Source organism: Acartia tonsa, chromosome 15 (assembly GCF_053477335.1).
Source record: "Acartia tonsa isolate MP-2025a chromosome 15, ASM5347733v1, whole genome shotgun sequence".
Taxonomy (NCBI): Eukaryota; Metazoa; Arthropoda; class Copepoda; order Calanoida; family Acartiidae; genus Acartia; species Acartia tonsa.
In genome coordinates, this window is record NC_137274.1 from 18,387,282 (window position 1) to 18,459,370 (window position 72,089).

At 31.9% G+C, this 72,089-nt stretch overlaps 2 protein-coding genes and 1 non-coding gene across 3 annotated transcripts in view; 2 read left to right on the top strand and 1 right to left on the bottom strand.

Moving 5' to 3' along the window:
• Positions 1 to 10,049: 10,049 nt before the first annotated feature.
• Positions 10,050 to 29,455, top strand: LOC145307422 (uncharacterized). Its single transcript, XM_080149858.1, has 20 exons — positions 10,050 to 10,176; positions 11,102 to 11,147; positions 11,485 to 11,544; positions 12,562 to 12,657; positions 14,977 to 15,093; positions 17,158 to 17,321; positions 18,445 to 18,538; positions 22,076 to 22,174; positions 24,299 to 24,397; positions 24,843 to 24,944; positions 25,103 to 25,201; positions 25,360 to 25,458; positions 25,626 to 25,724; positions 25,862 to 25,960; positions 26,129 to 26,230; positions 26,396 to 26,497; positions 26,658 to 26,756; positions 27,925 to 27,993; positions 28,724 to 28,765; positions 29,314 to 29,455. The coding sequence occupies exons 1-19, from the start codon at positions 10,159 to 10,161 to the stop codon at positions 28,747 to 28,749; spliced, it is 1,689 nt and encodes a 562-aa protein (XP_080005984.1). The 5' UTR covers positions 10,050 to 10,158; the 3' UTR covers positions 28,750 to 28,765; positions 29,314 to 29,455.
• A 12,792-nt stretch (positions 29,456 to 42,247) lies between these two features.
• On the bottom strand, positions 42,248 to 42,319 carry TRNAT-CGU (transfer RNA threonine (anticodon CGU)). The gene has a single exon. It is a non-coding gene; the product is annotated as a tRNA-Thr (tRNA).
• Positions 42,320 to 46,705: 4,386 nt separating this feature from the next.
• LOC145307421 (uncharacterized) overlaps positions 46,706 to 72,089 on the top strand; it is a 47,999-nt gene continuing 22,615 nt past the window's right edge. The window contains exons 1-21 of the mRNA XM_080149855.1: positions 46,706 to 46,738; positions 48,809 to 48,854; positions 49,642 to 49,701; positions 50,719 to 50,814; positions 54,883 to 54,999; positions 57,148 to 57,224; positions 58,495 to 58,588; positions 60,241 to 60,339; positions 64,182 to 64,280; positions 64,444 to 64,542; positions 64,832 to 64,930; positions 65,082 to 65,180; positions 68,517 to 68,615; positions 68,763 to 68,861; positions 69,034 to 69,135; positions 69,283 to 69,384; positions 69,543 to 69,644; positions 69,792 to 69,890; positions 70,051 to 70,149; positions 70,297 to 70,395; positions 70,556 to 70,654. Of these exons, the coding sequence (XP_080005981.1) occupies positions 46,721 to 46,738; positions 48,809 to 48,854; positions 49,642 to 49,701; positions 50,719 to 50,814; positions 54,883 to 54,999; positions 57,148 to 57,224; positions 58,495 to 58,588; positions 60,241 to 60,339; positions 64,182 to 64,280; positions 64,444 to 64,542; positions 64,832 to 64,930; positions 65,082 to 65,180; positions 68,517 to 68,615; positions 68,763 to 68,861; positions 69,034 to 69,135; positions 69,283 to 69,384; positions 69,543 to 69,644; positions 69,792 to 69,890; positions 70,051 to 70,149; positions 70,297 to 70,395; positions 70,556 to 70,654 (1,903 nt within the window). The 5' untranslated portion in view covers positions 46,706 to 46,720. The remainder of the gene's footprint in view (positions 46,739 to 48,808; positions 48,855 to 49,641; positions 49,702 to 50,718; positions 50,815 to 54,882; positions 55,000 to 57,147; positions 57,225 to 58,494; positions 58,589 to 60,240; positions 60,340 to 64,181; positions 64,281 to 64,443; positions 64,543 to 64,831; positions 64,931 to 65,081; positions 65,181 to 68,516; positions 68,616 to 68,762; positions 68,862 to 69,033; positions 69,136 to 69,282; positions 69,385 to 69,542; positions 69,645 to 69,791; positions 69,891 to 70,050; positions 70,150 to 70,296; positions 70,396 to 70,555; positions 70,655 to 72,089) is intronic.

Genomic DNA, 72,089 nt, shown 5'->3' on the forward strand with positions numbered 1-72,089 from the left:
TATCTATCTATCTATCTATCTATCTATCTATCTATCTATCTATCTATCTATCTATCTATTTATCTATCTATCTATCTATCTATCTATCTATCTATCTATCTATCTATTTATCTATCTATCTATCTATCTATCTATCTATCTATCTATTTATTTATCTATCTATCTATCTATTTATCTATTTATCTATCTATCTATCTATCTATCTATCTATCTATCTATTTATCTATCTATCTATCTATCTATCTATCTATCTATCTATCTATCTATCTATCTATTTATCTATCTATCTATCTATCTATCTATCTATCTATCTATCTATCTATCTATCTATCTATCTATCTATCTATATATCAATCTATCTATCTATCTATCTATCTATCTATCTATCTATCTATCTATCTATCTATCTATCTATCTATCTATATATCTATCTATCTATCTATCTATCTATCTATCTATCTATCTATCTATCTATCTATCTATCTATCTATCTATCTATCTATCTATCTATATATCTATCTATCTATCTATCTATCTATCTATCTATCTATCTATCTATCTATCTATTTATCTATCTATCTATCTATCTATTTATCTATCTATCTATTTATCTATCTATCTATCTATCTATCTATCTATCTATCTATCTATCTATTTATCTATCTATCTATCTATCTATCTATCTATCTATCTATCTATTTATCTATCTATCTATCTATCTATCTATCTATCTATCTATCTATCTATCTATCTATCTATCTATCTATCTATATATCAATCTATCTATCTATCTATCTATCTATCTATCTATCTATCTATCTATCTATCTATCTATCTATCTATCTATCTATCTATCTATCTATCTATCTATCTATCTATCTATCTATCTATCTATCTATCTATCTATCTATCTATCTATCTATCTATATATCTATCTATCTATATATATATATATCTATTTATCTATCTATATATCTATCTATCTATCTACCTATCTATATATCTATCTATCTATCGATTTATCTATCTATCTATCTATCTATCTATTTATATATAGATAACTGAATAAACTAACCCTTTAAATCTCTCTATCTATCTACATAGCTATCTATATATCTATCTATCTATCTATCTATCTATATCCTAATTATATTTTGGTCAGAATTTAGATTTTTGGGCCAGTCTAACCATCAACTAAATCTTTTGTAAAACTATTCATAGGTTTATAAAACTACTCATTGTATTAACATAAATAGCGGCTATGCCCCTAGAGGCCTCTAGTGGCACTTTCAATGTTTTTGTTTATATTTAAAATATGTCTATGTTGCGTTTGACGTTTATGTTTACGTTGAACTCTCTTTCTAAAATTGAGAACGTAAAAAATTAAATTTTTTGTGATTTCTCTTGGGAGGGCGGTAGTAACCTCCCCCAAAATAGTTAAAAACCTTCCCTGGATATATGAGAATCTACCCTGTTAAGGAGAACCTGATCGGTTCAGCGGTTAGCGAGATCCTGCGGTACAGCCACACAGACAAACAAACATCCTGTTGCTTTAGTATAAGGATTTCTAGTATGTCTTTGAAACCAATTAATATCCGCTTGATTATACTGGTACTCATACTAAAAAAATGTATATCATCTTATTACAGAAAATTTTCCTTGAAACAGTTAAATAAATAACCAGATTTGTTAGCCAAGGCCTTTGGCTCACAGTTTTAATCTGAAAAGTTTTCCTTATTATATCCATGGAAAACTGTCTATAATACGATGCAATAGATGACTATTCTTATCGTCCTAAGAATCTAAATTTTTCCATGTGGGCAGTGTTAATTTTGCTGGCGGCAGCTGTCTGCTGGCATCCTGTGGCTGACAATTTGGTGAGCTGTCCAAAGCGCTGCAATTATCTTTTTCAACAACAACAAAAAAAATTAATTAAAGTTGAATCCAACATAGAGCCAGAACTTTTTAAAATGTACAAAAGCACTAAAATCACATTTTGATTACTCGATCTTTGTCTTTGTGGTAGTCCTAACTGTGCTTCTATTTTTGGCCAAGGCATTCCGTCTACTTTTACAAAGTCTTTATGTCACGTATCTGGTATCTGACATAGCGGCAAATGCAAGATTTCAAAGGCTTGAGAGGGGGGGGGGGAGAATCAAATGTATTTTTTATTAATTAGGATGTAAAATTTTTTAAGTTTTGGAGTATAAACACCTCTTCACCCCCCCCCCCATCCTGCTATTGGAGCCTATAGATGTAACATTAATCTAGTTTTAATGAAAATAGAATTACTGAAAAGTTTTTGAGCCATCAAATGTAGCTAATGTAACTAAAAAAATTGCGTTTAATTTATAATCCAATGTCCCCTCCCCAACTGTATGTGTATTTACACAGAGAGAGGAGACAATGGGCTATTTATTACACTAGTCCCTAGAGTTTTTTAATTATGTGCTCCTATTCGTTGGCTTAACATTTTTGGGAACTGTTAATGATTTTTTATTGGTTGGTTCATTAGGTAGAGAGTTCGAACTTTACAATCTTAATCTACACAAGGGGTAATTTTGTTTCTTAACATTTGAGATGTACATCAATTTATCGAGGTCATTGTCTTATCCTTTTAGATCCCTGATTTTTATATATTTATTTATATCAACGTATTATAGACAGATTTCACCAGACACTATGCGGATAGTATGGCAGAGAACCGGTTCTAATCCAGCGGATATACCTGGTTGTCCGTAGCCTGTCCAGCTTCTCCTTCCTCAACCTTACTTTATATCCGTAAAATAAAGTAACATGATGACTGTCTGTACCTAACCCCAGAACCAATATGGTTCTCCTTTACAATGTAGCTTCCCATAAGTTTATAACTATTTTGGGAGAGGAAAAAAATTCTCCTTAAAAAAGGCCCCCCCCCCCAAATATTTTTTTAATGCGAAGCTTTTCTATAATTAGGGTCAGTCCAACCGTCCGCCCGTCTGTCTGTCCGTACTTCCATCTGTCACAAATGAACAGCTTTTTTCATTAATTTAGCATGTTAGAATTGTCCTATCGATTTCAAACTTTGCATGGTGATTCCTTTAGTAGTAAGCTACGATTTAGAAAGCGTAGCAACTCTATAATCATAACAAGAATGTCTGTACGTCCATTTTAAACATGTTGATTTTTCTACTTTTTTAACTCCAATTTTTGGTATGTTGATTCCTGGGACAACAAAGTATAATGTTATAAGCAAGGCAACTCTATAATCAATTCCTAAAAATGTAAGTATGTCCATAAACATTTTCCTGAATCAAGCATTTTTTCAACAAATTTACTTACAATTTTGCTCTGATTCTCATACATTTATATTCTGATTATTCAGTTCTGACACTATATAAGTGTTAATGTCCGTTTGTCCTAATGTTTCACTGCTTCGCTTCTATGGATGTTGTCATCCTTGTTTTAATGAAGATTAAAGTATCCGCTAGAATTATGTAGGGTAAGGCATGTCGTTATTAGGATCTTGGCAAGTTTGTCAAAATTAAACTTAGAAAATTACAGCTTTGGGGCGAAGTGATATTTTAGCTTGTATTAACCTATGTATGAAATATTGATTTATATACAATTTAATAAATTTATAAGCAAACGGACAAACTAAAAAACTATTTTATATAATACTAGTTATAAACCTTCCCTGTACAGAAGCTTCATTTTAGAAAAACTATATTCATAAAGCATTTAACGAGATCTTATGCTACAAACAGACACGCACACATAGATAGACATCGTATTACTTTTATATAAGAATAAATGTTTTGTCTATTTTGTAACCATACTGGTTATAAACTTTATAATATTCAGGTTAAAATCTTGAGATCTTAAGCTACAAACAGATACACAGACATAGGGAGACATCCTGTTACTTTTATATATGGATAAATTTTGTTTATTTTGTAACAATACTGGGATCTACTGCAGTTCACGGTAAAATATTGCCAAATTTTTTTGAATTTTAAAGGCTGCTAGCTGCCAAACGGCTGAGCGTACAGATCTTGCCTGCACACTGTTTTAAGCGGCATAAGAAGGCCTACAAATAATCTGAAATAGCCATAAATCAAGAATGCATAATTATCTAGCAGTGCAGAGAAATGCGCGAAAAAGACCTATTTTATGCGTTTTTTTCTTCAGTGAAGCTTTCCCTGTGCATCATTGGATCTTGGCTATTCCAGATTATTTGTAGGCCTTCTTATACCACTTAAAATAGTGTGCGGGTATGATCTGTACGTTCAGCCGTTTGGCAGCTATCAGCCTTTAAAATTCATAAATTTTTGGCAATATTCGTTACCAGCAATATTTTACCGTGAACTGCAGTAGATCCCAATCCTGATAATATATTCTATAATATTCAGGTTAAATCATGAGATCTTAAGCTACAGACAGACACAAATATAAACAAAGACATCCCATTACTTTTTGTAAGGACATAGACATAGAGACATCCTGTTACTTTAATGTAAGGATAAATGTGGTTATTTTGTAACAATACTGTTTATAAACTCTATGATATTCAGGTTAAAATCTTGAGATCTTAAGCTACAGACAGACACACATAGATAGAGAGACATCACATTACTTTTATATAAGGAAGATTTTTTGGGGTTTTGTTTATTTTGTAACAATACTGGTTATAAACTCTATGATATTCAGGTTAAAATCACGTGAATTTTAAACTTTAAAAAAGTGTTCATATCTTTCAGTTTAAACTCTATTTAAAAATAGCTAATTTATATTAATGTAATTGAATATTCATTCATAAAATGATATTGTATCATTAGGTGTTTTGTGCCTTGTTGAGCACAAAACCCCCCTCCTTATTTTTAAGTTCAGCTAATATTATAATATATGCCTTGATTACATTTAGTAATACTTTTAATTTGTAGATTTTGACAGCATTTTAAAAACACTCTTTTTTACTTCTATAAGCTCGATTTCTTGAAGAATTTGATTTTCCCTATGACAGCTTTCACTGAGTGAACTCATAGAAAAAGTGTATCATGAACAATCCCGATGTAAAACCGAAGTGAATTCCCGAAGTAAATTCCCTAAGTGGATGTCATTTACATATGTGAATTCAATCCTTATGTTACATGGGGAACAGGCTATTCCTTATGTGAATAAGCTGTTTTACCTAAGCTTAGCTGTCAAATTCATGAGTTAATAATCGATTTTTACAGGGCATTTGTGCACAACAACAATAATTTCGGGAGGGTAGAATTAAGTAGATATGTTTTTCAAGTTACTTTTGTAGATTAGAATTTAAACACAAATAAAAAAGCTCCAGAAAACTAAAATAAACAATGATAAAAATTGTTCTATATGGAAGATAATATAGAAAATAAAACTCTTTAATTAATTCTAATCCCACCACGGTTTTAATTAATTTCTTCAAGGGGGATGTAACTGCTTTTTTATGTAGACCATTAACAAACTATAAAAATAAAAGCCTAATATTATAATTTATTATTAAAAATTCTACAAAAAATTACTAAGCGCTCTCGCAGTGGAAAATTTTTGGAAAAAAATAACATGGTCTTTAATGATACAATATTGTCTGATATGGCAAGAAATGGTGAAATTTTTTTTTTTTGCCAGTGGCAGCGATTTCAGCAGCTGCAGTTTCTCTAAAAGATAAATATTACAGAGACAAACATTGTCCCTGCAAAAAAGATTTTGTTCAATTATCCTTTGGTACAGACGAACATACAGATAAGCATCCTGTTACTTTTGTATAAAGATTTACTCTTTGTATTTTTCTTGATTTATCTACACTCTTTGTAAACCTAATTTGTTAATAAGAGAAAAAAATTTAAGGACATATTTGTATTACCTAAATAATTAAGAAAAGTTATTATATTGATTAAATTATTGTTTCTAAAAATTATATTAATACTTAAAAATAATAGTTATGTTTACTATTATCATTTTATGATTCTATTTCCGGAATTTAGAGAAGAAGACATTTAATAAGATCTTCAAAATGGGCTTTGTGTAAATCAAACTGTTAAAAAAATTGGACAACATAATAATTAAAAATGTGGCAACATTGCTTTTAAATACTTATGATAGCTTACTTCCCTCAGCTAATTACATATGTGAAAAATACGCACAGCTAACATAAGTATTATTCATGAGACACTTTCTGTAAGTGCGTCATAGGGAATCACTTTCCCTAAGTCCACATAGGTAACACATACGGAATTTCCCCCTAGTAAACCCTATGTACCAAGCTGTTTGTTCAAGAAATCGAGCTATAGAAACCTATTTCCTTGGACACGGGGGTTTTAATGGATTTAATATTACTTGGATATAACACCAGATTTTCATATTCTCGAATATAGTGAAAGTCGCAGCAGGCTAAAATAACGAATTCTTCATCCCCTCTCCTCCTACTGGATAACGAACAAACCAATAATGATGTCCATGTTAGCAACCTAAATTGACGACATTTTTTCCCTGTCATAATATCCACGTATATTCAACATCAATTGTTGTTGTTCACTTTGTTTTGTGTAGAGGGTTTAATCTTTTTTGCTTTTATTATAATGATAACAGAACTAAAACAATTTAAGGTCATTTTAATTCTTGAACAAATTCATATCAAATAATATTTTTTTTCTGAAGCTTAGGATTTTAATAGATTTTGAACAGATTGGAATCTTTATTTTAAGGAAACTTATATGATTTTAGGCTATTTTTTTCATTAATGTCTTTGCAAAATTTTATAAATTTTTTCTGCATTTCCAAATTCCTACCTCTTTCAATACAGACAGAGCCTTTAGAAACTTGAGGCGCAACCGCTAGTGAATTAGAAAGTAGGATTCTGTATAACTCACTTTGTCTGTCTATCTATCAGTCTGTATGTCTGTATGTTGAATACTACCCGTAATCAAAGTCAATCCTTATACTAAAGTTACAGGATGTTTGTCTGTTTGTGTATCTGTGTGTCTGGGTGTCTGTACCGAAGGATCTCGCTAACCGCTTAACAGGGTAGCTTCTCATAGGTCACGGGAAGGTTTATAACTTTTTTCTTAGGAGGTGAGACACCCCCAACCCCCCCCCCAAAAAAAATGAAAAATACTCCCCCCCCAAAAAAAAAAAGTTTTAACTAAAATTAAAAATTTGGGGTGAGGGCCCCTTCCCCCACCCCCACAAAAAAAAAATTTCACCCCCCAAAATATTTTTTTACTTTTTATTTAAAATCTAAAATAAGAAATTGGGTTATCAAATTTGACTCCCCCTCCTCAAGTGCCCCTAGAGGCCTCTAGGGGCGTAGCCGCTAGTATAATATAAAATAAAATAATATTAAGGCCTTTTACGATATGGCTTCCAAACCGATTAATATCTGCTGTAGCAGAACTACTTCTAAGTCAAATTGAAAAATCATTTATTACATAGTACTGAAGCCAGTTTTCTACAAATATTAAAATTCATAATACTAATTCCAGTTTTGCTATACCAGGCCTTAGTCCCCTTTAGGCTAACAAATCTGGTTTAATCTATCAGCGGACAGTTGTCTATAATACGATAATAGTTATTTCTCGCATCGTATTATAAACGGCTTTCCGCGGATATAAAATGTACAATTATAAGATTAAAAACAGTCTTTTTAGCCCCAAGATGCCGAAGGCACTGGCTAAAAAAAATCTGGTTTAATCTTATGATTGTACATTTTTATGATCGTAGAAAACTGGTTGTAATACGGTGCTAGACATAGTTTTTTCATATGGATGAGAACCGGTTCCTATCCACCAGATTCGAATGAATACGAGAAAACACTATTAATGCGATCATTATCTTTAAAATGCCACAAACCTAAACATTTATTGATTGACTGAAATGAATTTAAATGAGACTTTAAATTTACAAGAAAGTAAAAAAAAAACAAAGTAATGAAGCAAAATAATAAGCAAAAATATATAGATTACCCCCAACTATCCTTTAAATTCCTTCAAAAAATGCTTAGAATTCACTAGGTCCTTGATTTCAGATATGGCCTTTAAAAAAAATACAGGGATCTAAAGGGATAAGACAATGGCCGATAAATTGATGTACATCCCCTATGATGGAACACAAAATTACATCTTCTGAATATCAAAAATAGTGGTTGAAACATTTGAACACTCAACTTAATAAACCAACCAATTAAAATTCAGTAAAAGCCCCCAAAATTGTTTATAACAAATACAAAAACGGTATTATAAAACTTTGGGAACTAGTGTGTTAAACAGTTCAGCGTCTCCTCTCTCTCTCTCTCTCTGATAAAAAATCAAGTTTTCCAAGGGTAACAACACTTTCACCAATTGATGACGTCATGACCAGGGCAAAAATTGTCGCCAATTAAGTTTGCTAACATGGATATCATTTATTGGCCAGATCGTTCATCTAGCAAGATGGGAGACAATGGGGTTTAAAGGGGAGGGTCGTCCTTGGAATCATTGTTCTAAAAATCAGATTAATAGAATATTTATATAGTGAAAAACGCACACGGACTTTCTAGTAACAATTATCGCTTTGTTTCTAAACTATTACAGGAATCATCATCCAAAGTTTGAAATCTGTAGGACAATTCTAACATACCTAAATTAAAGAAAAGAGCTAACCACGACAAACGGACGGACGTACATACTCCAATTATAAAAAAAAGCCCCGCCCCCCTTTTATTTACGGACAATTCTCAATTTTTCTGATGTCATTAAAGATTTATGAAAATTACCGGAATATGTAATACTAGCGGCTACGCCCCTAGAGGCCTCTCTATTTTTGGGGAGGGGGGGGGGCATGATTTTTGTCAGGAGGCAGGTGGGGGGGGGGATTCACCATGCCCCTTTTCAATTTTAGTATAAAAAATATATTTCGGGAAAATTTTATTTCTAGGGACGATTTTTCTTCATAAGTTATATACCTTTCCAGGACCTATGAGAAGCTATGAAGAATTATATCGATTCAGCCGTGCGCGAGATCCTTCATGACAGACAGAAGGACAGACAGACATACACAGATCTTGTTACTTTTTACATAAACTAGTGGCTTTGCCCTTAGCCTCTAGGGGCTTTGTCCCAAGAGTTAATATAAATAAAATTAAGTACCTCTGGTGCTGCCACTACCACATTTTAATAAGAAAAAAAAATAAAAAAAATAAAAATAAATAAATAAATTTATAAACATTTTAATTGTCTGCCTAAAAAATTGGGGGGGGGAGGAATTATATTTTTGGTGGGTTGGGGGTGTTCCAAGCCCCAAAAAAATAGCCTAAAACCACCACAGGACCAGTAGGTATATTCCCTGAAGAGTAGAATCCGAACGGTTCAGTGGTTACTGAGATCTCAAGGGACGGACAGACAGACAGACAGACGGACAGACATCAAGCTACTATGTAGTATAGATATACATCCTGATAAAATCTGTCCTTGTCTTGAAAGTTGGTTATTTACAACATAAAAAAAAAGAAAATGTCCGTGCTTTAGATGATCTGACCAGGAATCTTAAGATAAGGGATAAGACAATAGCTGATAAATTAATGTACACAAAATTACCCCTTATATACTATTAGTGGTGAAAAGGATTGGACACTATTAAGCCAATGAATAAGAAAATGTTATAAAACTTTTTGGAAATAAAGCAATAATCTATAAAATACTTGATAGGGGACAATGGGTTGTTTATTACACTAGTCCCTAAAGTTTTATAACAACGTTTTCTTATTCGTTGTCTTTACAACTTTGGGGACTTATGTGAGTTTTGATTAATTGCTTCATTAAGTTAAGTGTTTAAACGTTTCAACCACTAATTGTAATCTTCAGAAGGGATAATTTTGTTTATCATCTTTGAGAATGTACATTAATTTATCAGCCATTGTCTTATCCCTTTGATCCCTGGTTTTTTTAGTGTCCTCAAAACTATTCATACAATTTCAAACACACACACGTGCGCGCGCTCACAAGTACACACACGCGCACGCACCACCACCCAAATTCTTCAGTACTAGGTCAAGTAGGACCATAAACCAGTAGTCACTTTCTATTTTTAACCTGGTGAATTACCAAAAAAACGAAATAGAGAGAAATTACTAGGATTCAAGTACTCGGACCTAAAATCAGTTTTGTGGCGTTTGTCATCATGAACACATTTAGCTTTGTAAGTATTACTATAGTTACATCCAGAGAAAGAGGGAGGACTATAGGCTGTTTATTACACTAGTCCTCAAAGTTTTATAATAACGTTTTCTTATTACTTGCTATACCTTCATATGTTATAATTTTGGTAAATTTCAGGTTTATATCGACACACTAGAATTGAAATTTTGTTAAATCTTTAAAATTGAGATGATACAAAAGCTTTAAAAAAAGTTTTTTTTTGGCAGATTTTAAAACTTTGCAGTGTTTGTACCAGTAAAAAAATATTTTGCATGGGTCTATCTATCTATCTATCTATCTATCTATCTATCTATCTATCTATCTATCTATCTATCTATCTATCTATCTATCTATATATCTATCTATCTATCTATCTATATATATCCTAATTATATTGTAACAGGATGTATTTTTGTCTGTCTATTTGTACCAAAGAATCCCGGTAACTACTGAACATATAGGCTTCTCCTTTACAGGGTTGCTTATCATAGGTCCTGGGAAGGTTTATAACTATTTTGGGGGAGGGTACAACTTTCCTCAGAAGAGAAATCTCCCTAGAAAATTTTAACCCCCCGTTTTTAAAAAAAACATTAATATTGGAAGCCTAATTTTTTTATCTGTTCCCCCCAATTCATTAATTATGGACAGATGACAGACGGACAGATGGACGGACATTGTGAATTATTGAGTAGCTTCACTACTAAAAAAAGTATATAATAGTTATTTCTTGCATCATATTATAAACAGCTTTCCGCGCATATAAAATGTACAATTATAAGATTAAAACCAGTTTTTATATTCATAGAAAACTGGATATAATATGATGATAGACATAGTTTTTTTGTATGGATGAGAACCAGTTCTAATCCACTGGATATTAATCGGTTTCAAATCAATACGATAAAATTAAAAAGAAAATATTTAAGGTTTGTTTGCTGCTATATGTTGGAGGATGCTTATCCAAAGCTATAGGTGAGATTTTATTGTCAGGGAGGGAGGGGACATTGCAATGTTTTTAGTCCCCAAAATCTAATAATAACATTTTCTTATTTGTTGACTTAACAACCTTTAAGACTTTTATTGAATTTTGATTTTTTGGTTTATTTAGTTCAGTGTCCAAATGTTTCAACTACTAATTTTAAACAAACGGGTATAATTTTGTGTATAATCGTTGGGGGTGTACATTCATTTATCGGCCATTGTCTTCTCCCTGTAGATCCCTGTTTTATAACTATTTTAGGTGAGGGTTCCATCACCTAAATAAAAAAATCTTAAAAGAATGATAAACTTTTGTTACATCTTTGTTTAGACATTAAAGAAGATGAAAAAGGATTAGAAAATGATAACAGATATACTGATGTGGATTCGGGTAAGCAATTTTCTCATATTCATTTGACACTGGTGGATTAGAACTGGTTCTGATTTTTGGAATACTGATTCCTAGAGGAGTAACTCTATAATCAAGTCCTAAAAATGTAAGTATGTACTTAACAATTAGCCTGTATGTAAGCATTTTTCAACAAATTTACTTCCAATTTTGTTAAAATTTATATATGATTGTTAAGTTCTGTCCCTCTACAAGTGTTAAAGTTTGTTTGTCCTATGGTTTCAAAACTTTGCTTCTATGGATGTTGTCATCCTTGTTTGTTGAGCGTTCAGTGAATATAATTATATCTAGTTTTCTCACTCTTTTCCACTACTACACACGTGGCTAGCATTTTTTTAAAGTAAAGCTTTTTTATAATTAGGGTAGGTCCGTCTTTATGTAACTTTTCCCTTTTTTTGTTAATTTAGATATGTTAAGGTCTTAGCAATCTACATGTCATTTTAATCTAAAAATTTGTTTGAGAAAGAAGGTGGTCAAAAAGTAAATAATGAGCATAAATTCAAAACAAACAAAGATTATTTTAAGTTAAAAATATTTTTGCTCCTAATTTGAACATTATTAACTTATAATGTCACGTTTTTTTTGCAATCATAAGATTAACACAGAAATAAGGTAGAACCAACGAGCGAGTTAAATCTAGATAATATTTGGGGGCAGATGGAGAGGTCGTCAATTTTACATGTTGTTGTTCTATAGGTTTTGTGATTTTTTTCCAATTAATTTTTTTTCTGTATGAGCTGAGGTCATACTATGTCTAGGTTGAAACCAATTGTATAGTGTACATTTACATACACAAATACACTCTTAAAAAGGTTTCTTCTTATCAATTACTGACTTATATTAACAACAAAAACAATATGTTATTTCAGCTGTCGTTGGGGGGCAACGCATCGCAAAATTGATGACCTCTCCATTTGCCCCGGAAATATTGTTTTAGATTCATTTTGCTTGTTGGTTATATCTTATACCTAATTAATTACATACTTATAAATTGTTTAGAAATAAGAAAAGCTGTTTGCAATGGAAATGTTTCTACTGAACTTGTTAACAAGTTTCTGGAGCCTGGAGCAAAAATACAAGAGAACAGTTTGTCTGGTAAATTGATTCATTATTTTCTCAACTTTTAAAAGCTTTTCTATAATTAGGGTCTATCCTTACATCCGAGATAGATAGCTTTTATTCGTTAATTTAGGCATGTTAGAATTGTCCTATCGATTTCAAACTTTGCATGATGATTCTTGTAGTAGTTAACTACGATCTAGATAGCGTAGCAACTCTATAATCATTACAATAATGTCCGTACGTACATTTTAAACATGCTGATTTTTCTACTTTTTCAACAACTAATTTTTATGTGATCTAATTATCCGTTTGATCTGATCTTTGGTATATTGATTCATGGGACAACAAAGAACAATATTATAAGCAGAGCAACTCTATGATCAAGTGCTAAATATGTAAGTATGTCCAAAAACATTATCCTGTATCAAGCAATTTTTCAACAAATTTACTTACAATTTTGCTTCGACTCTTATACTTTTATATTCTGATTATTCAGTTCAGACACTATAAAACTATTCAGAGCTTCGCTTTGCTTTGTCATCCTTGTTTAAAGAAAAACTTGACGATTAACACTTAACAATCAGGGAAGGGGGGGGGGAGTTCTGGATAGAGGCTGGACCATCAAGACGTGAGCAATTAAAGTGTTTCAATAATCAAATCAAGCCTGAATCATAAATATATTCATTTTTAGTAGCGAAGCTGCTCTATAATTCACTATGTCTGTCAGTTAGTCCGTTAGTCTGTCCGTCAGTCCGTGATGCTATGGGGGAAATGGGAATTACTCAGCTCCTATAAAAAATTGAATGCTTAAATTTTTAGACAACATTCCCATAATTAAGAAGCACAATAAATTATATAACAAAGATGGCGGTAGGACCGCCTTTTAGCAGGTTTTAGGCTATTTTTGTATTTCTCACATTTTTTTCCATATCTTCAGTGTTTATGGTCCGATTTTCAAATTTTTTCAGTTATAGATAACAAAATTAAATTTCCTGTTGTTTAAAGAAAACAACTATGACGGTCAGACTGTGTTTCAGCAGGTTTCAGGCTATTTTTGTATTTCTCACATTTTTCTCCATATCTTCAGTGTTTATGGTCCAAATTTCAAATTTTTTCAGTTATAGATAACAAAATTAAATTTCCTGTCCTTTAAAGAAAACAACTATGACGGTCAGACTGTGTTTCAGCAGGTTTTAGACTATTTTTGTATTTCTAACATTTTTCTCCATATCTTTGGTGTTTTTGGTCCGATTTCCAAAATTTTTTCAGTTATATATATCAAAATTAAATTTCCTGTTGTTTAAAGAAAACAACCATGAAGGTCAGACTGCCTCTTTGGAGGTTTTTGGCTATTTTAACATTTTTCCCTCATTTTTCCATATCTCTGATGTATATAGTCCGATTTTCCAAATTTTTTTAAGTTAAGGATTTAAAAATTAAATTTCCTGTTGTTTTAGCAGGTTTTTGGCTATTTTTATGTATTATACATATTTCCCCATCATTAACATCATTAACCATCATCATTATACAAAATAAAACAAGGTTTTGTGTTTATTTTCTCCAAGAAATCTATTCTTGATATTAATAAATACACTTTAAATCTATATGTACGTATTCTCATCCATCATTTTTTGTGCTTTGCTACTTATGGATATTGTCATCCTTTCTATTGTTAGTCAAGGTCATATTTTGCTTTCTTCGCCCTTTATTGCTTAAAAGAATTTAAAAAGCTACACTGTAGATTAGCATTTTCTGCAAAAAGAAATTTTCTTCTAGCTTCAAAAATAAGAAAATTTCAGCCGTTTGAAATTTTCAAGTAAAAAAGGACCTGAAAACAAAGGTTGTTAAATAAAAGGGTGGAGGAAGCGAAAATTGACTTTGACTTACTTAAGGTCGAAAATTCATTATCAAACAGGGGACTTGCACAAAAAATTTTGGCCCTCTAGCTCTAATAAGAACTGAGATAATAGGGGGGAGGGTCCAATAATAATTTTTATATCTGGATGAACCTGCTAGGTTTGCTGGCATCCTGTGCCTGTCAGGAGAAAGATATAAAAAAAAACTCACTGTTATGTATAATCACCAATTTGAAAAAGTCTATCTTTTACGCACAAAAAAATCTTAGGGCTCATCCAATATGAGTTAGCTAAATATAAAACATAATATAAAAAAGCCATAATCAATTACTATATTCACTTTCTTTTGTTTTGTTTTAAATCATCAGGTACAGTACCTCTCAAAAGCAATTTGGAAATACAAAGAAACGCCCCTTAAGAGGCATTGTCACGAAAGGGACAATACCCAAATCATCTACTGCAATTTTCATTTTAATTAATTTTTGTTCTTTTTTAGTTTTTGAAGATTTGAACCTGACAAGTATAATTTGTAAAATTGAAGTAAATAATACAAAGGAATTAATCAAGCTCTTCTTACAGTATGGAGCAGATGTTAATGCTACAGATCCCGGAGGTTTAACATTTTTTCTTATTTAAAGTAACAGGATATATGTCTGTCTGTATGTCTATGTGTTATACCAGAGGATCTTGCTAACTAATGAACTAATATGGTTCTCCTCTACAGTTAAGTTTCTCACAGGTCCAGGAAGGTTCATAACTATTTTTTTGGATCTTGGACAAAGTAGCTTCGGACAAAGAAGCTTCAGGACAAAGTAGCTTCAGGACAAAGTAGCTTCAGGACATTTACTTAAGAAAAGTAGCTTCATAAGAAAAATAGTCTCCAATATGGCCGCAGCGCTCGGCCCCCTGGCCTGCCTAGCTGCGGGTTCTCGGCCCTTTAGCCTAAAACCTCACCTAACCTAACCTATGTTAGCCTCAGAACATTTATTTTAGTAAAATATCATCAACTTATAATACATAGGTGGTTTAGAATTTCGTGGATTTTGCAAAAAGTGGTTCATAGATTTTTACAATTTTTAATATTGTTTTTACAAGTTTTAATAATGTTTTTTACAAATTTTTGGTTAGGTTAGGTTAGGTTATAAGCTAGGGGGCCGAAGCCTGAGGCTTGGCAGGCCAGGGGGCCGAGCGCTGCGGCCATGACCTTTATTAACAGTGGAGGCTACTTTTCTTAGGAGGCTACTTTGTCCTGAAGCTACTTTGTCCTGAACTTACTTTGTCCTAAGCTACTTTGTCCAAGATCCATTTTTTTTTGGAAGGTTACCACTACCCTGTTAAGAAAAATAACCCATAGAAAAAAATGCTACTATGTCAAATTTTTTTGCTTTTCAAATTTGCTCACCACTTTGGGGAAGCTTAACTCATGTTTCACCAAGATGGTTTTAGGCTAACTTTTTATCAAATTAAATTGCGATGTTTTTTCTCTAAACATTTGAATGTAGTCACCTAAATGCTAGGGGTGCAACCTCTATTATCAAATACAGGAATGCTAGAAAATTAATTGTTACAATTCTCTATACTTATTGTCTTCTTTCTGTGCACTAAGATCTGATGAATGGCCGGAACCTATTGTCTTATTATTCAAAGGGAAGATTGTGAAATCATCTAAAAAAAAAGGGAAAGTCTCTTTAAGGTGCGATTCGTCGTATTTTTGAAATGGCTTTTTATATTTTATTTTAGGTTAGGTTATATTGGGTTAGGTGATTGCCCCATAAGGTTAGGCAATAAGCCCCACAGGGTTAGAGCCCTAGAAATAGGAGAAAAGCAACTGTGAAAAGTACAAAGAATCACCCCATAAGGTGCGTTGCCACAAAAGAGACTATACCCAAAAAAGAAACCTGCCATATTTCTCACTTAGCCCTGTATAAAGAATAGTTTTTCTTCAAAAAAGAATGTTCGATAGCAATCTTAAAAGTGAAACTTATAATATATATTTTTATCATTAATATAATAGTTATTCATTGCATCCTGTTATAGACAGCTTTCTGCAAATATAAAATGAAGGACTGGGCTAGGGTTTTTAATGCAACCATCTCGTAATCAATGTATAAATGGCACTTAGAATTCGAATTTCAATCTGAAATTTTGCATGAGTAATCATTGGTAGGTCTATTTTCCCTAAATCGAACAAAAAGTTGGAAAAATAACCGCTAACAGCTGGCAGCTCAGCAGTGTAGCCATTTTCTGGGCTATTTTCAATGCAAATCATCACGAAACCTATCTTCACATAATACTATTTTCTGCTCCAAAATGTTTTCAAACGGTTCTAGCCGGTAGTTGCTGGTACTAGAAATCTGAAAATGTTGTTTTTGTATCATTTCACATGATTTAAAGCAAAAACATGTTTCAAAAAGTTGATTCCTACGTAATTTATGACAGATTTGCCCTAAAAAGAGCCAAAAAAACGGCTATTCGACTGAGCCGTTAGCCGTTACTTTTTCAACTTTTTTGTTCGATTTAGGGAAAATAGTCCTACCAAGGATTACTCAAGCAGAATTTTAGATCGAAATTCGAATACTAAGTGCCATTTATACATTGATTACGAGATGGTTGCATTAAAAACCCCCCCTTTTACAGCCGATTGTTCAGAGTTAAACACTGAATCATTTTGTTTTAGGTTATGGTGGAGGTCCGCCTAGTGGTAGTTACTCTGGCCCCCAGTACAGCTCTGGTGGGCCTCCAGGTCCAACCGGAGGCCCCGGTGCTCCAGGAGGACCTGGTGGTCCACCAGGAGGTCCAAGCGGGCCCCCTGGAGGACCTCCGTACTTGTCTAGTGGAAAGGTAGATTTTAAATTTTGATTTTATTGTGTTTTAACCTACTACAATACAAATAAGACAAAATTATAAGAGCTTGTACTGATTAAAGTAATTCATTTGAGATCTCCACGATACATTAGTTTGAAAACATTCAATGGACAAACAAAAGAAATAAGTGCTGATATTTGTCAGGGATCTTAAGGCTTAAGACAATGGATGATAAAATGGTATACATCATTAATGATGATAAACCAAATTAAAATTGTTGGTTGAAATGTTTGGACAAAATTAGTTTAGAACTAAGAAATCTAAGAACAACAAAATTTCTCAAAGTTTCTGAACAAACGTATATGATATTTTTGTTATAAAACTTAGGGTATCTGTATAATTTAAATTCCATTGTTCACTCCCTCCCTTAAGAATTATTTGAAGGCAATATCTTTAGTGTTTTTGGTCCAATTTTAAAAAATTTTTAAGATGACAATATCATAAATTTTTTTCTCATTGTTTTTGAGCATCCAGTGTGTAATTTACTTTGACCGCCAGTAGGTCTTTCATCATACAGAAAATAATGTTTCGTTTTTTTATTTTTATTTTTGATTTTAATAAATACTCTTAAATTTACTTGTATGTATTCCCATACATGACTTGTGCTCCTCTACTCATGGATGTTGTCATCCATGTTTTACTTTAAAATTCGTCTGAAAGTGTTAGAATAGTTATTTCTCGCATCATATTATAAACAGCTTTCCGCGGATATAGAATATACAATTATAAGATTAAAACCAGTTTTTTTAGCCCCGAGGTGCCAAGGACACGGGCTAAAAAAAACTGGCTTTAATCTTATAATTGTACATTTTTCTATTCGTAGAAAGCTGGATTTAATACGATGCTATACATAGTTTTTTTGTTTGGATGAGAACCAGTTCTTATCAACTGGATTTGAATGAATACGAGAAAATAATTTCCAATGGTTTTATGTAATAATTTGATGTGTATTTGCCAATTTTGTAGAATGAGTTTGTCTGTTTAAATGAAAGTGAATCCTTTTTTCTTCAGATACCTACAGATAAAAAAAAATTATTTCTTCTTTTGATTTCTGTACACAAAAGTCAATTTTAATGAAAGCTAATTCTTTTATGTTTAGTATCCTCCTGGCCCGCCCAGAGGTTATCAAGGACCTGGAGATCCTCCAGCTGGATATCCATCTCGTCCTGGTCCCCCACAGAATAGCTATCCAGGTATACATACAGCCTATTATGTAAAGTTGTAAGTATTTTTGTCTGTAGCTTAAGATTTTGAATGCTTGTGAACCGATTTAGTTCTCCATTTTTTTCTCTTTTCTATCCTATCGAATTCAAAGTTAAACATTCAGTGATCAGCCGATAATAGAAAATAAGATAAAGTAACAGGATAAGTGTCTGTCAGTCTGTTTGTTAATACTGTAATATCTGAACCGATAGGACTTCTTTTCAGTGAAGCTTCTTTGTGGGTTTAGCTCCCTATCCCCCATACTTCCTGGAATTATAAGAAGCTTTATTGTAAGGGAAAGCTATGGTTTAGCGATTAGCGAGATCTTTCGGTACAGACACGCAGATATACATAAGACATACTGTTGCATTTTATGTTCTCCTATTTGATATTAAATCGTGGTTTATTTATTACTATCGTCTACGCCTCTAGGATCATGTGATTGAATGGGGAGTGGTAAAGTGACCCTCATAATTTACTTTCTTGGTTAAGCATAAAACAGAAAATCGGTTTATCGGATATAGCAAGACACCCCCAACCTCATCAAGCAGCGGTGGTGTGCCATCAGCGGTGGTGTGGGGGGGGGGGGCGTTCAACTTCACCCCTTATTATCTCACTTCCTATTAGAGCTAGAGGGCTAAATTTTTTTGTGCAAGTCCCCTGTTTGATAATGAATTTCCGACCTTTTAGAAGTCTAAGTAAATTTTCGCTTCCTTCACTCTTTTATTTAACAACCTTTGTTTTTAGGTCTTTTTTTACTTAAAAATTTCAAACGGCTGTAATTTTCTTATTTTTGAAGCTAGAAGAAATTTTTTTTTCCAGAAAATGTTTATTTTTATGTAAATTTTACATTAGAAATATTAAAATATAAGTTTCAGCGGCCACAGCTGTACTTGGCAGCTGCCAGCCGCCGCAGTCGGCGGTCGGCGGGAAAACAGTGGCGGATCTTTATGAAATTTTAATACGTTATGTAGACATGTAAAAAAAGCTTAAGTTTAAAATTTGAAGTCTCTAAGTCAAAAATTGCGGCCACAGGAGCCTTTTAAAGATTTCTGGAGACCTGGAGGATCAGGACCTGCAGGATCATACCTGGAACCTGAAAGTGACTTGAACACCTGTATTTCATATAAGGATGTACTACTAGAGGATTTTTTAGTATTTTGGTATGATAAAATGCTTTTTTTTAGTCAAAAAATATTTTTGCTCTTTACCTGGATAACCCTGCCAGGTTTGCTGGCATCCTGTGCCCGCCAGGATGGAGATATTCAAAAAATTTCAACTCTCAGTTATGTGTCATACCCATACTTAAAAAGTCAAGCAGTTTGGGCTCTTTATCTTTCACACACAGAAAATGAGATAGAAAATACCGGATGGGGGGGGCGTTCAACGCCCCCCCCCCCCCGACCGTTAAGGGTTAAGTTTATGATTTTTTTATAATCATGGAAAATTGTCTGTATTAGGATGCTACACATAATCTTTCAATATGGATGAGAACTGATTCACGTATGGTCCCTCAGATGTCAAAACTTTATTTTAGTGTTTGGCCAAAATGACTTAGCAATTGTATCTGTAAGTACGTCTAATAACACCCTATGCTATTTTTAAAATCCTAGAAAATTTTTTTTGCAAGAAAATTGCATAAATTTGCAACCTTTTTTAGAACCACTACATAACTCGAGTTTTAAAACTTTTTATATAAAATCCTTTTTACAAAAAATATCAATAATTACTTAAAATTAAACCTGAAAGAAAAGAAATCTCATTACACGTGTTAATTTGCATGTTTTAGGTCTTTTTTTGAGGAAAGTATAACTTCCACATTTTTGACAATAATTATATTTTTTAACATTTCAAAGTAAAATATAATAAAACTTAAACGATTTTTCTTGAATTATCAGTTGAAAATTTCATCAAACATGCAATTTAAGTGATGAAAATTTAATAAAATCATTTTTTGAATGTTTAGAATTACCAATTTTCTACATTTAAAACAAACTGTTAACAAAATTTAAAATCATTCTAATATATAACTTTAAAAATCAATAACATTTTATAAAATGATGTTTTAAAAAATAAATCATTAAAAGGTATTAAAATGCATTTTAAGTTGCTTAAAATTATAACGAGAATATCTTTTTACACTTTATTCTTTGTAATAGAGATTAATCGTAATTTGCTGAAAATGAAACATTTAATAAACTAATTGAATCTTTTTGTGACCATATTTAAAATTTTTAATTTTTACACTAAGGTGTTTTTTAATAAAAATCTTTGTTAATTTCTGTTTTACGACAAAAAAAGAAAGGGACTTTTTTACTATTTCTAGGTTATCTTATGCAATTTAAACTATATAATATGAAATAAATTTTAATTGTCTTTCTTTTGAGCCACAAAATACTGTAAAATGTAACATATATGCAAAAATAACAATTTTTTTAATGAATATTATAATATCCTTATATGACATTGCGTCAGAGCTTATTCTTTAGATCATATGTTCATGAAAAGTAGCCATAACTTGGAGGGTTGCACTATTTGTTAGAATATTAAATAAACTTGAATGGTAAAAATATTAGCATATCCTTTGTTAATTCAAATGCTTTAGGTATATTATTCGGAAAGTTAGTTAAAAAAGAGAGCATTTGCTGTGTATACTGTTGAAAGACTTTCAAAAATGTGAATTACAAAGCAATCCTAAAAGATCGGGCCGTAGGCAAGTCTTGGTCGATTGGGGGGTACGGGGGTTTTCTGATAGCAATTTGCGTTATTGGTATACAAGGTAAAAAAACAACATTTTAAAGAAATTCTTTAAATAAAACCCAACGTGTATTGGCAGTACAAACATCTTCATGCTAGCAGACATATGTTTATCAAAATTAAAGAAAAGTATTTCCACAAGAAAAATTATTCAGGTTTCTACTTTATAATTTTAAATATTTTTTTTCTGATAAAATGTTTGACATATATCATATAATCATTTACCAAAAAAAATATTTTGATAATTTAGATTTCAGAGAATATGAAAACCCTCAAAAACTAAGACGACATTTTGCATCTTCTGCTATGACATTTAAGAAAAAAAATTTAAAAATCAAAATTTAGTATGAAAACTATTTTTATCGATTTTTCTGAAGGTATTATCGTATTCTATGGGTTTTTCATTATCATTTACTTATATCGAAAGTGCCAAACATTGTACCCTAACTTATTCATTTAATAAAAAACCAGCCGTGGATTATAATCCAGCAAATAGCATAGTATTTAAACAGCTTTCCACGGATATAAAATGTATAATTATAAGATTAAAACCCATTTTTTAGCCCCAAGATACCGCAGACACGGGGTAAAAAAACTGCTTTCAATCTTTCAAGCTTTTAATGATTGTAAATTTTTACATTCATAGAAAACTGGATATAATACAATGCTAGACACAGTTTTTTTGTATGGACGAGAACCACTTTTAATCCACAGGATACCAATCGGTTTGAGTAATTATGTGAAATCATGTTACATATTCAAATATTTAGGAAAAACAAGTCTCCACTGGGCAAGTCAGAATGGTCATACTTCTGTAGTACAGCTTCTTCTGGATAGAGGAATTCTTATTGATAAGAAAGATAATCTTGGTATGTTTATTTTATCTATCTATCCTCTATTTAACTGTCCATACCTTTTCTTTTTTATCAATTTCTATAGTTTCTTCCTATTCTTTAATCTATTTTTCTATCCAACTAGTGTTGTGCCGGAAAATTTTTTTGGCCAGATACCAGATATCTGGCTGATTTCTAATGCCGGAAATTGGCTACACCGGATACTCGGCATTGCAAATCAGCCAGATAGCCATCAAACAAATAAATAGATAGATAGAATAATTTTTGTATTATGTACCAGGATCTATTCCAAATATTTGTGACACCTTGATCAGCACCATGACCACTGTTGTTGGAATTTTTTCTCCTGTTCAAAAATTGTCTAACTTAAAAAGTTTGGGGGTCTGTATTTTTAAGGTTAAGAAAATTAAGTGATATACCTTATTGGGGTGGAATTCTTATTCAATTTCTTGTGATTATCTATTGAAGCCCTTCTAATAACATACGATGCTCTAATGCGCATAGAGATATTTTGTTAAGCAACATTTAAACAGATAACCAACCCTTTGATTGCACAACCCATTGTCTGGAGCTCCAGATCATGGTAATTAGTTGTGCCTGTTTATTGGTGTCAGTGCCAGACATTTCAGAAGTGGGTACCATTTTTAACATCTCTAGTAAAATTATGTTCTTTAGAATGAGCTTTATTTATTACACCTTTTTCTATATTGTCATAAATGGCATGTCTTTAAACAAAATAAATATCCACATAAAACTCTGACATATCTGTGACATAAATTATTATTTAACTATCTTTAATAAAGTTGCTGCAATATAATTCCAAGGAAAAAAAAATATTGACTGCACCTTAACTGTCAAATTTGGTCAATTTAAAGCAATATTAGAAAGATTTTTAACCCTTACAGATCGGGCCCTAATTCCCACCTTAATAGATCGGGGGGTTCTGTTCTTGGCTTCTGTTACAGATAAAGACGTAAAAAATTTTTCTGGTGGTTCATGTGTATTTTTAGAGAAAATTACTTTTTCTAGTCATAGCAGTCAGGCCGCTCCTTAGCCGCTTTTTAGCGGCCAGCCGCTAAATTTTAAAAAAGCTGTAGAGTGGCCAATTTTGCAGCTAGGATGACCAAATTTTAGGACGGACTTTTATTTTTCATTACAAAAAATTACTTTTTCTGATCATTGCCAAAAAACGGCAAATAACAGAAACTGACATTTTTGGCGGTTTTGGCGGTAAAACGGCAGTTGGCGGCGCCAATTAACATTTTATCTGTTTATTGTTGCTCAAGGATTTACCAAAAAAATTTATAGGTCTCTAGCTGTTATAGAAGCCACGATATTTAAGATATATGTCTGTAGTAAAAGCCGGACAAAAATCAGTCATAAAGTCAGTCAGGGTGCGGTCAAACGGTCATAACACCACTTTTCTCATAAGGTCATTGATATCTCAGTATTTACCAAAAAATTTTTAGGTTTCTACCTTATACACAAATGTCATAAACTAGAAATTAAGATTTATTTAGATTTTTTTTTAAATTTTGGTGTTACCCAACCGACTTTGACCAGACACCACGACCGACACAGACCAGATATCCTAATAAAATCAACTCTTGCTGACATATAATTACTAAACTTAAAAAGTCAAAAAGTCACAACTCTCTATCTTACCTACAAAAAAAATGACATTGAAAAAAATAGAGGAGGGGGGGGGGGTCAAGATGACCTCCCCCCCCTGATCTGTAAGGGTTAAGAAGATACTTGTAATTTTCTCTAAAATATTTAATTTTATGTTTCACCTTTTTGACCTCTTTAGAAAGCTCCAACATCTGTAAATTCAACTTTAATGTGAATGAATTTGCATGATGAATATTAAAGACAAAATAAGACAATAAAGGAGGTTAGGTGAAGGTACTCTAAAAATAAAAGTAAAATTTGACAACCAAAAGTAATTTTAAAATTTTCTACTATGGGAAGGTGCCAATTCAATTTATACGAAAGCATGTTCTGAACTCACCATAAGGTCCCAGTACATTCTGTGTAAACCCTTTCCACGGATTATTTTTACTAACCTAACAAGCCTTCTGGTGGGGTGTGTGTACTCTGAACTAAAAAATATAATGTAACTAATATATCTATATCTAGGTTACACAAGTCTTATGAGGGCAGCAGAGAATGGAAACACAGAAACAGTCCGACTACTTCTAGAACATGGAGCTAATGTCAACCATAAAGCTACGTTGGGTTAGTTACATAATATTATTATACTATTTAAATATTGTAAATATTGGATGAACAAATATGTAAATTCTTTCAACATTATCTCTCTCTCTCTTTCTATCTATCTATCTATCTATCTATCAATCTATCTATTTATCTATCTATCTATCTATCTATCTATCTATCTATCTATCTATCTATCTATCTATCTATCTATCTATCTATCTATCTATCTATCTATCTATCTATATATCTATCTATCTATTTATCTATCTATCTTTCTATCTATCTATCTATCTATCTATCTATCTATCTATCTATCTATCCATCAATCTATCTATTTATCTATCTATCTATCTATCTATCACATTCTATCTATCTATCTATAGTCTAAATATCTATCTCTGTATATCTATAACTGTACTCTGAACTAAAGAATATATAATGTATCTAATATATCTATATCTAGGATGGACAAGTCTTATGAGGGCAGCATGGAATGGAAAGACAGAAGTAGTCAGAATACTTCTTGAACATGGAGCTGATGTCAATTATAAAGAAAATATATTTGGTTAGTTACATAATATTATTATACTATATAGTGTATATTTAGTATATTCTATCTATCTATATATATATATTTATCTATCTCTGCAACATCTCTCTGTATATCTATAACTGTACTCTGAACTAAAGAATATATAATGTAACTAATATATTTATACCTAGGAAAGACAAGTCTTATGTGGGCAGCAGAGGATGGACATACCGAAACAGTCATACTACTTCTACAATATGGAGCTGATGTCAACTATAAAGCTAATGATGGTTAGTTACATAATATTATTATACTATATAGTGTATATTTAGTATATTCTATCTATCTATATATATATATTTATCTATCTCTGCAACATCTCTCTGTATATCTGTAACTGTACTCTGAACTAAAGAATATATAATGTAACTAATATATTTATACCTAGGAAAGACAAGTCTTATGGTTGCAGCAGAGAAAGGAAACACAGAAGTAGTCAGAATACTTCTAGAACATGACGCCGATGTGAAACATGAAGATAATAAAGGTTAGTTACAAAATACTATTTTACTAAAATTGTATTTTTTGTATATTGTATCTAACTCTCTATTTATATGTCGATTTACTTATCTATCTCTGCAAAATATCTCTGTATATCTATAACTGTACTCTGAACTAAAGAATATATAATGTAACTAATATATTTATATATAGGAAGAACAAGTCGTATGTATGCAGCAAGAAATGGATACACAGAAACAGTCAGTCTACTTCTAAAACATGGAGCTGATGTCACCCCTAAAGCTAATGATGGTTAGTTACATAATATTATTATACTATAGTGTATCTTTAGTATATTCTATCTATCTATCTGCAGACCTCTCTCTGTATATCTATAGCTGTACTCTGAACTAAAGAATTCATAATGTAACAAAAATATTTATACCTAGGAGCTACCAGTCTTATTGTTGCAGCACAGTATGGAAAAACAGAAGTAGTCAGAATACTTCTAGAACATGGAGCCAATGTCAACTATAAATATAATGATGGTTAGTTACATAATATTATTATACTATTTATATATTGTATCTTTAGTATATTCTATCTATCTATATATCTTAAGTTTAAATATCTACCTCTGAACACCTCTCTCTGTATATCTATAACTGTACTCTGAACTAAAGAATATATAATGTAACTAATATGTTTATATCTAGGATGGACAAGTCTTATGAATGCAGCACAGTTTGGAAACACAGAAACAGTGAGGATGCTTCTAGAACATGGAGCTGATGTCAACCATAAAGATAATATGTTTGGTTAGTTTAGCTACATAATATTATTATACTATATAGTGTATATTTAGTATATTCTATCTATCTATCTATAGTCTAAATATTGATCTCTGTACACCATTCTCTGTATATCTATAACTGTACTCTGAACTAAAGAATATATAATGTAACTAATATATTTATATCTAGGAATGACAAGTCTTATGAGGGCAGCAGGGTGGTATGGAAACACAGAAACAGTCAGACTACTTCTAGAATATGGAGCTGATGTCAACCATACAGATAATAGAGGTTAGCTACATAATATCATTATACTATATAGTGTATATTTAGTATATTCTATCTATCTATCTATAGTCTGAATATTGATCTCTGTACACCATTCTCTGTATATCTATAACTGTACTCTGAACTAAAGAATATAGAATATATCTAATATGTTTATATCTAGATTACACAAGTCTTATGATTGCAGCAAAGAGTGGAAACACAGAAACAGTCAGTCTACTTCTAGATCATGGAGCTGATGTCAACCATAAAAATAATAATGGTTAGTTACATAATATTATTATACTATATAGTATATCTTTAGTTTATTCTATCTATCTATCTATATATATATTTATCTATCTCTTTACACCGCTCTCTGTATATCTATAACTGTACTCTGACTACTTCTAGAACATGGAGCCAATGTGAACTATAAAAATAAGTGGGGTTAGTTACATAATATTTCTGTCTTTAATATATTTCATATAAATATTGACGTTGCAATAAGTATTATTATCTTATTTAGTTTATTAATAGTTCTAATTGCTATTTAACTGTTTAATTATCTATCCATTTATCTTATTATCTTTCTGTATATTATATCTCTCTATCCATTTATCTTTCTTTATAATGAACTAGCAGCTTCGCCCCTAGCCTCTAGGGGCTGGCCACAAGAGATAATTTTAAAAAAAGAAAAAAAGTGGTGGTGCAGCACCAATGCCTTTATTACATGCATCAGCAAAAGGATGGAAGGGGAATTTTTTTGTTTTTTTTGGGGTTTGGGGTGTCCCGGCCACACTCATGAAAATAGCCTGAAACCATCACAGGACCATCTGATATATTCCCTGAAGAGTAGAATCCAATCGGTTCAGTGGATACCAAGATCTTACAGGATGGGCGGACAGACACACATCTTGCTACTTTGTATTATAGATTAAAAACTCATGAATGTGTTTCTTAAAATTTGAATTTATTTTGTATTATTAATAGTTTAACGCACTCTCTCTCACTCTTCCTCTCCCTCTCTCTCTCTTTCCCTCCCCCCTCTCTCTCTCTCTCTCTCTCTCTCTCTCTCTCTCTCTTTCTCTCTCTCTCTCTATCTATCTCTCTCTCTCTCTCTCTCTCTCTCTCTCTCTCTCACTTTTCTTCTCCCTTTCTCTCTCTCTCCCTTTCTCTCTATCTCTCTATCTCTCTCTCTATCCTTCTCTCTCTCTCTCTCTCTCTCTCTCTCTCTCTCTTTCTCTCACTTTTCTTCTCCCTTTCTCTCTCTCTCTCTCTCTCCCTCTCTCTCTCTTATATTCTTCCAATCTCTATCTCTAAAACTATGCAATATTATGAAATATCAACAATATTAGCAATGTTTATTGACATTATGACTAGACGCACATATGATAAACAAAGTTTAACAGGGTAATCATCTATACATTAAATAATAATAAATATCATAGGTTGGACACCTCTAGATAATGCTCTAGCTTGGAGACATAAAGAAACAGCAGAAATACTTAGAGAACATGGTAAGCTTATTCAATAATTCTATATTTATAAGTTTAGCTATCCTAACATTTCATTTGGCTTTTAATGAATTCTTTATATTGGTCAATTATACCGTGTAAATATTTGGGTTAGAGTCAAAAAATATTAAAACAATGATATTAAAGGATATATATACTATAGTCAATAGCTATATTCTTGTATTAAAATCTGTTAGTTTCTTATGTGTTTGTTTAGAACATTACATGTATTTGGCTATAACTCTGTCAAAAATAAACAGACCTTTTTTGACATCAGCTGCTGAAACGGTTTCTTTACAAGCCCAATTAATCAGTTTTGAAATATCTTTCTATTTCATGGAAAATTTATGCAAATATAGTTTTCTATATATGGAAACCATAAAATTGAGAGTTATGTAAAACTAACAGACTTTTTACATTAAAAAACATCTAATACCCTTGAGTAATATATATTTCTGTATAAATCAGAATGAAAATCATTATTTTCATTAACTAATTTCTTCCTATTATTATATAAAGTTGTAAGGTGTTTTGGTTCGTCCCAAAACTACTAAATAAGTTTAGTTACAAAATTTAGGAAAACTTAACATTAGGATGGTTTTAGGCTATTACAGTTTATCATTTAAGTCTTGCTTTGTTTTTTTATGTCCTCTCCCATAAAAAAAAATAACTTTTATGCATAAATCTTGGGAGTCAATAAAAAAATCAAATGATTTAAAATTAATTTTTTCAGGAGGAAAGTGTAACCGTAATTGTTAGTCTTACTTACAACAAGGTAAAACAATTAAATAAATCATTGTAATAATAAGGTTGATTAACAAAACTAAAGAGTCAGATATATTTGCTTTCTCTTGGGAGCACAGATCCCTACAATCCTAATTTGTGAAATAAATTTTAAAAAAGAAGTCAATTAATTTTTTATACCAACATACCTGTATATCTATCTATCTATTTATTTACTTATCTGTATATTCATCTAGTAATTGTTATTTGTTTACTTAGCTTATTATCTTATAAACTATTCAGAACATAATCCTTAATTCTAAACCTATAACTATTTAAATGTATAAAGCAGAAGATGGGTATCTTTCTATCTATAAATATATTTATTCATCTTAACATATCTTTATATATATATTTGCTTATCTTCCTCAAATATCAAAATATCTAATCAAAAACACACAATCAACAGACAAAAAAAACTTTTCTAATTTTTAGCTTCTCTTTATCTACATATGAATATTTTCAGTCTATCTGTTTATATCTTATATCTGTTATTAATTCCAATATAATTTTGATTAATTAATATAACAATTATTTCAGAACAGAACAGCTTTGGGTGAACAGAATGATTTCCTACAATGCTTTATAGTTATCATTAAAAATACTGTGCTTTTTTATATAAAAATTGATTATTTTATGATTCATGATTTTAAAAATAAGAATATTTAGATTTTAAATTTTTTTTACTTATCATTTTAATTTGTTCACTAGCTTAGCTACTTTTAATTTACTTTGTCTGTCAGTTACAAGTCTGAAAGACCTTAAGATTTAAGTCTTAAGCCTTAAAAAAATGCTTTGTATGTTCTAAAGGTTTTAGGGATATAATCAATCCTTGACTCTTAATATATTTTGTTAGATGTTGGTTATTTTATTTAGTGTTGCTACTCTAATGATCAATTGTCATTTCTATCCTAGGATGACTTTAACTAGGATGACACTATCCATAAAAGCAAAGCTCTAAAGATTGAGGATATTTCATATGGACATAAACTTTTTTAGAAGCAGAATATTAATTTTTATGCCTAAAAAATTGTATTAAATGAGATGAAAAATATTTCCTATAGATGTATATGATGTTTGGGACTTGATTTTTGAACTTGATTACGGAGATGCTTAGATTTAAACATTATACCTTCTTTTTCTATGAATCAATATTCCAAGTTCAGATGAAAAAATTGGTAAAATCTGCATGTATTAAATGGACATTCTTGATGATGATCATATTTTTTTAAAATCGTACCTAACTGTAACAGGAATCATCCTGCAAAGTTTAAAGTTGACAAGAGCTATCCCTTAGGTGGAGCTCAAAGTTAGGTTATGGTTACAAAAGACTCTAATGATAGAAAATCTAAGATTTAAAAAAGTAGTAAAGTTTTTTTGTTTGTCTATTAAGATCTCAATGTCTAAACTGATTGGTTACTCCATTTTATAGAAATTAAATATGGGTCCTGGATAATATACCTTAAGGATGTTTTATTTTAATATTTTAATTTCTAGATGATTTTAGGATATTTTTTACTTCCACTAAGTATAGATCCCCTTGATGTTTCAAGTGTTTATACCCAGCATATACTTTTATCGCATTATTTTAAGAAACATGTCGCATTAATACGTCCTTAATGACGTAACTTTTTTATTACTATACAAATGACGTTTCATATTTTTTTAAAGGACGTTTTGTGTACCAAAAATACGTCGTTATCTTTAAAAAAACGTCACAAAAAAAAATATAAATAATAACAATATTTTGAATTTAATGACATGTTATCTTAAATAACGGCGCATTAAAACGTCAATTTTTTCTTTAAAACGTCCAGAAAAACAAGATGGCCGCCAAACTAACAATATAACAAAAATATTAAATGACATATTATTTATAAAGACATATCAAAACGTCATTTTTTTACTGTAAAACGTCAAAAAAAACAATATGGCCGCCAAAATTGGTATTTAATGTGTATCAATAAAATATTAGATTTAATATTAAACAATTATTATATTGAATTAAATAAATATTTTTTAATTAAATCATTGAATTAATTAATAATTAGAAATTGATTTGAGTTAAATAAAAATGGATTATTTTAATAAAAATTGCAATTAATCTAGACGCTTGAATATGAGAAAAGTACACAGGAAAAAAATAAGACCTCACTCTTAATCAGGAAACGAGAAAATCTTTTTTTTTATATATTTCTAAATTTCTGCCTTTTATTGCCTAACCAACCGACCAACATACAAAATATCATGGAACAGATTGGTTAGAAGCCTCTAGGGGCACTGGTAGGAGGGGGAAAAGTTGACCTTATCCCATTTTAAATTTGAGTTTCAAAAGAGTTTTAAAAAATATTTTATTGGGGGGAGGGGAGTGTAGAATCCTCCCAAAAGATAGTTAAAAACCTTCCTAGGACCTATAAGAAGCTTAACTGTAAAAGAGAACAATATCGGTTCAGCGGTTAGCGAGATCCTTTGGGACAGACAAAAAACATTTACTAATTAATATAATAGGATTGATATAAAATAGAACTCTTACCTTTAAAGTTATAAAACCAATTGAAATTCACTAAAGTCCCCAAAATTGTTTAAGCTAACTTCTTACCTCAACATTGTAAAACTTATATTCATGATTTGTCGTCGATTATGATCTCCTTTCGAAAATATGCAACAAGAGAAGGAAAAATGTTTTTAAAATTCATTTAACTCATTCTCTCATCACATTTACGAACGAAGTTCTATTATTAAGTAAATCTTATTCTTCACACAAATTAAATTACTCAAATTGTAATGTTTGTTTGTAGGGTTAAACTGTTACTAAATACTCATAATATTTATATGGGGATCATAGTTCAGAAAATTTTTTTGTCTTTTAATAAGAAAAATTTAACTTCAAAAATAAAAATAATAGATTTCTTGATTTTATTTTTATGTTACAAACTTTTAGTTTTTAAGAAGAAAAAAATAATTATGTCAGAATTTTTTCTGAACTCTTCCTTATTTCCTAAAGTGTCTTGAAAATTATTTAATTAATCAAGATGACACATTACACAAAAAGGACGTATTGATTCCACATTATTTATTTTATTTACTTCGGAATTAATATGTAATATGTAAGTAATATATTAATAAATTATTTAATCAATAAAGATGACTTATTACAAATTAAGGACATTTTAATACCACATTATTTATTTTATTTACTGTCACATTAATATGTAATTCTACACATATATATTAATATGTGGAAAAAATACAAAATGACGCATTGAAACAACCATAATTTTTACATTTAATCAGGCATTAATTTGTAATTTCTTTTTTAAAGAAAAATAATAGCAAATAAAAAACAATTAATGACATATTAATAAGTCATTTTCTTTAAATACGTCACAAAAAAGACGTATTGAAAATTAACGACATGTCAATGCAACATTTCTAAAGAAACAAAACCACTTTAGTAGATGCTGGGTATTGATTTGATTGTAAGATTCAATGAAGGTACTCAACTAATGTTAGTAATGCATTGTGGCATTGAAGTGCCTTGTAGAGTAGCTTTGTTCTCTCTCTCATCCCAAAGTCATCTCAGCAATATTTTCAAACTTTTTAAGGCGGATCTTTCTTGACTTATGCATTATTCCCCTCTGGCGAACCGTTTCGCCGTTATTTGCCGCCGATGGCGTGATTTTTAACGATTTTTGCCGTTCTCGCGCTTTTATTGGACATTTAAGGTTAAAAAATACTTTTATTTTAGCAATAGAATTTGCTAAATTTCATGTTTTCTAAAAAATTTTGTATTTCTAACTGGTTTTGGTCCAGCAGAAATTCAAATTTGGGGATACTTTTGAGAGAGAATATGATATAAGTAATTATGTTTATATTCTTATACAAACTTTAAATGAAGATAGCTAGACTTATAATACAGGTATAAGCACAAAATCAAAAGTGTTTTGAAAATTATGTTATTGTTGTTTATATCTGTAAAAAAAATATTTGAAAACATGCCTTATAAGTGTCCTATTTTACTTATACTGGACCTACCTAAAAATGCCGGGACTCGAACTGGGTGCACCTGACGCTATATTCTTGTTTACAAACATTGTTTGCATTGAAGAAATATTTACATAGACGTTGATTTTGTTAAAATATTCCTATCCTAACTAAAGTTATGAAGTTTTATAGATTTTTTAAAAATAGGGTAGCTTCGCTCCTCCAATTACATCATTTCTTTAAATACAGGCTTATTTATTGATTTTTTTTTATTTACTTTTGTCTACTCTAAATGTCCGATTTTTTGGCAAAAGATCGCACTGTACTTTATAACAAAGCATTATTAACACAAAAAAGCATCATTATGATATCAAGGATCGTTACACTTTAAGTTCTATTTGCTATATTCAACAACTATTTATCATCTGTGCAGTAAGATTAATAAAGCTTTGTAATATTAAAAGTTATAAACTTTGTTGGTGACAAAACTACTCTATAACTCGCTTTGTCAGTCAGTCTGAACATACTACAATATATCAATTTAAAAGATATGAAAATTATAAAAATACTCAATCAATGAAATAGTTATAATAAAGCTAAACTATGATGTTTAGCTGTGTGGCAGCAGATGGCCGACTTTTGATTATTTATACCAGATGGGCATCTTTACATGCTTGGATGTTACAGGCAAAAATCCTACTGCCAGAAACTATGGCGAGTAGTAATCAAGATTCTAAATAAATGTCAAAAATTAAGAAGCAGAACATTAATCTATCTATAATACAAAGTAGCTTGATTTCTGTCCGTCTGTCTGTCCGTCCGTCCGTCCATCTGAAGCTTAAGATCTTGGTAACCACTGAACTGATCGGATTCTACTCTTTAGAGTATATACTTTTTGGTCCTGTGGTGGTTTTAAGCTATTTTCTTGGGGTTGGGACACCCCAAACCCCCCAAAAAAAAATAAAAATCCTACCCGAAAAAAAATGTTTTCTGGGGAAACTACTTTACATAAAATCATGGCAGCACCAGAAATTTAAAAAAAAATTTAAATTAACTCTTGGGGCAAAGCCCCTAGAGGCTATGGGAGAAGCTGCTAGTAAGTATAAAATAAATTGTTTATAAATTTGTTGCAAAACTGAGTACCTAAATACAGAATATACAGTAAGAAGACATAATTTTAGTATTTAGCATGATCTTAAGTTATACACACAGACAAACATATAGGTAAATAGAATATACAGTAAGAAGACATTATTTTAGTATTTAGCATGATCTTAAGTTATATACACAGACAAACATATAGGTAAATAGAATATACAGTAAGAAGACATAATTTTAGTATTTACCATGATCTTAAGTTATACACACAGACAAACACATAGGTAAATAGAATGTTTCCTAACACAAAATTATCTTGAAAAGATTAAGTAATCGGTAGAAAAGTTTGACACTGATTAATGGGGAGGGAGGAGACATTGGAATGTTTTTCATAATAGTTCATAATAGTTTTTTTCTTATTTTTTCTTATATGTTGGCTCCACAACTTTGGGGACCTTTATTATATTTTAATTGGTTTGTTCATAAAGTTGAGTAACCAAACGTTTTAACTACAAATTGTAATCTAAATAAGGAGTAATTTTGTAGATAATCATTGGGGTTGTACAATAATTTATCGGCTATTGTCTTATCCCTTTGCATCCCCGTTTGGTTGGTTTAAATTGTAGGCGCTGTCCATTTAGATCTTATAAGAAAATTGGTGATAAATAAGATATAATATAATTGCAAATTAACAAAATATCAATTCTGTGGGTTCAAATTAATGGTTGAAAAGTTTTTGCTAGTTTTTCAAAAACAAATTGAGTCCCAAAAAGTTGTTTAATCAAACAAAAATGTCAAAAAATTTTGGGACCAGTATAATTTACAGTCCAATGTCCCCTCCCTCCCTAGCTGTCACTCTACAATTGCTTGCAATTCATTTGCCCAACAATTTGTATGGATTCGCTTTTATGGATGTTATCACCCTTGTTTATTAAATGTTTTACCTTAGTTGATGCTTATAACATTTTCATTCTTCAGATGCCAATAAAAACTAAAATTTAAAGTTCACGGATTTTTCTCTTTTTATTAAGCGGATTTTTTTTTACATGTTTATACTTGAAATATCTTCATCAAATTTATTTTTTAGATTATAAACAAGGATGACAACATCCATAAAAGCGAAGCTCTGAAATGGTAGGACAAATTAACATTAACACTTATAGAGTGTCAGAACTGAATAATCAGAATATTAGAATTGTTATTAATATTAAACTTTGCATGGTGATTTATGTAGTAGTATGATTCAGAAAGCGTAGCAACTCTATGTCCGTATGCCCATTTTAAAGATTTTGATTTTTAACTTTTTTATCTACAAATTTTAATGTGATATAATTATCCGATTGATCTGATTTTTGGAATACTGATTCCTAGGACAACGAAATACAATGTGATTAGCAAAGCATCTATATATTCAAGTCCTAAAATTGTAAGTATGTCTTTCAATATTATCCTGTATTTATACAGTTTTCCAACAAATGTACTTGAAATTTTGTTTCGACTTTTATGCCTTTATATTCTGAGTATCTAGTTATTTAGTTAATGTTTGTTTGTCCGATCATTTTATAGCTTTGCTTTTATGGATGTTGCTATCCTTGTTAGTTTTAAAACTATGGTTTGAACCAGGGTTCGGAAGCCGAGCTATCAGCCGCGCGGCTGCGGCTGAATCCTAATTTGCGGCTGCGGCTGACGTGGCTGAGGCTTATAGTTATGGAAGTGGCTGAGGCTGAGAGTGGCTGAGGCTTAGTGCGGCTGAGAGTGGCTGCGGCTGAATGCGGCTGAGGCTTAATAAGAATTGGGGTGGCTGAGGCTTACAGTGGCTGAATTGGAATTTTGTGGCTGAGGCTTCGAGCGGCTGAGGCTTACAGTGGCTGAGGCTTACAGTGGCTGAAGGATTTGTGGCTGAGGCTGCGGCTTATTCAAAGCCGCGCGGCTCAGAGCGGCTGGGGCTTACAGTGGCTGATTGGAAAATTAAGCCGCGCGGCTGAGTGAGGCTGAGGCTGAGAGTGGCTGATAACATAATTAAGCCTCGCGGCTGATTCTGAGGCTGCGGCTTACTGAAAGCCGCGCGGCTGAGGCTGTGGCTGAATTAAATTCAGCCGCGCAGCTGAATGCGGCTGCGGCTGAATACAATATTAAGCCTTACGGCTGATCTTATGGCTGATTATAAAATAAGCTTTGCAGCTGAGGCTTCGGCTAAATTGGATTTTTTAAATGCATTCTAGGACATTTTTTGGAGAGTTGAGGGTGGTTAGGGGTTGTGAGAATAGGAGTGGAGGGAAGAGGGGGGAGGACAGCAGGATTTTTTCAAATGTTTGATTCAGAATTAGTACCCAAATTTTATACTGGTACTCAAAGTTTTATACTGGTACCCAAAGTTTATTCTGGTACCCAAAGTTTTATTCTAGTACCCAAAGTTTTATACTGGTACCCAAAATTATATACTAGTACTCAAATTTTATTCTGGTACCCAAAGTTTTATTCTAGTACCCAAAGTTTTATACTGGTACTCAAAGTTTTATACTGGTACCCAAAGTTTTAGTCTGGTACCAAAAGTTTTATAATGGTACCCAAAGTTTTAGACTAGTACTCAAATTTTATTCTGGTACCCAAAGTTTTATACTGGTACCAAAAGTTTTATACTAGAACCCAAAGTTTTATACTGGTACCCAAATTTTACTGGTAACCAAAGTTTTATACTGGTACACAAAGTTTTATACTGGTACCCAAAGTTTTATACTGGTACCTAAAATTTTATACTGGTACCCAAAGTTTTATTCTGGTACCCAAAATTTTATACTGGTACCCAAAGTTTTATACTGGTACCCAAAATTTTATACTGGTACCCAAAGTTTTATATTGGTACTCAAAGTTTTATACTGGTAACCTAAGTTTTATACTGGTACCCAAAATTATATACTAGTACTCAAATTTTATTCTGGTACCCAAAGTTTTATTCTAGTACCCAAAGTTTTATACTAGTATTCAAAGTTTTATACTGGTACCCAAAGTTTTAGTCTGGTACCCAAAGTTTTTTACTGGTACCCAAATTTTACTGGTAACCAAAGTTTTATACTGGTACACAAAGTTTTATACTGGTACACAAAATTGTATACTGGTACCCAAAGTTTTATTCTGGTACCCAAAGTTTTATACTGGTACCCAAAGTTTATTCTGGTACCCAAAGTTTTATTCTAGTACCCAAAGTTTTATACTGGTACCCAAAATTATATACTAGTACTCAAATTTTATTCTGGTACCCAAAGTTTTATTCTAGTACCCAAAGTTTTATACTGGTACTCAAAGTTTTATACTGGTACCCAAAGTTTTATTCTAGTACCCAAAGTTTTATACTGGTACCCAAAGTTTTAGTCTGGTACCCAAAGTTTTATAATGGTACCCAAAGTTTTAGAATAGTACTCAAATTTTATTCTGGTACCCAAAGTTTTATACTGGTACCAAAAGTTTTATACTAGAACCCAAAGTTTTATACTGGTACCCAAATTTTACTGGTAACCAAAGTTTTATACTGGTACACAAAGTTTTATACTGGTACCCAAAGTTTTATACTGGTACCTAAAATTTTATACTGGTACCCAAAGTTTTATTCTGGTACCCAAAGTTTTATACTGGTACCCAAAGTTTTATACTGGTACCCAAAATTTTATACTGGTACCCAAAGTTTTATATTGGTACTCAAAGTTTTATACTGGTAACCTAAGTTTTATACTGGTACCCAAAATTATATACTAGTACTCAAATTTTATTCTGGTACCCAAAGTTTTATTCTAGTATTCAAAGTTTTATACTGTTACCCAAAGTTTTAGTCTGGTACCCAAAGTTTTTTACTGGTACCCAAATTTTACTGGTAACCAAAGTTTTATACTGGTACACAAAGTTTTATACTGGTACACAAAATTTTATACTGGTACCCAAAGTTTTATTCTGCTACCCAAAGTTTTATACTGGTACCCAAAGTTTTAGACTGGTACCCAAAATTATATACTAGTACTTAAATTTTATTCTTGTATCCAAAGTTTTATTCTAGTACCCAAAGTTTTATACTAGTACTCAAAGTTTTATACTGGTACCCAAAGTTTTAGTCTGGTACCCAAAGTTTTTATACAGGTACCCAAAGTTTTAGACTAGTACTCAAATTTTATTCTGGTACCCAAAGTTTTATACTGTTACAAAAAGTTTTATACTAAAACTCAAAGTTTTATACTGGTACCCAAAGTTTTATACTGGTACTCAAAGTTTTAGACTAGTACTCAAATTTTATTCTGGTACCAAAAGTTTTATAATGGTACCAAAAGTTTTATACTAGAACAGAAAGTTTTATACTGGTACCCAAAGTTTTATACTGGTACCCAAATTTTACTGGTAACCAAACTTTTATACTGGTACACAAAGTTTTATACTGGTACCCAAAGTTTTATACTGGTACCCAAAATTTTATACTGGTACCCAAAGTTTTATTCTGGTACCCAAAGTTTTATACTGGTACCCAAAATTTTATTCTGGTACCCAAAGCTTTATACTGGTACCCATGACAAATGTAATAACGCAGTGCAAAGCCGAGATTTGAACCTATCAACTCCCAGACAACGAGCGGATATGCTACATGTTGAGCCAATGTTGAGGGCTTCTATGACACTAACTTAAGGTCCACTAATCCTAGATAATTAAGGGAACCATATCTTTCCTTTTCTGTATTAGTTTAAGTAACACTTATCCAGCAACCAACTTTTTAATTGAACTACCTGCCTGAAAGTTCTAACTGTTCATGGTAATGAGTTGCGCCTGTTTGTGAGCCAAGGAATTCCTCCTATTCTAACTCACACCTGGAATAGCAGCAGTAGGAACCATTTAACGTCTTCAGTTATAACGCAGTGTCTGGCCAAGATTTGAACCTATTACCTTCCTGATGACAAAACGTGTTGAATCCTGGATAACTCAGGGGAACTATTTCTTTACTTTTCTGTACAAGTTTGAGTAACACATATCCAGCAACCAACTTCTTTATTGAACTACCTGCCTGAAATTCCTATGGTAATGAGTTTATGAGCCAAGGATTTCCTCCAACTTTAACTTTTAATGTTGCACACCTGGCAAAGCAGCAGTAGCGCCTTCAGTTATAACGCAGTGTATGGCAAGATACGAACCTACTACCTCCCTGATGACAAGCAGATGTGCTTCATGTTGAGCCATGGTACGCAGGTTAAATTTGTCCTAAAAATAATTGTCTTTAATAGGCTTATCATAAAAGGTACACTTGCAATAAGTGTATTTTTCATACAAACTTACCTCTTATGAAAAATGTTTTTTTTACAAACGTACTTTTTATTACTATTGTTCATGGGACAAGTATAATTTTTATGACAAATTTTTTATGTCACATAATCGTAATGACAAGTGTAATTATGAAGTTATGATAAAAAATACTGAACAATAGGTACTGGAAAAACAAGAACTGAATTAAAAAAATTTTTGGGGGGATAGGGTGATTTTTATTGGGTGGGGAGGGCCGGGGCGAGTAAATCCCATTTTTAATTTTGAGGTGGAGTTTAATTTTTTTTCTAAGGCAATTTTTTTCTGGTAGTGTGATGGTACCCTCCCCCAAAATAGTTATAAACCTTCCCAGGACCTATGAGAAACTACCCTGAATAGGAGCACCATATCGGTTTAGTAGTTAGCGAGATCCTGTAGTACAAACAGATAGACAGACAAACAAACAGACATCATAATACTTAATGATCTAAAAATAAGACAAATTTTTATTTTGAAATATTGAAGCTCTGATAGCTTTTTGGTACGGTAACAGCTTTGAACCATCTATCATCCGGGTTCGAATCCCAGAAGAAAAAAAATTGGGAGGATGAAGGGTGACTTTTATTAATTTTTTTATGGGAAAAGAAGGGGGTTGAGCACCCACCAGTTTTAATTTTAGTTTTTAAAAAAATTAAAAAACTTGGAAAAGGCAATTTAAAAAGAGCATTCAATTAGTTTAGTAGTTATCGAATTCTTAATCTACAGACAAAATAACTCTCCATACTTTATACAAGGTTTTAAAAATAATCATATATAATTCTTAGTGAAATTGAACCGAAAACCTTTCTAACACAAGATGGTGCACAACCCCTAGTCTATGGGTGTAAAGCAATCTTATACAAAAATTTAGTTAATAATAATACAAATAAAGTAAGTTTACTTAGAACAAATCTCCTCTAATCTTTTTTACACATTACATCCACCCATTAAATTTTTTTCAACTTGAGAGGAAAATAGCTATAAATGAGAGGAAACACTAAATAATTGTCTATTGTCCATAGCAGAATAAAAACTCTAATCACATTCAATTCTTGGTGGAATTGAACCAAAACCTTTCCAACACAAGACTGCCACACTAACCCCTAGTCCAAAGGTGAAAAGAAATTTTGAACAAAAATTTAGGTCTTAATATCACAATTATAATAAATTATTGGGTGCTAAATTTCGTAGGTATAACTATTATGTACATACTTTTAAAACCTGTTTTAATAAGTAATTAGTTAATGGATAAAGGATACTAGTGGCTGCGCCCCTAAAACCTCTAGGAATACTTAAGGGAAACGATAATAATCTATTTTGAGGGTCATCTTTTTTTGAGAGGGAAAAGATACATTTCCCCCAAAAAATTATAAACCTTCCCTGGACCAATAAGAAGCTTAATATTACCACTTAATATAATAGAACAAGGATGACAACATCCATAAGTAGCGAAGCACAAAATTTTGTGGATGGGACTGACGGTCATTGTTGTTTTCTTCAAATGACCGGAAATCTAATTTTGATATCTTTAACTGAAAAAATTTTGAAAATCGGTCCATAAACACCAAAGATATGGGGGAAAATGTAAAAAATATAAAAATAGCCAAAAACCTGCTAAAAGGTAGTCTGATCGTCATTGTTGTTTTCTTCAAACGATGGGAAATTTAATTTTGATATCTTTAACTGAAAAAAGTTTGAAAATCGGACCATAAACACCAAAGATATGGGGGAAAATGTAAAAAATATAAAAATAGCCAAAAACCTGCAAAAAGGTAGTCTGACCTTCATTGTTGTTTTCTTCAAACGATGGGAAATTTAATTTTGATATCTTTAACTGAAAAAAGTTTGAAAATCGGACCATAAACACCAAAGATATGGAGGAAAATGTAAAAAATATAAAAATAGCCAAAAACCTGCAAAAAGGCAGTCTGACCGTCATTGTAGGTTCTCCAAACGACGGAAAATTTAATTTGATATATCTAACTGAAAAACTTTGAAAATTGGACCATAAACACCAAAGATATGAGGAAAAATGTAGAAAATAAAAAACTAGCCTAAAACCTGCTAAAAAGCAGTCCGACCACCATTGATGTTTTATAGTTAATTGTGCTCCTGTTGTCAAAAAATTTCAGCTTTCTATCTTTTATAGGAGCTGAGTAAATCCCATTTCCCCCATAGCGTTACTAATGGACTGACGGACTGACGGACAAAGTGAATTATAGAGTAGCTTCGCTACTAAAAAAAGTGGATGTATTAAAAAAAAAGAAAATATGTTGATAAAATTATGAACCTCATTTATTGGCCAGTTCATTTATATATCCCATTAGAGGGGAGAGATGGATTAAAGGGGGTGTATTGGGGTTATTGTTATTCTAGCCAGCTGAGATTATTTCTTTATCAGAGTACATGAAAATATGGACAACATAAAAGTAATAATATATCGATTCATGTATTGCTTATAAATTCAGAAATTGTATAACATAATGATAAAGATAAAGAAACATTTTTTTTATAATAATTGCAGTTTCGAAAATAAAATTAATTTTAGTAGGCATCTTTGTAAAATAAACAAAATCGGATGATATGTGATAATCATTTAACTATTTCAATCTATCGAGTACTTAAAGATTATGAAGATAATATGGAGAGTATAGTTTTGTAAATCTACCAATTACTTTTTATTTATAAATATTTTTTTGCTTATTATAAAGGACAATTTATTGCATTTTACAGACCTTTTTTTAACCAACTTTAAAAAGTAAAATACATCGCTGTTTATTTTTTTTGTTAAAAAACTATATTTAGGATAATTTTGGTTCAAAATAAACACACACACCCTTCTCCCCTCCCCAAATCTTAATTTAATTAATTATTTTCATTAATTTAAAAATACTATGAAAAATGAAATATTTATATGTATAAATCTTTTTTTTGCATAACTTTTTCAGTGTCTCTCATATCAACCACAAAGTATTGAAGAAATATCTAAGTAGGAGAAGCTAAATTATATAGAACATTTATTGCGTACCTAAACGGAAAAATAATAGAGAAGCTACGATATAACTTGAGTATCACAAAAGTTGATTGCCCCCTGTGAGGTTTGAACTCACGGTCCCTGGTTTACGAGACGAGTGCTCTACCATTGAGATAAAGGGGCCACTTGTACAAAAAAAAAATTTAAGATAATACAAATCCACAGAGAATATTAAGTAAAAAAAATTTGTATCTTTTAAAAACAATAAAATTAGGCAAACGTCAGTAGGGCAGTTACCCTATAAATAGTATTCAAAAATATTCATAAGTATCAACATTCAAAAACGTATTGCTCCAGGTGAAACTCGAACTTATAACCCCGGCATAACAGTATAGAAGAACCGTGCGCTAACCGATTGCGCCATTGGAGCTCTTACATTACAGGTTCAAACTTTTTGTAGCTCTTCGAAATGGTGGTTTCTATGTTGTAATTTAAAAAAAAAACTTAAAATAAAATTTTTTAAAAAGAATATAAAAAAATTTAATAGGATAACATTTTTAAAAAATAAATTTAAAATTTTTTTTTGGGGTATGGAAATGTATGACCCCCACCCCAAAATTAGCTCAAAACCACCCAATGACCATATATATATTTTCTGTGAAGGACAACCTTGTCAGTTCAGTGGTTACTGAGATCTTAAGCTTCAGACAGACAAAATAATATGAAAATTAAGCCCCGCGGCTGAATTGACGGCTGAGTCTTGTACTTGCACCTGCAGCTGCGGCTGGGGCTTACAATATCTCAGCCGCGCGGCTGCTTCAAAGCTGCGGCTGAATTAAAAAACTTAAGCTGCGGCTGAGGCTGCGGCTTACAAATATCAAGCCGCGCGGCTGCGGCTGAGGCATAATCAAAACTTTGCAGCTGCAGCTGAGGCTTTCTTGAAGCCGCGCGGCTGAGTGCGGCTGCGGCTTCAGATCATTAACAGCCGCGCGGCTGAGTGTGGCTGAGGCTTCCCCAACTATAAGCCGCGCGGCTGATTCTGGCTGAGGCTTAGAGGGGCATTGGCTGAATGAGGCTTAGTGCGGCTGAGGCTTAATGTGGCTGAATTGGAGTTTTGTGGCTGAGGCTTACAGTGGCTGAGGCTTACAGTGGCTGAATGCGGCTGAGGCTTACAGTGGCTTATGTTTTCTTTAAGCCGCGCGGCTGCGACTAAGGCTGAGGCTTATTAGGTGGCTGAGAAAGCCGCGCGGCTGATTTTGAGGCTTCTCGTAAGCCGCGCGGCTGATGGTGGCTGAGGCTGAGGCTGCGGCTGCGGCTTCCGAATCCTGGTTTGAACTGTTATACAAGTAGGTGTATGTGTGTGTGTGTGTGTGTGTGTGTGTATGTGTTTGTGTGTGCGTTGAGGACTTTTAATGACGTTTGTTCATTCAGTTGAGTGTCAAAACGTTTCAACCACTAATTGTAATCTACACCAATTTATTGGACATTGGCTTATACCTTTAGATCCTTGACAGAACCACTCTCCTCTTATTTTGAAAATAAATTTAATTATTTCAATGTTCTAATAGTAAACAATAGTTTAGCCGCGCTGCTGCTGCCGCCGCTGGTGGCCAGATTAGGGTTCAGCCGCGAACTGTTGGACTGTCGGGTGCATCAGAAATAATAAGAATGACGGTAGCAGCAAGGGAAGGGGGGCAATGGAACAGAAATCTAAAGGGATAAGACAATGCACGATAAATCTATATACATTCCCAATGATAATGCACAAAATCACCCCTTCTTTACAATTACACAATTAGTGGTTGAAACGTTTGGACATTGAACTTAATGAAACAACCTATCAAAATTCAATAAAAGTCCCAAAAGTTGTAAATAAAGTTGTAATAAAGCTAAATAAATCTAAACTAATATTTGGGAGTGGGTGGGGGGGGGGGGGGGTGCAGAACTATAAGAAATTATTACTTCTAAGCTTTGCTAAAAATAATGTAAAGGTTTCGTGATTTTTATCCTAATAGATATATTGTAGAATAGAAACATAATAACTAAATATCAGCCAATAGTAAACAGTTGAGGAACTAGGAAGGAAGGGGACAATTGTTTATTACAATAGTCCACAAAGTTTTCAATAACGTTTCTTATAAGTTTTCTTATTAAGTTGCTTAACCCTTACAGATCGGGGGGGGGGGGGGGGGGCTCAAAGAGCCCCCACCTCTAGTTTTTTCAATCTCATTTTTTTGTAGGTAAGATGGAGAGCTGTAACTTCATGACTTTTTAAGTTTAGTAATTATACATCGGTAAGAGTTGATTTTATTAGGATATTTAGTCTGTGTCGGTCGTGGTGTCCGGTCAAAGTCGGTTGGGTAGCAACAAAAAATTAGAAAAAATTCTAAATAAATCTTAATTTCTACATTATGACTTTTGTGTATAAGGTAGAAACCTAAAATGTTTTTGGTGAATACTTAGATATCAATGACCATCTGAGAAAAGTGGTGTTATGACCGTTTGACCGACTTTATGACCGATTTTTGTCCGGCTTTTACTACAGACATATATCATGAATATCGTGGCTTCTATTACAGCTAAAGACCTATAATTTTTTTTGGTAAATCCTTGAGCAATAATAAACAGATAAAAATATTAATTTGCGCCGCCAATCGTCGTTTTACCGCTGTAAACGCCGAAAATGGCGGTTTCCGTTATTTGCCGTTTTTCGGTCATTTGGTCATCCTAGCTGCAAAATTGGCCGATCTTCAGCTGTTTTAAAATTTAGCGGCTGGCCGCTAAAAAGCGACTAAGGAGCGGTCTGACTGCTATGACTAGAAAAAGTAATTTTCTTTAAAAATACACATGAACCACCAGAAAAAAAATTTACGTCTTTATCTGTACCAGGAGCCGAGATAGAGGAAGGGGGTTCTTTGAGCCCCCCCCCCCCCCATCTATTAAGGTGGGAATTGGGGCCCGATCTGTAAGGGTTAACAACTTTTGGGACTTTTAATGAATTTTGGTTGGTTTCATTTAAATGAGTGTCAAAACGTTTTAATCAATAATTTTAATCTACAGTAAAGGAAATATTTGTATCATCATTGAGGATGTACATCTTGCCATTGTCCTATCCATTTATATCCGAACAATATCTGAATTTATAGGAACAATCCGGGAAACTTTATGGTCAGAATTTAGATTTTTGCGCCAGTCTAACCGTCAACTAAATCTTTTGTAAAACTATTCATAGGTTTATAAAACTACTCATTGTATTAACATAAATAGCGGCTATGCCCCTAATGGCCACTATATATTTAAAATATGTCTATGTTGCGTTTGACGATTATGTTTAAGTTGAACTCTCTTTCTAAAATCGAGAACGTAAGAAAAATTTTGATTTTTGTGATTTCTTGGGAGGGTGGTAGTACCCTCCCTCAAAATAGTTAAAAACCTTCCCAGGACATATGAGAATCTACCCTGTTAAGGAGAACCCGATCGGTTCACCCCATCTTCCTATTGTAGTCTATAGATGTAACATTAATCTAGTTTTAATGAAAATAAAATTACTGAAAAGTTTTTGAGCCATCAAATAAGATAATGTAGTTAAAAAAACTTTGGGTATGGGTTTAATTTATAATCCAATGTCCCCTCCCGAACTGGATGAGTATTTACAGAGAGAGAGAGAAAATGGGCAAATCATTACATTCAGAATTGAATTGGCAGAATATAATCCATAAGTCTCAACAAAATTGTAACTAATTTTGTTAAAAAACCGCTTAAATATTTATTCTATTTAGGACTTGATTACAAAGATGCTTCGCTTATAACATTGTACCATGTTCCAAAAGGAATCAGTATTCTAAAAATCAGATGAATAGGAAAATTTTAACTTACAAGTTAAATGGACGTATGGACAGTATGATGCCAATAATGGAGTTACTACACTTTCTAAATCTTACCTAACTGTTATAGCTATCATTATTCAAAATTTGAAATCGATAGGATAATTCTTACATGCCTAAATTAACGAAAAAACTAACTGTTAGGAAAGGACAATGTTGATAAACAAAATTATCCCCCCTAGTTGAATCATTTGTACACTCAACTTAATGGACCAACCAAAAACCAATTAAAATTAATTAAAAGTCTCCAAACTTGTTAAGCTACAAAATAAGAAAATGCTACAATAAACCCCGTCCATTGTCCCCTTTCTCTTTGTGTGTGGGGACGTTTTGGTTTGTGTGTGTTGGTATGTGCAGGAAGGGAGGGGACAGTGGTCTGTAATAATCTTTTCTTATTCGTTGGCTTAATAACTTTGGGGACTTTTTTTGATTGGTTGATTCATTAAGTTGAGTGTCCAAACATTTCCACCACAAATTTAAATCTACAGAAAGGTTTATCTTGTATATCATCATTAGGGATGTATATCAATTTATCAGCCATTGTCTTATCCCTGTAGATAACTACACACACGCATACACTAAAAAGTTGACTTGTGAATTACAATTTAAAAAGAAAACTTGTTGGGCCAAGAAAAAAGAGAAATCTAAAGGTTACTAGCACCACCACCACTAGTAGGTTAGTTCTTTCTCATACGTGATCATGATAACATTTAGTTTTGTGAGTACATCTTATACATATATCTATCTATCTATACATCTATACATCTATATACCTATCTATCTATCTATCTATCTATCTATCTATCTATCTATCTATCTATCTATCTATCTATCTATCTATCTATCTTTCTATCTATCTATCTATCTATCTATCTATCTATCTATCTATCTATCTATCTATCTATATATATATCTATCTATCTATCTATCTATTTATCTATCTATCTATCTATCTATCTATCTATTATCTATCTATCTATCTATTTATATATAGATAACTGAATAAACTAACCCTTTAAATCTCTCTATCTATCTACATAACTAACTATCTATCTATCTATCTATCTATCTATCTATCTATCTATCTATCTATCTATCTATCTATCTATCTATCTATCTATATATAGATAACTGAATAAACTAACCCTTTAAATCTCTCTATCTATCTACATAGCTATCTATCTATCTATCTATCTATCTATCTATCTATCTATCTATCTATATATAGATAACTGAATAAACTAACCCTTTAAATCTCTCTATCTATCTACATAGCTATCTATCTATCTATCTATCTATCTATCTATCTATCTATCTATCTATCTATCTATCTTTCTATCTATCTATCTATCTATCTATCTATCTATCTATCTATATATATATATATCTATCTATCTATCTATCTATCTATCTATTTATCTATCTATCTATCTATCTATCTATCTATTATCTATCTATCTATCTATTTATATATAGATAACTGAATAAACTAACCCTTTAAATCTCTCTATCTATCTACATAACTAACTATCTATCTATCTATCTATCTATCTATCTATCTATCTATCTATCTATCTATATATAGATAACTGAATAAACTAACCCTTTAAATCTCTCTATCTATCTACATAGCTATCTATCTATCTATCTATCTATCTATCTATCTATCTATCTATATATATCCTAATTATATTGTAACAGGATGTATTTTTGTCGGTCTGTTTGTATTAAAGAATCCTGGTAACTGCTGAACATATAGGCTTCTCCTTTACAGGGTTGATTATCAAAGGTCCTGGGAAGGTTTATAACTATTTTGGGGGAGTGTACAACTACCCTCCAAAGAAAAATCGCCCCTAGAAAATTTTAACACCCCCTTTTTAAAAAACATTAATATTGGAAGCCTAATTCTTATCTGCTATTCAAGATTTAATTGATTTTTTTTGCTAATATTAACTACTCCAAAAAGCGGCTAGTATATAATTTACCAGGTCTGTTTGTCTTTCGGTTATGCCAGAAAAGATTTAAATATTAAGAGCCTTTCAAGAGAAATAGATTTTTAAAAACTTTAATATATAACATTTATGTATTAATTTTTGATGATTTTTGCCGTTTTCGTGTTTTAAATGTACATATGAGGTAGGAAGTAGAATGATGCTATATCACAATTTTTGCCTAAATTTCATGGAAAGAATATTGCTAACCGCTGAACCGATTGTTTTTTTTTAACAGAGTAGCTTCTCATAGGTCCTGGGATGGTTTATTATTATTTTAGAGAGGGTACCACCACCCTTCCAAGAGAATAACCAATTTGCTTTGAATAACGATATGTTATGTAGTTGTGGACATTTAAGATGGACCAGTTAATTTATTATGCGCTAGCGACTACGCCCATAGAGGAGGGGAGAGTCGAATTTGATAATTCAGTTTATTTTAGATTTGAAAAGAAAGCCTAAAAAAAATTTTTTTTGGGGGGGAGAGATTTTTTTTGGAGGGGGTGCTCCTCTCCTTCCATTTTTCATTTTAGTTAAAAAAAATTTTTTAAACAGGGGAGGGGGGAAATTTTTTCGAGGGGCGATTTCTCTTGGGAGGGTTGTGGTACCTTCCCTCAAAATAGTTAAAATCCTTCCCCGGACCTATGAGAAGCTACCCTGTTCAGCATTTAGCGAGACTCTTAGGTACAAACAAACAGACAAACACACATCCTGTTACTGTATTATAAGGATTTGGCCATAACTCTTTAAACGTTAGTTAGCCCAAAAAGTATATAAAATTTTTAAAAATATTTTAGGTTTGTTTGCTGCTATATGTTGGAGGATGCTTATCCAAAGCTATAGGTGAGATTTTATTGTCAGGAAGGGAGGGGAAATTGCGCTGTTTATTATACTAGTCCCAAAAGTCTTATAATAACAATTTCTTATTTGTTGACTTAACAACCTTTGGGACTTATATTGAAATTTAAGTTTTGGTTCATTTAGTTGAGTGTCCAAACGAATCTACTACTAATTGTAATCAACAGACGGGTATAATTTTGTGTATAATCATTGGGGATGTACATTCATTTATCGGCCATTGTCTTACCCCTTTAGATCCCTGTTTTATTGTGCTTTCTCTCTAATTATTCTTACCCCAACCCCTATTTATAAAATGAATTATTTTCTTTTTTGCCTAACCCATGTGGATGGATTTAAACTTGCAGGCCCAAATCTACAAACTAACCCTCCAGGGCTGCCCTGACTCCAAATATAACCTAAGGCAAAACACCCCATTTAGATAAGCCCAAAATGTAATCTGTATAAAAAGGTAACAATCTCTGTCTCACTAGCTGCTGAACAAACATGGTTCACCTATATAATGTAGCTTTGAATAGGTCCTGGAAAGGTTCATAACTATTTTAGGTGTGGGTTCCATCACCCTCCCAAGATAAATTGTTCCTAGAAAAAAAATTGTATAAAATATTCTAAAGTGCCACTAGTTTTGCTGAAAACCAGTTCTAATCCAGCAAATATCAATCATTTAGAAGGCATTCTGAAAGTATTTTTTTTGTGGTCTAAGGTGTACAGAAAATTACCTAAATAAAAAAATCTTAAAAGAATGATAAACTTTTGTTACATCTTTGTTTAGACATTAAAGAATATGAAAAAGGATTAGAAAATGATAACAAATATACTGATGTGGATCAGGGTAAGCAATTTTCTTGTATTCATTTGACACAGTTGGATTAGAACCGGTTCTGATTTTTGGAATACTGATTCCTAGAGGAGTAACTCTATAATCAAGTCCTAAAAATGTAAGTATGTACTTAACAATTAGCCTGTATGTAAGCATTTTTCAACAAATTTACTTCCAATTTTGTTAAAATTTATATATGATTGTTAAGTTCTGTCCCTCTACAAGTGTTAAAGTTTGTTTGTCCTATGGTTTCAAAACTTTGCTTCTATGGATGTTGTCATCCTTGTTTGTTAAGCGTTCAGTGAATATAATTATATCTAGTTTTCTCACTCTTTTCCACTACTACACACGTGGCTAGCATTTTTTTAAAGCAAAGCTTTTTTATAATTAGGGTAGGTCCGTCTTTATGTAACTTTTCCCTTTTTTTGTTAATTTAGATATGTTAAGGTCTTAGCAATCTACATGTCATTTTAATCTAAAAATTTGTTTGAGAAAGAAGGTGGTCAAAAAGTAAATAATGAGCATAAATTCAAAACAAACAAAGATTATTTTATGTTAAAAATATTTTTGCTCCTAATTTGAACATTATTAACTTATAATGTCACGTTTTTTTTGCAATCATAAGATTAACACAGAAATAAGGTAGAACCAACGAGCGAGTTAAATCTAGATAATATTTGGGGGCAGATGGAGAGGTCGTCAATTTTACATGTTGTTGTTTTATAGGTTTTGTGATTTTTTTCCAATTAATTTTTTTTCTGTATGAGCTGAGGTCATACTATGTCTAGGTTGAAACCAATTGTATAGTGTACATTTACATACACAAATACACTCTTAAAAAGGTTTCTTCTTATCAATTACTGACTTATATTAACAACAAAAACAATATGTTATTTCAGCTGTCGTTGGGGGGCAACGCATCGCAAAATTGATGACCTCTCCATTTGCCCCGGAAATATTATTTTAGATTCATTTTGCTTGTTGGTTATATCTTATACCTAATTAATTACATACTTATAAATTGTTTAGAAATAAGGAAAGCTGTTTGCAATGGAAATGTTTCTACTGAACTTGTTAACAAGTTTCTGGAGCCTGGAGCAAAAATACAAGAGAACAGTTTGTCTGGTAAATTGATTCATTATTTTCTCAACTTTTAAAAGCTTTTCTATAATTAGGGTCTATCCTTACGTCCGAGATAGATAGCTTTTATTCGTTAATTTAGGCATGTTAGAATTGTCCTATCGATTTCAAACTTTGCATGATGATTCTTGTAGTAGTTAACTACGATCTAGATAGCGTAGCAACTCTATAATCATTACAATAATGTCCGTATGTACATTTTAAACATGCTGATTTTTCTACTTTTTTAACAACAAATTTTTATGTGATCTAATTATCCGTTTGATCTGATCTTTAGTATATTGATTCATGGGACAACAAAGAACAATATTATAAGCAGAGCAACTCTATGATCAAGTGCTAAATATGTAAGTATGTCCAAAAACATTATCCTGTATCAAGCAATTTTTCAACAAATTTACTTACAATTTTGCTTCGACTCTTATACTTTTATATTCTGATTATTCAGTTCAGACACTATAAAACTATTCAGAGCTTCGCTTTGCTTTGTCATCCTTGTTTAAAGAAAAACTTGACGATTAACACTTAACAATCAGGGAAGGGGGGGGAGGAGTTCTGGATAGAGGCTGGACCATCAAGACGTGAGCAATTAAAGTGTTTCAATAATCAAATCAAGCCTGAATCATAAATATATTCATTTTTAGTAGCGAAGCTGCTCTATAATTCACTATGTCTGTCAGTTAGTCCGTTAGTCTGTCCGTGATGCTATGGGGGAAATGGGATTTACTCAGCTCCTATAAAAAATTGAATGCTTAAATTTTTAGACAACATTCCCATAATTAAGAAGCACAATAAATTATATAACAAAGATGGCGGTAGGACCGCCTTTTAGCAGGTTTTAGGCTATTTTTGTATTTCTCACATTTTTTTCCATATCTTCAGTGTTTATGGTCCGATTTTCAAATTTTTTCAGTTATAGATAACAAAATTAAATTTCCTGTTGTTTAAAGAAAACAACTATGACGGTCAGACTGTGTTTCAGCAGGTTTCAGGCTATTTTTGTATTTCTCACATTTTTCTCCATATCTTCAGTGTTTATGGTCCAAATTTCAAATTTTTTTAGTTATAGATAACAAAATTAAATTTCCTGTCCTTTAAAGAAAACAACTATGACGGTCAGACTGTGTTTCAGCAGGTTTTAGACTATTTTTGTATTTCTAACATTTTTCTCCATATCTTTGGTGTTTTTGGTCCGATTTCCAAAATTTTTTCAGTTATATATATCAAAATTAAATTTCCTGTTGTTTAAAGAAAACAACCATGAAGGTCAGACTGCCTCTTTGGAGGTTTTTGGCTATTTTAAAATTTTTCCCTCATTTTTCCATATCTCTGATGTATATAGTCCGATTTTCCAAATTTTTTTAAGTTAAGGATTTAAAAATTAAATTTCCTGTCGTTTTAAGAAAACAACCATGGTGGTCAGACTGCCTTTAGCAGGTTTTTGGCTATTTTTATGTATTATACATATTTCCCCATCATTAACATCATTAACCATCATCATTATACAAAATAAAACAAGGTTTTGTGTTTATTTTCTCCAAGAAATCTATTCTTGATATTAATAAATACACTTTAAATCTATATGTACGTATTCTCATCCATCATTTTTTGTGCTTTGCTACTTATGGATATTGTCATCCTTTCTACTGTTAGTCAAGGTCATATTTTGCTTTCTTCGCCCTTTATTGCTTAAAAGAATTTAAAAAGCTACACTGTAGATTAACATTTTCTGCAAAAAGAAATTTTCTTCTAGCTTCAAAAATAAGAAAATTTCAGCCGTTTGAAATTTTCAAGTAAAAAAGGACCTGAAAACAAAGGTTGTTAAATAAAAGGGTGGAGGATGCGAAAATTGACTTTGACTTACTTAAGGTCGAAAATTCATTATCACACCCCACCCGAAGACATGTTAGGTAAGAAAAAACCCCCCGCAGAAACGGTTTACACAGGATGTACTGGGACCTCATGGTGGTTTCAGAACATGCTTTCCCTAAATTGAGTTAGTAGCTTCCCATAGTAGAAAATTTTAAGATTACTTTTGGTGATCAAATTTTTACTTTTATTTTTAGACTACCTTCACCTAACCTGCTTTATTGTCTTATTTTGCCTTTCATTTTTATCATGCAAATTCGCTCACATTACAGTTGAAATGACAGATATTGGAGCTTTCTAAAAAGGTCTCTAACATTTTACTAGCTCTAATACTTTTTGATATATCTTATTTCAAAGTTTTGTTGTAAAATCTTCTTTTACACAGCAAAAAGTTGAAATATAATATTAGTTATTTTAGAGAAAATAGAGAAAAAGTATCTTCATCTAAATCTCTCTAATATTGCTCCAAATTGACCAAATTGGACAGTTAAGGTGCCTAAAACTATCTACATTCAATGGAAAATCCAAATACATACTTTTTAAGACTATATAAGCCAACAGGAGCATACTGAAGTGATTTTAAATAATGCTAAAGGAAAAAATATTTCCTGTTTTCTTTAAATAAATTGAAATATAATCGACTTTAGCAAGGATTTTAAGGTAAGTTATGGTGTATAAAGTTGTCACTTTGTAATTAGAAAGCCAATAAAACACAATCATCTGATATTTTGAACAAATAGAAACATATCGTAAGAAAAATAGACATAATCATAGAAAATAAACCAAAAATTGGTTAGAATTTTAAGCATTTCCAAGCAGTTTACAAATGTAATCTACTAATTCTAGTAATTTTTTCTAAGAATAGTTTATTGGCTTTTTAAATTTCTTATAACTTATGAAACAAAATTTTTTTTTGACACCTTAACTAAGAAAACATAGTAATAAAAAGACTTTCATAAATGATCTCATATATAATAAAAGACACAATTTATTCTTAGGCCACATTTTTTTTTGTTAATATACACTATTAGGTACTTTAAACTAGTATTGTGATTTGTAAAATCATAAATCATAATTAATTAGGAGTTTCTATTAACTTAAAACACCTTTTACATTATTAAAAATGACTTAAAAGTGATTTATAATTAAAATTAAATTATATTTGTTTTTTTGATATTACATTTTAGCGTTCTCCGGTTGACTTATAAAGTCTCAAAAAGTGTGGATTTGGATTGTCCATTGAATGTAGATAGTTTTAGGCACCTTAACTGTCCAATTTGGTCAATTTGGAGCAATATTAGAGAAATTTAAATGAAGATACTTGTAATTTACTCTAAAATAACTAATTTTATATTTCAACATTTTGCTGTGTAAAAGATGATTTTCAGCAATACTTTGAAATAAGATATCTCAAAAAGTATTAGAGCTAGAAAAATGTTAGAGACCTTTTTAGAAAGCTCCAATATCTGTCATTTCAACTGTAATGTGAACGAATTTGCATGATAAAAATGAAAGGCAAAATAAGACAATAAAGCAGGTTAGGTAAAGGTAGTCTAGAACTAAAAGTAAAATTTGATCACCAAAAGTAATTTTAAAATTTTCTACTATGGGAAGCTACTAACTCAATTTAGGGAAAGCATGTTCTGAAACCACCATGAGGTCCCAGTACATCCTGTGTAAACCGTTTTGGCGGGGGGTTTTTTGTAACATAACACGCCTTCGGGTGAGGTGTGTTATCAAACAGGGGACTTGCACAAAAAATTTTGGCCCTCTAGCTCTAATAAGAACTGAGATAATAGGGGGGAGGGTCCAATAATAATTTTTATATCTGGATGAACCTGCTAGGTTTGCTGGCATCCTGTGCCTGTCAGGAGAAAGATATATAAAAAAACTCACTGTTATGTATAATCACCAATTTGAAAAAGTCTATCTTTTACACTGAAAAAAAAATCTTAGGGGCTCATCCAATATGAGTTAGCTAAATATAAAACATAATATAAAAAAGCCATAATCAATTACTATATTCACTTTCTTTTGTTTTGTTTTTAATCATCAGGTACAGTACCTCTCAAAAGCAATTTGGAAATACAAAGAAACGCCCCTTAAGAGGCATTGTCACGAAAGGGACAATACCCAAATCATCTACTGCAACTTTCATTTTCAATAATTTTTGTTCTTTTTTAGTTTTTGAAGATTTGAACCTGACAAGTATAATTTGTGAAATTGAAGTAAATAATACAAATGAATTAATCAAGCTCTTCTTACAGTATGGAGCAGATGTTAATGCTACAGATCCCGGAGGTTTAACATACTTTCTTATTTAAAGTAACAGGATATATGTCTGTCTGTATGTCTATGTGTTATACCAGAGGATCTTGCTAACTAATGAACTAATATGGTTCTCCTCTACAGTTAAGTTTCTCACAGGTCCAGGAAGGTTCATAACTATTTTTTTGGATCTTGGACAAAGTAGCTTCGGACAAAGAAGCTTCAGGACAAAGTAGCTTCAGGACAAAGTAGCTTCAGGACATTTACTTAAGAAAAGTAGCTTCATAAGAAAAATAGTCTCCAATATGGCCGCAGCGCTCGGCCCCCTGGCCTGCCTAGCTGCGGGTTCTCGGCCCCCTAGCCTAAAACCTCACCTAACCTAACCTATGTTAGCCTCAGAACATTTATTTTAGTAAAATATCATCAACTTATAATACATAGGTGGTTTAGAATTTCGTGGATTTTGCAAAAAGTGGTTCATAGATTTTTACAATTTTTAATATTGTTTTTACAAGTTTTAATAATGTTTTTTACAAATTTTTGGTTAGGTTAGGTTAGGTTATAAGCTAGGGGGCCGAAGCCTGAGGCTAGGCAGGCCAGGGGGCCGAGCGCTGCGGCCATGACCTTTATTAACAGTGGAGGCTACTTTTCTTAGGAGGCTACTTTGTCCTGAAGCTACTTTGTCCTGAACTTACTTTGTCCTAAGCTACTTTGTCCAAGATCCATTTTTTTTTGGAAGGTTACCACTACCCTGTTAAGAAAAATAACCCATAGAAAAAAATGCTACTATGTCAAATTTTTTTTGCTTTTCAAATTTGTTCACCACTTTTGGGAAGCTTTACTTATGTTTCACCAAGATGGTTTTAGGCAAATTTTTTATCAAATTAAATTGTGATGTTTTTTTCTCTAAACCTTTTTATGTATTCACCTAAATGCTAGAGGTGCAACCTCTATTATTAAATACAAGAATGCTTAAAAATGAATTGTTACAATTCTCTATACTTATTGTCTTCTTTCTGTGCACTAAGATCTGGTGAATGGCTGGAACCTATTGTCTTATTATTCAATGGGAAGATTGTGAAATCGTATAAAAATAAGGGAAAGTTCCTTTAAAGTGCGATTTGTGTATTTTTGAAATGGCTTTTTATATTTTATTTTAGGTTAGGTTAGGTTATATTGGGTTAGGTGATTGCCCCATTTGGTTAGGCAATTAGCCCCACAGGGTTAGAGCCCTAGAAATAGGAGAAAAGCAACTGTGAAAAGTACGAAGAATCGCCCCTTAAGGTGCGTTGCCACAAAAGGGACTATACCCAAAAAAAGAAATCTGCCATATTTCTCACTTGGCCTAATATAAAGAATAGTTTTTCTTCAAAAAAGAATGTTCGATAGCAATCTTAAAATTGAAACTTATAATATATATTTTTATCAATAATATAATACTTTTAACAGTTATAAATCTATCTCAACCATAACATTTATAAATTAGTAACTACTGGTGCTTCATAACGAAATATAATAGTTATTCATTGCATCCTGTTATAGACAGCTTTCTGCAAATATAAAATGAAGGACTGGGCTGGGGTTTTTAATGCAACCATCTCGTAATCAATGTATAAATGGCACTTAGAATTCGAATTTCGATCTGAAATTTTGCATGAGTAATCCTTGGTAGGTCTATTTTCCCTAAATCGAACAAAAAGTTGGAAAAATAACGGCTAACAGCTGGCGGCTCAGCAGTGTAGCCATTTTTTGGGCTATTTTCAATGCAAATCATCACGACACCTATCTCCACATAATACTATTTTCTGCTCCAAAATGTTTTCAAACGGTTCTAGCCGGTAGTTGCAGGTACTAGAAATCTGAAAATGTTGTTTTTGTATCATTTCACATGATTTAAAGCAAAAACATGTTTCAAAAAGTTGATTCCTACGTAATTTATGACAGATTTGTCCCAAAAATAGCCAAAAAACGGCTAAATGACTGAGCCGTTAGCCGTTACTTTTTCAACTTTTTTGTTCGATTTAGGGAAAATAGACCTACCAAGGATTACTCATGCAGAATTTTAGATCAAAATTCGAATTCTAAGTGCCATTTATACATTGATTACGAGATAGTTGCATTAAAAACCCCCCCTTTTACAGCCGATTGTACTCAGTTAAACACTGAATCATTTTGTTTTAGGTTATGGTGGAGGTAGTGGACCACCAGGAGGTCCAAGTGGGCCCCCTAGAGGACCCCCGTACTTGTCTAGTGGACAGGTAGATTTTAAATTTTGATTTTATTGCGTTTTAACCTACTACAATACAAATAAGACAAAATTATAAGAGCTTGTACTGATTAAAGTAATTCATTTGAGATCTCCCCGATACATTAGTTTGAAAACATTCAATGGACAAACAAAAGAAATTTGTGCTGATATTTGTCAGGGATCTTAAGGCTTAAGACAATGGATGATAAAATGGTATACATCATTAATGATGATAAACCAAATTAAAATTGTTTGTTGAAATGTTTGGACAAAATTAGTTTAGAACTAAGAAATCTAAGAACAACAAAATTTCTCAAAGTATCTGTATAATTTAAATTCCATTGTTCACTCCCTCCCTTAGGTATTATTTGAAGGCAATATCTTTAGTGTTTTTGGTCCAATTTAAAAAAAATTTAAGATGACAATATCATAATAGTTATTTCTCGTATCATATTATCAACGGCTTTCCGCGGATATAGAATGTACAATTATAAGATTAAAACTAGTTTTATTAGCCGGTGCCTTCGGCACCACGGGGCTAAAAAAACTAGTTTTAATCTTATGATTGTACATTTCTATATTCGTGGAAAACTGGATATAATACGATGCTAGACATAGTTTTTTCGTATTCATGAGAACCGGTTCCTATCCACCGGATTTAAATGAATACGAGAAAATTTTTTCTCATTGTTTTTGAGCATCCAGTGTGTAATTTACTTTGACCGCCGGTAGGTCTTTCATCATACAGAAAATAATGTTTTGTTTTTTATTCTCCAATAAATCTGTTCTTTTGATTTTAATATGCTGTCATCCATGTTTTACTTTAAAATTCGTTTGAAAGTGTTAGAATAGTTATTTCTCGCATCGTATTATAAACAGCTTTCCGCAGATATAGAATGTACAATTATAAGATTAAAACCAGTTTTATAGCCCCAAGGTGCCGAGGGAACGGGCTAAAAAAACTGGCTTTAATCTTATAATTGTACATTTTTCTATTCGTAGAAATCTGGATATAATACGATGCTAGACATAGTTTTTTCCTTTGGATGAGAACCAGTTCTTATCAACTGGATTTGAATGAATACGAGAAAATAATTTCCAATGGTTTTATGTAATAATTTGATGTGTATCTGCCAATTTTGTAGAATGAGTTTTTCTGTTTAAATGAAAGTGAATCCTTTTTTCTTCGGATACCTACAGATTTAAAAAAAAATTATTTCTTCTTTTGATTGCTGTACACAAAAGTCAATTTTAATGAAAGCTAATTCTTTTATGTTTAGTATCCTCCTGGCCCGCCCGGAGGTTATCAAGTACCTGGAGGTCCTCCAGCTAGATATCCATCTCGTCCTGGTCCCTCACAGAATAGCTATCCAGGTATACATACAGCCTATTATGTAAAGTTGTAAAGTATTTTTGTCTGTAGCTTAAGATTTTGAATGCTTGTGAACCGATTTAGTTCTCCATTTTTTTCTCTTTTCTATCCTATCGAATTCAAAGTTAAACATTCAGTGATCAGCCGATAATAGAAAATAAGATAAAGTAACAGGATAAGTGTCTGTCAGTCTGTTTGTTAATACCTTAATATCTGAACCGATAGGACTTCTTTTCAGTGAAGCTTCTTTGTGGGTTTAGCTCCCTATCCCCCCATACTTCCTGGAATTATAAGAAGCTTTATTGTAAGGGAAAGCTATGGTTTAGCGATTAGCAAGATCTTTCGGTACAGACACGCAGATATACATACTGTTGCATTTTATGTTCTCCTATTTGATATTAAATCGTGGTTTATTTATTACTATCGTCTACGCCTCTAGGATCATGTGATTGAATGGGGAGTGGTAAAGTGACCCTCATAATTTACTTTCCCGGTTAAGCTTAAAACAGAAAATCGGTTTATCGGATATAGCAAGACACCCCCAACCTTATCAAGCAGCGGTGGTGTGCCATCAGCGGTGGTGTGAGGGGGGGGCGTTCAACGCCACCCCTTATTATCTCAGTTCCTATTAGAGCTAGAGGGCTAAATTTTTTTGTGCAAGTCCCCTGTTTGATAATGAATTTCCGACCTTTTAGAAGTCTAAGTAAATTTTCGCTTCCTTCACCCTTTTATTTAACAACCTTTGTTTTTAGGTCTTTTTTTACTTAAAAATTTCAAGTAGTCGGCAGTCAGCGGGAAAACAGCGGCAGATCTTTATGAAATTTTAATACGTTATGTAGACATGTAAAAAAAGCTTAAGTTTAAAATTTGAAGTCTCTAAGTCAAAAATTGCGGCCACAGGAGCCTTTTAAAGATTTCTGGAGACCTGGAGGATCAGGACCTGCAGGATCATACCTGGAACCTGAAAGTGACTTAAACACCTGTATTTCATATAAGGATGTACTACTAGAGGATTTTTTAGTATTTTGGTATGATAAAATGCTTTGTTTTAGTCAAAAAAATATTTTTGCTCTTTACCTGGATGACCCTGCCAGGTTTGCTGGCATCCTGTGCCCGCCAGGATGGAGATATTCAAAAAATTTCAACTCTCAGTTATGTGTCATACCCATACTTAAAAAGTCAAGCAGTTTGGGCTCTTTATCTTTCACACACAGAAAATGAGATAGAAAAAACCGGATGGGGGGGGCGTTCAATGCCCCCCCCCCCAACCGTTAAGGGTTAAGTTTATGATTTTTTTATAATCATGAAAAATTGTCTGTATTAGGATGCTACACATAATCTTTCAATATGGATGAGAACTGATTATAATCCAGCAAATAGCATAGTATTTAAACAGCTTTCCACGGATATAAAATGTATAATTATAAGATTAAAACCCATTTTTTAGCCCCAAGATACCGCAGACACGGGGTAAAAAAACTGCTTTCAATCTTTCAAGCTTTTAATGATTGTAAATTTTTACATTCATAGAAAACTGGATATAATACGATGCTAGACACAGTTTTTTTGTATGGACGAGAACCACTTTTAATCCACAGGATACCAATCGGTTTGAGTAATTATGTGAAATCATGTTACATATTCAAATATTTAGGAAAAACAAGTCTCCACTGGGCAAGTCAGAATGGTCATACTTCTGTAGTACAGCTTCTTCTGGATAGAGGAATTCTTATTGATAAGAAAGATAATCTTGGTATGTTTATTTTATCTATCTATCCTTTATTTAACTGTCCATACTTACCTTTTCTTTTTATCAATTTCTATAGTTTCTTCCTATTCTTTAATCTATTTTTCTATCCAAGTAGTGTTGTGCCGGAAAATTTTTTTGGCCAGATACCAGATATCTGGCTGATTTCTAATGCCGGAAATTGGCTACACCGGATATTCGGCATTGCAAATCAGCCAGATAGCCATCAAACAGATAAATAGATAGATAGAATAATTTTTGTATTATGTACCAGGATCTATTCCAAATATTTGTGGCGCCTTGATCAGCACCATGACCACTGTTGTTGGAATTTTTTCTCCTGTTCAAAAATTGTCTAACTTAAAAAGTTTGGGGGTCTGTATTTTTAAGGTTAAGAAAATTAAGTGATATACCTTATTGGGGTGGAATTCTTATTCAATTTCTTGTGATTATCTATTGAAGCCCTTCTAATAACATACGATGCTCTAATGCGCATAGAGATATTTTGTTAAGCAACATTTAAACAGATAACCAACCCTTTGATTGCACAACCCATTGTCTGGAGCTCAAGATCATGGTAATTAGTTGTGCCTGTTTATTGGTGTCAGTGCCAGACATTTCAGAAGTGGGTACCATTTTTAACATCTCTAGTAAAATTATGTTCTTTAGAATGAGCTTTATTTATTACACCTTTTTCTATATTGTCATAAATGGCATGTCTTTAAACAAAATAAATATCCACATAAAACTCTGACATATCTGTGACATAAATTATTATTTAACTATCTTTAATAAAGTTGCTGCAATATAATTCCAAGGAAAAAAAAATATTGACTGCACCTTAACTGTCAAATTTGGTCAATTTAAAGCAATATTAGAAAGATTTTTAACCCTTACAGATTGGGCCCTAATTCCCACCTTAATAGATCGGGGGGTTCTGTTCTTGGCTTCTGTTACAGATAAAGACGTAAAAAAATTTTCTGGTGGTTCATGTGTATTTTTAGAGAAAATTGCTTTTTCTAGTCATAGCAGTCAGGCCGCTCCTTAGCCGCTTTTTAACGACCAGCCGCTAAATTTTAAAACAGTTGTAGAGTGGCCAATTTTGCAGCTAGGATGACCAAATTTTAGGACGGACTTTTATTTTTCATTACAAAAAATTACTTTTTCTGATCATTGCCGAAAAACGGCAAATAACAGAAACTGACATTTTTGGCGGTTTTGGCGGTAAAACGGCAGTTGGCGGCGCCAATTAACATTTTATCTGTTTATTGTTGCTCAAGGATTTACCAAAAAAATTTATAGGTCTCTAGCTGTTATAGAAGCCACGATATTTAAGATATATGTCTGTAGTAAAAGCCGGACAAAAATCAGTCATAAAGTCAGTCAGGGTGCGGTCAAACATTCATAACACCACTTTTCTCATAAGGTCATTGATATCTCAGTATTTACCAAAAAAAATTTAGGTTTCTACCTTATACACAAATGTCATAATGTAGAAATTAAGATTTATTTAGATTTTTTTTTAATTTTGGTGCTACCCAACCGACTTTGACCACACACCTCACCCGAAGGCGTGTTATGTTACAAAAAACCCCCCGCCAAAACGGTTTACACAGGATGTACTGGGACCTCATGGTGGTTTCAGAACATGCTTTCCCTAAATTGAGTTAGTAGCTTCCCATAGTAGAAAATTTTAAAATTACTTTTGGTGATCAAATTTTACTTTTAGTTCTAGACTACCTTTACCTAACCTGCTTTATTGTCTTATTTTGCCTTTCATTTTTATCATGCAAATTCGTTCACATTACAGTTGAAATGACAGATATTGGAGCTTTCTAAAAAGGTCTCTAACATTTTTCTAGCTCTAATACTTTTTGAGATATCTTATTTCAAAGTATTGCTGAAAATCATCTTTTACACAGCAAAATGTTGAAATATAAAATTAGTTATTTTAGAGTAAATTACAAGTATCTTCATTTAAATTTCTCTAATATTGCTCCAAATTGACCAAATTGGACAGTTAAGGTGCCTAAAACTATCTACATTCAATGGACAATCCAAATCCACACTTTTTGAGACTTTATAAGTCAACCGGAGAACGCTAAAATGTAATATCAAAAAAACAAATATAATTTAATTTTAATTATAAATCACTTTTAAGTCATTTTTAATAATGTAAAAGGTGTTTTAAGTTAATAGAAACTCCTAATTAATTATGATTTATGATTTTACAAATCACAATACTAGTTTAAAGTACCTAATAGTGTATATTAACAAAAAAAAATGTGGCCTAAGAATAAATTGTGTCTTTTATTATATATGAGATCATTTATGAAAGTCTTTTTATTACTATGTTTTCTTAGTTAAGGTGTCATAAAAAAAATTTTGTTTCATAAGTTATAAGAAATTTAAAAAGCCAATAAACTATTCTTAGAAAAAATTACTAGAATTAGTAGATTACATTTGTAAACTGCTTGGAAATGCTTAAAATTCTAACCAATTTTTGGTTTATTTTCTATGATTATGTCTATTTTTCTTACGATATGTTTCTATTTGTTCAAAATATCAGATGATTGTGTTTTATTGGCTTTCTAATTACAAAGTGACAACTTTATACACCATAACTTACCTTAAAATCCTTGCTAAAGTCGATTATATTTCAATTTATTTAAAGAAAACAGGAAATATTTTTTCCTTTAGCATTATTTAAAATCACTTCAGTATGCTCCTGTTGGCTTATATAGTCTTAAAAAGTATGTATTTGGATTTTCCATTGAATGTAGATAGTTTTAGGCACCTTAACTGTCCAATTTGGTCAATTTGGAGCAATATTAGAGAGATTTAGATGAAGATACTTTTTCTCTATTTTCTCTAAAATAACTAATATTATATTTCAACTTTTTGCTGTGTAAAAGAAGATTTTACAACAAAACTTTGAAATAAGATATATCAAAAAGTATTAGAGCTAGTAAAATGTTAGAGACCTTTTTAGAAAGCTCCAATATCTGTCATTTCAACTGTAATGTGAGCGAATTTGCATGATAAAAATGAAAGGCAAAATAAGACAATAAAGCAGGTTAGGTGAAGGTAGTCTAAAAATAAAAGTAAAAATTTGATCACCAAAAGTAATCTTAAAATTTTCTACTATGGGAAGCTACTAACTCAATTTAGGGAAAGCATGTTCTGAAACCACCATGAGGTCCCAGTACATCCTGTGTAAACCGTTTCTGCGGGGGGTTTTTTCTTACCTAACATGTCTTCGGGTGGGGTGTGACCAGACACCACGACCGACACAGACCAGATATCCTAATAAAATCAACTCTTGCCGACATATAATTACTAAACTTAAAAAGTCAAGAAGTCACAACTCTCTATCTTACCTACAAAAAAAATGACATTGAAAAAACTAGAGGAGGGGGGGGGGGTCAAGATGACCCCCCCCCCCCCTGATCTGTAAGGGTTAAGAAGATACTTCTCTAAAATATTTAATTTTATGTTTCACCTTTTTGACCTCTTTAGAAAGCTCCAACATCTGTAAATTCAACTTTAATGTGAATGAATTTGCATGATGAATATTAAAGACAAAATAAGACAATAAAGAAGGTTAGGTGAAGGTACTCTAAAAATAAAAGTAAAATTTGACAACCAAAAGTAATTTTAAAATTTTCTACTCTGGGAAGGTGCTAATTCAATTTAGACGAAAGCATGTTCTGAACTCACCATAAGGTCCCAGTACATCCTTTGTAAACTGTTTTCACAGGTTGTTTTTACTAACCTAACAAGCCTTCTGGTGGGGTGTGTGTACTCTGAACTAAAAAATATAATGTATCTAAAATATTTATATCTAGGAGGGACCAGTCTTATGTATGCAGCAGAGAAAGGAAAGACAGAAACAGTCAGGATACTTCTAGGTCATGGAGCTCATGTCAACCATAAAAATAATTTTGGTTAGTTACATAATATTATTTTGCTATATAGTGTATCTTTAGTATATTCTATCTATCTATATATCTTTATTCTAAATATCTACCTCTGTACACCTCTCTCTGTATATCCAAGGTATAACTCTACTCTGAACTAATAAAATGTAACTAATATATTTATATCTAGGATGGACAAGTCTTATGAAGGCAGCAGGGTATGGAAAGACAGAAACAGTCAGACTACTTCTACAAAATGGAGCCAATGTGAATCATAAAGCTAATGATGGTTAGTTACATAATATAATTTTACTACATAGTGTATCTTAGTATATTTTATCTATCTATCTTTAGTCTAGATATCTACCTCTGTATCTACCTAAATCATGGAGCTCATGTGAACCATAGAAATACTATCGGTTAGTTACATAATATTATTATGCTACATTCGTATATTGTATCTGTAGTATATTCTATCTATATCAATTTATCTATCTATCTGTACATCTGTCTCTGTATATCTATAACTGTACTCTGAACTAAAGAATATATTAAGTATCTAATATATTTATACCTAGGAAAAACAAGTCTTATGAATGCAGCAGAGAAAGGAAACACAGAAGTAGTCAAAATACTTCTAGAACATAGAGCCAATGTCAACAATAAAGATAAGTGGGGTTAGTTACATAATATTATTATACTATAATTATATAATGTATCTTTAGTATATTCTATCTCTCTATCTATCTATGTACACCTCTTTCTGTATATCTATAACTGTACTCTGAGCTAAAGAATATATAAAGTATCTAATATATTTATATCTAGGTAGGACAAGTCTTTATAATGCAGCATGGAATGGAAACACAGAAACAGCCATCCTACTTCTACAAAATGGAGCCAATGTGAATCATAAAGCTAATAATGGTTAGTTACATAATATCATTTTACTACATAGTGTATCTTAGTATAATTTATCTATCTATCTTTAGTCTAGATATCTACCTCTGTATCTACCTAGATCATGGAGCTCATGTGAACCATAGAAATACTATTGGTTAGTTACATAATATTATTATACTACATTCGTATATTGTATCTGTAGTATATTCTATCTATATCAATTTATCTATCTATCTGTACATCTGTCTCTGTATATCTATAACTCTACTCTGAACTAAAGAATATATTAACCCATTAGTGCTGAACTTCCCCCCTGTCGTCAGAATCACTTGAAATTTTAAACACAGCTTCCTTAAGGGATTGTAAGACATTTGTATTTTTAGATTTGTGGCATACCAAAGAAGTTTTTTTTTTGCGTCGTTTCCGACACATTCGGACTAATCATTTTTCCCATGCGTCTATTATGTACCATATCGGACTAATCATCTTAGGCTTTTACTGTATAATCTATTAGTTGCTTCGCCCCTAACCTCTAGGGTGGGTAGGGAATGTCAGAAAAATAGCATAAAACCATCCCAAGATATTTATAAAGCTTTCCTGATAAGTAAAACCAATTCAGACCCGAAATTTCTATAATCTTTAGCTTCAGACAAAAACCTTACTACTTTATAGTATGGAACACTATACTAGCAGTGGCTTCGCCCCTAGAGGCATCCAGGGACCCTTGGGTTTGGGGGGAGTCAAACCCCCTTTTTTCAATTACAGTTTTTAAAGAAAAATTTTTTAAAAATAATGAGAGGGGTTTATTATTTTCTAGGGGTGATTTCTCCTAGAGCGGTTGTGGTACTCTCCCCCAAAATAGTTATAAACCTTACCAGGTCTTATGAGAAGCTAAAATGTAAAGGAGAACCATATCGGTTCCATGGTTAGTGAGATCCCTTAGTACACACAGACACATGTATGTAGAATGTATTTAGATCCTGTTACTTTATTAAAAGGATACATAACACAGATACTCTACAATCAGTGTCTGTCTGTACGTCTATTCGTCTGTATAAAACAATTCAGAATATAATTATTTGGTACTAGTGGCTACGCCCCTAGAGGCCTTTAGGGGCACTTGGGATGGGGAGAGGTCATTGAATTCTACAACAATATTTTTTATTTTAGATTTAAAAAGAATTAATTTCATTAAGTTCATTCTATTTTTTCTTGTGTTGGGGGTCTTTTTTAAGTGGCGATTTCTCTTTGGAGGGTGGTGGTACTCTCCCCCAAAATATTTATAAACTTTACCAGGTTCTATGAAAAGCTACCATGTAAAGGAGAACCATATCGGTTCAGTGGTTAGTGAGATCCCTTGGTACACAACACACAGACACATGTAGAAAGTATATCCTGTTACTTTATTAAAAGGCTACATAACACAGATACTCTACAATCAGTGTCGGTCTGTACATCCATTCGTCTGTATGAAACAATTCAGAATATAATTATTTAGTACTTGTGGCTACGCCCCTAGAGGCCTTTAGGAGCACTTGAGATGGGGAGAGGTCATTGAATTCAACAACAATATTTTTTATTTAAAAAGAATTAATTTCATTAAGTTAATTCTATTTTTTCTTGTGTTGGGGGGTCTTTTTCAAGGGGCGATTTCTCTTTGGAGGGTTGAGGTAACCTCCCCAAAAATAGTTGTAAACCTTCCTAGGACCTATGAAAAGCTACAAAGTAAAAAAAGAAGCATATCAGTGGAGCAGATACACAGATAGATACCCTTTCACTTTATTACAATGTTTAGCAAAGAAATATGATTTTGTCGACAATTATATTGAACAACCCAATACATGAAAACCCCTCAACCCCCCCCCCCCAGCCCCTGTTAATCTTTAAAGTTTTATAATAACTTTTTCTTATTTGTTGTCTTACCAACTGTGGGGAATTGTATTTGTATTTTGATTGGTTGGTTTATTAAGTGTCCAAATGTTTCAACCACTAAATGTAATCTACAGAAAGATTTTATGGTATAATATCCCTGAGTAAGTACATCAATTTATCGGCCATTGACTTACTATTTTAGATCCCTAGCCAATACATTTCTTAGTTGTAGCGTAGTTATTAATTATTTGGATGCAATTATATATATACAGACAGATGGATGTACAGACAGACCATAATTGTAGAGTATTTGCGCTATTTTTATGAATATATTAACAGCTAGGCTGCAATAAAAATTACGGAAGTATAAACATATTTACAGTCTTTAATTGGCTGTAATTTTGGATATATAGACAGACATACATACATTCCCTAGTTGTAAGGTAGCTATTATTTATTTGGAAGCAATTATGGAAATACAGACAGGTGGACGTACAGACAGACCCTAGTTGTAGATTATCTGCGCTACTACTTTTATATCCTTAAAATAAAGTAACATGTTATTGTATGTCTTTGTGTGTGTACCAAAGGACCTTGCTAACCACTGAACCTATATGGTGCTCCGTTACATGGTAGCTTCTACTAGGTCCTGGTAAGGTTTATAACTATTTTGAAAGAGGGTACCACCACCATCCCTTAAGAGAAATCATCCCTAGAAAATAAAAAAAACCCAAAATTAAAAAAAAACTTTTTCTTAAAAAAATTGTAATTGAAAGAGGGGATTTGACTCCCCCTGCAATCTAAGGGGCCGTAGATGCCTCTAGGGGCGTAGCCGCTGCTTGTATTGTATGCCATACTATAAAGTAGTAAGGTTTTTTGGCTCAAGCCAAAGATAACTGAAATTGAAGGTCTGAATTGGTTTTACTTATCAGGGAAGCTTTATAAATACCTTAGGATGGTTTTAAGCTATTTTCCTGACATCCCCCGCACGTCCTAGAGGTAAGGGGCGTAGCAACTAGTAGATTATAGGAGATTATACAGTAAAATCCTATAAGGTCAAAAAGGACGCAATGGCTAAAATGATTTGTCCGAATGCGTTGAATACGATGCACAACAATTTATCAAAAAAAAGTATGTAAACCAACTAAAATTAAAGAAAACTTAGCAGAAACTAAAAATATATAACAAATGCTATAATTAATTATAAATAAGCATGTTTTAATTCTTCAAAAGAAAAAAGTTAGGCCTGGTGTGGAAATTTTTTTACTATTTTTTCCACTTCTGCCATGAAAATATGATTTCATCTGGTCATCAAAAGTGAGAGGCCAAGCAATGAAGAGGACAAAACTTGAAGCTCTATTAAGTTATTTACAAACATTTAAAAAGGACAGCATAAAAAAATAGAGTGATAGTATAGGTTTGAATTTGTGCGTCGTTTAAGACCCTATTGTCATTAATGGGTTAAGTATCTAATATATTTATATCTAGGATTGACAAGTCTTATGTATGCAGCAGAGAAAGGAAACACAGAAGTAGTCAGGATACTTCTAGAACATGGAGCTCATGTCAACCATAAAAATAATGATGGTTAGTTACATAATATTATTATACTATAATTATATAATGTATCTTTAGTATATTCTTTCTATCTATCTCTTTCCACCTCTCTCTGTATATCTATAACTGTACTCTGAACTAAAGAATATATAATGTAACTAATATGTTTATATCTAGGTGAGACAAGTCTTATGGCTGCAGCACAGTATGGAAAAACAGAAGTAGTCAGAATACTCCTAGATCATGGAGCCGATGTCAACTATAAAGATAATGATGGTTAGTTATATAATATTAATTTACTATAATTATATATTGTATATTTAGTATATTCTATCTATCTATCTATAGTCTATTTCTATCTATCTATCTATGTACACCTCTTTCTGTATATCTTAAACTGTACTCTGAACTAAAGAATATATAATGTAACTAATATATTTATATCTAGGAATAACAAGTCTTATAGTTGCAGCACGGTATGGAAACACAGAAGTAGTCAGACTACTTCTAGAACATGGAGCTCATGTGAACCATAATAATAATATATTTGGTTAGTTACATAATATTATTATACTATAATTATATAATGTATTTTTAGTATATTCTTTCTATCTATCTCTTTACACCTCTCTCTGTATATCTATAACTGTACTCTGAACTAAAGAATATATAAAGTATCTAATATATTTATATCTAGGAAGGACAAGTCTTATGGTTGCAGCAGAGTATGGAAACACAGAAACAGTCATACTACTTCTACAATATGGAGCTGATGTCAACTATAAAAATATATATAGTGGTTAGTTACATAATATTATTATACTATATAGTGTATATTTAGTATATTCTATCTATATATATATATATATTTATCTATCTCTGCAACATCTCTCTGTATATCTATAACTGTACTCTGAACTAAAGAATATATAACGTAACTAATATATTTATACCTAGGAAAGACAAGTCTTATGGTTGCAGCAGAGAAAGGAAACACAGAAGTAGTCAGAATACTTTTAGATCATGGAGCCAATGTGAATCATAAAGATAATTTATTTGGTTAGTTACATAATATTATTATACTATAATTATATAATGTATTTTTAGTATATTCTTTCTATCTATCACTTTACACCTCTCTCTGTATATCTATAACTGTACTCTGAACTAAAGAATATATAAAGTATCTAATATATTTATATCTAGGAAGGACAAGTCTTATGTGGGCAGCAAACAATGGAAAGACAGAAACAGTCAGACTGCTTTTAAAATATGGAGCCAATGTGAACCTTAGAAAAAATAATGGTTAGTTACATAATTTTATTATACTATATAGTATATCTTTAGTTTATTCTCTCTATCTATATATAGTCTAAACATATATCTCTGTACACCAATCTCTGTAAATCTATAACTCTACTCTGAGATAAAGAATATATAATGTAACTAATATATTTATATCTAGGAAGGACAAGTCTTATGTATGCAGCACTGTATGGAAAAACAGAAGTAGTCAGAATACTTCTAGAACATGGAGCTCATGTGAAAAATAAAGATAATTTTGGTTAGTTACATAATATTATTATACTACAATTATATAATGTATCTTTAGTATATTCTTTCTATCTATCACTTTACACCTCTCTCTATATATCTATAACTGTACTCTGAACTAAAGAATATATAAAGTATCTAATATATTTATATCTAGGAAGGACAAGTCTTATGGTTGCAGCAGAGTATGGAAACACAGAAACAGTCATACTACTTCTACAATATGGAGCTGATGTCAACCATACAGATAATGATGGTTAGTTACATAATATTATTATACTATATAGTGTATATTTAGTATATTCTATCTATCTATATATATATATATTTATCTATCTCTGCAACATCTCTCTGTATATCTATAACTGAACTCTGAACTAAAGAATATATTATGTAACTAATATATTTTTATCTAGGAAAGACAAGCCTTATGTGGGCAGCAGAGGATGGACATACCGAAACAGTCATACTACTTCTACAATATGGAGCTGATGTCAACTATAAAGATAAATATGGTTAGTTACATAATATTACTATACCATATATTGCATCTTTAATATAAATATTAGTATTATCTTCCTATCTATTCATTAACCCTTAACGGTCAGGGGGGGGGGGCGTTGAACGCCCCCCCATCTGGTTTTTTCTATCTCATTTTCTGTGTGTGAAAGATAAAGAGCCCAAACTGCTTGGCTTTTTAAGTATGGGTAAGACACACAACTGAGAGTTGGAATTTTTTGAATATCTCCATCCTGGCGGGCACAGGATTCCAGCAAACCTGGCAGGGTCATCCAGGTAAAGAGCAAAAATATTTTTTTGACTAAAACAAAGCATTTTATCATAACAAAATACTAAAAAAATCCTCTAGTAGTACATCCTTATATGAAATACAGGTGTTCAAGTCACTTTCAGGTTCCAGGTATGATCCTGCAGGTCCTGATCCTCCAGGTCTCCAGAAATCTTTAAAAGGCTCCTGTGGCCGCAATTTTTAACTTAGATACTTCAAATTTTAAACTTAAGCTTTTCTTACATGTCTACATAACGTATTAAAATTTCATGAAGATCCGGCGCCGTTTTCCCGCCGACCGCCGACTGCAGCGACTGGCAGCTGCCAAGTACAGCTGCGGCCGCTGAAATTTATATTTTGATATTTCTAGTGTAAAATTTACATAAAAATAAACATTTTCTGGGAAAAAATTTTTCTTCTAGCTTCAAAAATAAGAAAATTACAGCCGTTTGAAATTTTTAAATAAAAAAAGACCTAAAAACAAAGGTTGTTAAATAAAAGGGTGAAGGAAGCGAAAATTGACTTAGACTTATAAAAGGTCGGAAATTCATTATCAAACAGGGGACTTGCACAAAAAAAATTAGCTCTAATAGGAACTGAGATAATTAGGGGGGGCGTTGAACGCCACCCCCCCCCCCCCCCCCCCGACCGATTAAGGTGCGGCAAGAGGCCCGACTGTAAAGGGTTAATAGTTTTAATTGCTATTTAACAGTTTAATTATCTATCTATTTATCTAATTAGCTTTCTGCATGTAAATATCTTTCTATCAATTTATCTTTCTTTATAATGAATTAAAAACTCACAAATGTATTTATTAAACTTTAAATTTATTTTGTATTATTATTAGATTGATGCACAGATATGTATTAAACATTCTTCTTTAAACTTCTTTAATCAGTCTCTCTATCTCTTTCTTTCTCACTTTCTCACACACTCTCTCTCTCTCTCTCTCTCTCTCTTTGTCTATTTCTATCTCTATCTATCTCTCTACTCAGTAATACTTTGCTATGATGCTTGTCCATTTACCTTAGAAACATTATGTTTATGTGTACAATTCAAATATAGTTTATGCCAACTTTATAAACTAATAAAAGTCATATTGCTGACATATTAACAATATTAATAATATTGTAATCATATTATGACTACTTGACTATTATCAT

What these genes read in the sequence shown, in the direction of transcription:
- LOC145307422 (XM_080149858.1), top strand. An exon ending in ATGCTTATCCAAAGCTATAG is followed by an intron (nt 11,148 to 11,484) that starts GTGAGATTTTAT and finishes ATCTTTGTTTAG; the next exon opens with ACATTAAAGAAGATGAAAAA. An exon ending in CCATAAAGATAATATGTTTG is followed by an intron (nt 26,231 to 26,395) that starts GTTAGTTTAGCT and finishes ATTTATATCTAG; the next exon opens with GAATGACAAGTCTTATGAGG.